General features: G+C 39.6%; 6 protein-coding genes, 1 long non-coding RNA gene and 1 pseudogene across 10 annotated transcripts; 3 read left to right on the forward strand and 5 right to left on the reverse strand.

Moving 5' to 3' along the window:
* Positions 1-1377: 1377 nt before the first annotated feature.
* LOC125314923 (aminopeptidase M1-like) lies at positions 1378-8624 on the reverse strand. Its single transcript, XM_048278338.1, has 19 exons — positions 8385-8624; positions 7643-7788; positions 7144-7246; positions 6676-6862; positions 6430-6523; positions 6156-6309; positions 5925-6029; positions 5731-5847; positions 5530-5643; positions 4377-4559; positions 4009-4267; positions 3783-3904; positions 3549-3646; positions 2831-3008; positions 2630-2744; positions 2481-2548; positions 2282-2356; positions 1941-2018; positions 1378-1741 (listed from the first exon to the last, which is right to left on the reverse strand). Exons 1-19 carry the CDS (start codon positions 8598-8600, stop codon positions 1556-1558), a joined length of 2598 nt encoding a protein of 865 aa, XP_048134295.1. The 5' UTR covers positions 8601-8624; the 3' UTR covers positions 1378-1555.
* Positions 8625-24213: 15589 nt separating this feature from the next.
* LOC115756766 (aminopeptidase M1-like) lies at positions 24214-31531 on the reverse strand. The gene is made up of 19 exons (XM_030696670.2): positions 31223-31531; positions 30481-30626; positions 29982-30084; positions 29514-29700; positions 29268-29361; positions 28994-29147; positions 28763-28867; positions 28569-28685; positions 28368-28481; positions 27218-27400; positions 26849-27107; positions 26623-26744; positions 26389-26486; positions 25671-25848; positions 25470-25584; positions 25321-25388; positions 25117-25191; positions 24775-24852; positions 24214-24577 (listed from the first exon to the last, which is right to left on the reverse strand). The coding sequence occupies exons 1-19, from the start codon at positions 31436-31438 to the stop codon at positions 24392-24394; spliced, it is 2598 nt and encodes an 865-aa protein (XP_030552530.1). The 5' UTR covers positions 31439-31531; the 3' UTR covers positions 24214-24391.
* A 5076-nt stretch (positions 31532-36607) lies between these two features.
* On the forward strand, positions 36608-38614 carry LOC115727980 (uncharacterized protein At4g33100). 4 transcript variants are annotated; one of them, XR_007198230.1, is made up of 5 exons: positions 36608-36765; positions 36889-36973; positions 37107-37273; positions 38200-38310; positions 38393-38614. XR_007198230.1 is itself a non-coding variant. In XM_030658302.2 (4 exons), exons 1-3 carry the CDS (start codon positions 36656-36658, stop codon positions 37221-37223), a joined length of 312 nt encoding a protein of 103 aa, XP_030514162.1. In that variant the 5' UTR covers positions 36608-36655; the 3' UTR covers positions 37224-37269; positions 38193-38614. The 4 variants fall into 4 exon arrangements, 1 of the variants encoding a protein (XP_030514162.1); XR_004013758.2 differs by having other exon boundaries at positions 38200-38614; XR_007198231.1 differs by lacking the exon at positions 38200-38310.
* Positions 38615-39399: 785 nt separating this feature from the next.
* LOC125314610 lies at positions 39400-39611 on the forward strand. Its single transcript, XR_007198089.1, has 2 exons — positions 39400-39438; positions 39472-39611. It is a non-coding gene; the product is annotated as an uncharacterized LOC125314610 (long non-coding RNA).
* Positions 39612-39735: 124 nt separating this feature from the next.
* On the reverse strand, positions 39736-60724 carry LOC115727983 (17.1 kDa class II heat shock protein-like). The gene is made up of 3 exons (XM_048277362.1): positions 60719-60724; positions 54957-54960; positions 39736-40337 (listed from the first exon to the last, which is right to left on the reverse strand). Exon 3 carries the CDS (start codon positions 40287-40289, stop codon positions 39819-39821), a length of 471 nt encoding a protein of 156 aa, XP_048133319.1. The 5' UTR covers positions 40290-40337; positions 54957-54960; positions 60719-60724; the 3' UTR covers positions 39736-39818.
* Positions 42459-44369, forward strand: LOC115727981 (UPF0481 protein At3g47200-like). Its single transcript, XM_030658305.2, has 2 exons — positions 42459-42663; positions 43070-44369. The coding sequence occupies exon 2, from the start codon at positions 43077-43079 to the stop codon at positions 44367-44369; it is 1293 nt and encodes a 430-aa protein (XP_030514165.1). The 5' UTR covers positions 42459-42663; positions 43070-43076.
* On the reverse strand, positions 44670-47464 carry LOC115727982 (ankyrin repeat-containing protein BDA1-like). Its single transcript, XM_030658307.2, has 2 exons — positions 46661-47464; positions 44670-45624 (listed from the first exon to the last, which is right to left on the reverse strand). The coding sequence occupies exons 1-2, from the start codon at positions 47222-47224 to the stop codon at positions 44797-44799; spliced, it is 1392 nt and encodes a 463-aa protein (XP_030514167.1). The 5' UTR covers positions 47225-47464; the 3' UTR covers positions 44670-44796.
* LOC125314812 lies at positions 50336-51640 on the reverse strand (annotated as a pseudogene).
* Positions 60725-60948: the final 224 nt, after the last annotated feature.

The following is a 60948-nucleotide window of genomic DNA, read 5'->3' on the forward strand; positions in this document are numbered from 1 at the left end:
TATCTATGCAAAATACGTGACTTTCAATTCACCAAATTAGGAATTTTTGAAAAATTGTATTTATTTATTTATTACACAAATTTACCCAAATTTTGATCATGTGTAATTTTTTCCGTCCAACGTACTCAATTTTTGCACTTACAGAAAGCCCGTGACCCGATATTTTGAATTCATTAAATTAAGGAAATTTTTTGAAAATTCATATTCATGCGTTTTTTCCACAAATTTGGCTAAACTTTGATCCGACATAACTTTTCTGTCACATCTCATTGACTCAATTTTTGTAGCTATGGAAAATGCTTGACTTGTGCCATGTACGAGATTGCTTCAAACCACAAAATTTATCTCAAGCCAACAAAATCAAAATCCTACTAATTAAGTAGAAAACAATATTAAAATCAAGTAACAAGCTAATTTAACTATTATTAGACTAAATTACTCTTTCAAGTGACAAAACAACTCCAACGTGCCATCTTGGAAACTCGAGCATGGGGGCATTCATTATTGTTCGCTATGCGTTGCTCGCATAGCGAAATTTGAAAATTTCCTTTTGATGAACCCATAATTCAAAATCAATTTCGGTCAACCTTCACTTGTCTACAAAAGTCTAAAATATTATTTCCATATAATTTTACGTTTTAATTATTTCTAAATCGAACCCCGTGGTTCAAAATTCACATAAACACGAATATGAACCTTCAACATGGAAAATTCCTCCAATTAAATGAAAATAGAGTTGGATGTTTCGACAAGCGGGATTTATTCCGATTCGCAATATCGAAACATCCAAGTGCGTACACTGCAAATTTTCCTCTGTCCTCTCTTCGGTTTCCGCTCCCTCTGTTGAAAGCCTCTCTCTTTCCTCTTTTCTTTTATCCCTCGTTCATCCCTTTCTTCTTTCTTTTTGGATTAATACCACAGAAAACTCTAATCTGATACACATATAATAAATTTACTCCAAATTACTCTATTGACCATAAAAAATCCCAAACGAAAAAAATAATTTGAGATAAATTTATCGCAGATGTACAGACTTGAGATTTTTGTGACCAAAGGAATAATTTATCACATATTCACCAATTTAGAGCTTTTCATGATATTACCATGCTAGACTTTTAGGTTGCTTTGCAAGTGCAGAGAAAGACAGGCTTTACTAGTAAATTTCTTCAATGTTTTCGCAGTGCTCATCCGCAACAACACACCATCTGAGTTTTCTTGCAGCGCGAGCCACAAGAATTTTAGTTTACTGATTTTGGCAATGATAGTTTCAGTAGCCATTCATCAAAGGGTAAAGAGAAGTATTCGGCTGAGGTGGACTTAATGCAATTTGCTTCGTTCCTCGAGGGAATGGACGTTCGAGAGCGGCAAATCTCTCCCTTTGGGACAGTGGCAGAATGGATTTGAACATTCGTCTCCTTGAAGGATGAGCTTGTTTATTGCATTCGCAACTATTGAGGTGAGTTAGGGATAGACACAGATGAAACGGCACTTGGCATGTTTTGCGGACAAACGGTTAAGCATGGAACCATTAAAAAAAAAGAAAAAGAAGAGAATCCTAGTACTTCCTGTATGCCAGCTCCTTCACTGTCTCGGCAAGATATTCTTCGTTCCGAATGCTTTGAACCCATTGCGCATTGATGTTCACCCGCTCAATGCTCTGCTTCAGTGTTCTTGTAATAGAAGGCTTCGACCGGGTCGCAAAAAAGTCCTCCACTTCCTTGGCTTTCTCAAATGATGCAAACTAGACAAATAATGAAAAAGCAGGGGATCTCAAGAAATGATCCACGTTTGCCCCATATGAACAAACAGAAGAGAAATATACCACTTAAAAAAAAAAAATTCACTCCTTCAAAACTCGCGGCTTTTCACGAGAAAGTTGCTTTAGAAAAGTTTGAACCCACACAAACACACATGGGCACACAAGTAATGGGATAACATACCGGTGAGACAACTGCACTAACAAACCATGTCACGAGAGACCCAGAACCATATGTTTTCCAAATGTGTTCCCAATTTTCCTGCAATCAATGATTGAGATATTAGAGAAGAATGCCAGATTAGATACAGCAGAAAGCGTCAAATGTTATTTGGTACAAGCAAAAGCTCTGCCAAACCCACAAGCAGCAACAAAAAGAATAAGAGGAGTCACACATGCTTTTAATTCTTTGTTTCTGTGGATTTTGCAATAGCCAAAAACGATCTAGTTTATATTAGCTCAAACCGAATCAGAGCATTTAAGTAAATAAAAGTCGATATGCTCCACTGGCACCAATAGAATTACCTTCAGCCAAGTCCAAGCGGTTTCACGTCCTTCCCTGCAAACAGCAAGCCCAGAGACAGCATCTTGACTGCGAACCTAATCAACACAAAAAACGTGAATCTTCAGTTTCTTTCTTTTAGATCAACAAAAAGTGAACTGAAAAACGAAAGGTCCAAGAAAATAAAATAAGTAAGGTATATTCAACCAGTACACAGAGTACCTCAGGAGACAATATGAAGTTGAGCACTTCAAGGATGATATTAGGATCTGGACAAGAGGCCAATGAACCTACAAAGCAAAAAAGTAGGTAGATTTTACCAAGATCAAGTATCACACGGTTGCAACGATCACCCAAGTGACATTAAATACCTAAAATGCGGGTTTTTTCCAGGCTCAAGTCAGTCTCTCTGTAGACTCTCCGCAAAGATTCAAAACCTGATCGGTTTGATGCATTCACAGTTTGCATCACAGCCACATAGGCTGCCTATAAAAGAAAGTAAAAGTATGCATTTAGAGGCTGTAGGACATGAAGAAATATGAAGTAACAGAAAATGCATTAGATTGCACAACCCCTCGGATGTCAGGAGGAAGAAGAGGTGTGCTCCTGTCCTCTAAGAATGCGTGAAAGCGCCTGCTTGCTTCCTTCAGTGTGGGTTCATCTCCAAACTCTGCCAGGGCAGATAAAATTGCTCCTCTCAACATAGCTTCTAAATGACTCTCACCCTCTTTGGGCTCCCAACCAAGCTTCCTGCCAGGAAAATGCAGCAAAGAAACACAATGATAGAGCCTCACTTTCCCATCACAACTTGACATAAAAATTTTCAGAAAATAATTTCTTTAGGACATCAGATAGTCTGAAATCCAAAACTTCACTAACAGTCTATCAAAGGCTAAAAGCATTTCCTGTTACTTTGATATCACTTAAGCAGCTTTCTCCCTACACATCCAAAGACAACTAGACAAATTAACCTCGAAACAAATCATCAAGATGGTTTTCCAGTTAACTCATCGAGAAATAAAGTTGGAAAAGAAAATTATTATGAGTAAGTTCAAGCATAAATTCAGCAGTCTTCCAGCACTCTTAGTTAAGCAAACCACCATAAATACAAAACACATCCAGGTAAAAAATTGGCAAAGTCTTCTAATTTCTTGAAATGAATTTAATTTACCCAGCCAAAGAAGCTTCTTCGTTTTGGTTCATTTGTTGTCATGTACAAGAGCCGTAAAATGTAAATTTGAAATTCTACCAACAAGGCTATGCGAGATTCATAAAAGCAACTGAACTTACTCTGCAGAGTATTGCAAAAGACCGATGAAAAATTGTTTAACGTAATCCATTAATTCAGGAGTAGCATCTGCAGCAATTCTTGCAACTTTGTAACTTATCTGGCAAGGAAGGAAGTAAAATCAGTAATGAATGCATTAACTCAACAAGAATTCATAGAGAGAATCTCTCCCCAATCCAATTTCAGACACAAACTATTTACATATGAAGTGAGCATAGAGTTATAGCTGAACATACACTTATCAAATTCGATAGCACAGTATAATCAAGTTCTTCTCTGTAAGCAGCCATTAAAGTGAGCAAAGAAGTCAAGGACTGCTGGCGAGCCACACAAAGAGCAAACGAATCATCCAGTATACCTGTTACAAGCATCCCACAAGTTGGTTATGTGATGTTCAAATATCGGAAGAAAAATGGGGGTGGGTGGAAGCTGCTCAAATATTGAAAGAAGTAACAAAGTTACCAAATCTGTCTGTTGCAGCTAACATTTCGTTCTCTATGGCATATCTTAACTTGGCTTGAAGGTCTTCGTCGTACTTCACCCTATAGAAGCCTGCCTGGTCCACATTAACTTTTATCCAAGCCCCTGTTTCCTTTAAATCAATAGACGTGGATTTTGTTTCCAACAGAAAACTTCGGCGAGCAATGTATGAGCCACAACAAAATGTTACAGGAACAATCCACTGTCCATCCCCATGGGAACTGCTTGATACAAATTGTGACTGCCATAATTATCAAAGTCATGTCACTTTGGAGCTGGTTCACTATTTGAGATAGAGAATGTACAAGACAACACAACTTCAACTTCAAAGAATTATAACAATGTAGAACCTGTTCGAACTCTAACTTGTCATCTTTGATTTTGATGGAAACCACAGGGAATCCTTTCTGCTTGGTCCACGAATTCATTAACTTGTTCACAGGTTCACCTGATCCCTCTTCGAGGGCAGCCCAGAGGTCCTCTGTCTTTGCATTTGAGCAAGCATGCCTCTTTATGTATGAAGCTAGCGATTTCTATTTTCACAAACAGAACAGACAGATGTCCATGTTAAATCTCGAGGAAAATCCACTACAAGTAATATCGGAAACGAAAGTGTACTACACACAATAAAACATGGCAGCAGAAAAGTCACATCAACAATGATTCAGATAGATCATTATTTAGTTAGCAAGTTCATTTCTTGAACCCATAATTCAACAAACTAACCAGAAGATATGAAAGACCGAGTCATAGAACATTTCTTATTTCACTTATCCAGTTTAATCTCATCAACTTAACTCAGTTATATTCAAAATAAATCAAACAGAATCATTACGAGCGGAGTTTAATATTAGAGCATCTGATAATTGACTCGGCACTGTAGTTTTATCAAGCCATATTACATTTGCTGATTGGGGGGCAGTAAAATAAAGGTGCCAAAAGTATATCATTACTATAAGTGGTAAATTTCAAGCTCGACTGCTCTGACACCTAAGTAGAATGTGCATTATACAAAGTATCTTCTTTATCATCAAAATTTCGAACATGAGCTTAAGTTGAGCCAACGTCTAAATGAAGGCTTTGTTTGGGCAACAATATCAGGCAAAAAGAAGTCAATCCCAAGTGATTTGACTACCTTTTAACTTTTTTGTCTCATCAGGTCCTGAGCAAAAAAAAAAAGTGAAGCAAAATCCAGCTCAAGTTGAGAGTCCAATACTGGGTTACTGCACATTGTTTCTGCTCGAGTCAGTAACACTGCTAGTAAAGCTTGTGAGGTGTAGATGTCTACATCAGCATCATGTAGGCAACTAACTTCTTCTCTTGACTATGTTACATAACAGCAGAAATTCCACTTTTATCTTGGAGAACCCCTCAATAAAGAATTTCTTAACAGAAAGGCCTTCTGACTGGTTCACTCACTTTCTGATTCTATACATAAATTTCACATGAACCATCTGCGCAGTTCCTGAGAGATCATCATAAGCTGAGAGCTAGAATAATTACCTGAAAACATTCAGCACCAAGATAGCTTTGAAGCATCCGGATCACAGATGCACCCTTTCTATAACTTATTGCGTCGAAGATTTCATCGATCTCACCAGCATGGTTAATCTCCACCTGAGGAGGAAAAGTCTCTTCAATTCAAGCACTTCAATTCTTACTGCACAAGGAATTCTTTTAAAAAGGAAAAGAAGTTTCGCTTACCTCAATGGGGTGGGACTCAGCAAGCCCATCCAGTCTCAGCCCTTCGGTAGATTCTTCAAGGAACTGAGTCCATATTTTCCACTCAGGAAACAGGCCATCAGTAGCCAAATAGCTCACCTAAGCCAAGCACATGTTATACAAAACAGGCATGATGGCAAAATAAAGAATAGAACACTCAAAGCAAGGTTACTTACCCAAGTAGCAAAACCCTCATTTAGCCACAGATGAGTCCACCACTCCATGGTAACAAGGTTACCAAACCACTGGTGAGCCAGTTCATGGGCTACAACTGTAGCGACCTTAAAGAACCCCAACAAAAGTATCAAACATTTATGCAAATCGGCAACCACACATATGAAACTTTCCAACTTTAACCAACCAAACTAGACATTGAAAGATATTCAGCGAATTTTAATTTACATTACCCACTGCTTGTTAGATGCTGCTGAGTGCTTCTCATCATAGAGTAGAGCTGTTTCACGATAAGTAACTAAACCATAATTTTCCATGGCACCAGCAGCAAAATCTGGGATAGCAATCATATCTAGTTTTGGGAGAGAGTACGGCACAGCAAAGTATCTGAATTTCATTCAATTTACTATAGTCAACTAAAGATAATGATCGTGAGTGCTCAGAATGTAAGATCACTAACAAATGCAAAGAGGGCTAACAAGCAATTAAGATGTGATAAGGACATACTCTCGGTATAATTCAAGTGTCTTGACAGCAACATGTAGGGCAAATTTTCCTTGATTTTGCTTCCCGACTTGACAGTATACCCGCACCTTTACTCCTGCAACGACAATGTAGCAGACATAAGATCAATTCCACAAAACAAATAGGAACAAAAAGGCCTTCCTTGTGCACAAGGCTTTCAACACTAATCACTATATAAACAGCATTTCTTCAGAAAGCAGAGCAATAGTCGCTAGTCAGTGACTTTACCATCAGATGTATGATCTTCCACGTAGTCAAATAACCCAACAACAACCGCGACCAAGTACGTCGACATAATGGGCGATTCTTGATAAAAAACTGTCTTAACATGTCCTTCCACCTTTTCACCAACAATTGGCATGTTGGAGAGAGCTACTAGATCAGACGGCACATCTAAAGTAATTTTGAATGTTGCCTGTCACACCATGCAATAAAGTCAAATGAACTGATCATGTAACATTAATATATGCCCACCTAAAAAATATAGCTCAAGAAGTTCAAAACAGTATGTAAAATTAGATCAGTGAAGAGATCGGTGACCTCATATAGACCAAACTAGCGGAACCATTAAGGCTGTGTCAATCATCTGAAGAAACAAATGACACCTCCCTCAAAGGTTTGTACCACCATCATAAGCATGGGAAGATCGGTAGGACAGTTGCACATAAACCACTCATGTAAAGAAAAGATAACGACCTTGCAAGCAGGCTCATCCCAACAAGGAAAGCATCGCCGAGCATCAGCTGGCTCAAACTGAGTAACGGCCATATTCTTCTTCTCGCCGTTGTGCTCATAAGTACTGCATAGAGTAAATTAGAACTCAAGGGAGTGAATTTGGCCGTTCACGATTACTAAGTTATACCTATTCATTTAAATAAGAAATTAAATGACAATAGTAACAGTGCTAACATCTTATAATCCAATAATTCATTCAAAAAACTAAGTCCTCTAGATCAATGTATAGCAGATAGGCATGGATTCACAAGTAGTAATACAAGATGCACAGTGAGGACCTAAACGATGCAGGGTTGACAACCAATGAAATTAAATAGAAAAGGAGCAGGTGGAAGCAAGTGGTTGCATGAAGCTTAGTCTTCATTTGGTTAAATAGCATCCCAATTGCTTTACAATCCCCATTCCACAATCAGATAATACTGAAGATCGTCATGTTCTGCGTTTCCTTGAAAATAATTACCTTCTGTAAAACCCTTTCATCATATCATTAAGAGTCCCGTCAAAACGAATAGCCAAAACTCCACTCCCAGTAGGCAGCGACTCGGGGAACTCCAAAACCAATATCTCATCTTCCTCAACCAAGTCAACTTTACAAGGCTCAAACACCTGCTCAGCATTTCAATATCGTCAAATCACTTCACACCACCAAATCCTCCACATACCAATTAACACAAAATAAATAGCTAAAATCTCAAAACTCGACAACAATAACCTTCACTATGAACCAGCCCATAATCTCAGTTCTCTTGAAATTAAAATGCATTCATCATCAGAAAATAAAGTCAACAATGCCATCTACATGCTGAATAAACAGAAGATGAAAGGGAACCGATCGATCGAATTCAAACTGCATTTAACCAACCAAAAAGCAAAACGAGAATTTTGAAAAAGAGGATGGCCCATCTTCCTCCTAACCTTAAACATGTTGCAAAGCTCCTATCTGAAAAAGTTCACAGTTTTAATGACGAGAGATGAACAAAAATGTCCCCTATGAGGCCATGCCTTCTAAGAAGACTAGAGGTACTTAAGATCGTATGCTTTGCTTTAGATGACTAATTCACGACCAAACCAAATGACGGCTCCTGCCCCAAATACAGCTACCGTTGCGGATCCTCTCCCAACTAAAGCCCAGATAGGGAATGCGGGATAGAAAATGATTCGCGATTCTCCATCACGAACGTCACAAGATCGAAAGGCTTCACCTTGGAGGACGCTTTGCTGGTGAACGAAACAGTCCCGTCATGAATTGACAGGTCGGCGGCATTGAGGACGATGAACTTGGTCTCGCCAACGATGTCGAGGTCAATGGCGACGGAGCCAGCGAATTTGCAGGCGGCGAGGTCGGGCTTGAGCCGTATGTCGTATCGCTTGGGCGATGCGAACTTGGGGAGGCGAGGTTGACCCTTGAATTGCTCCATCTCTTCGTTGATCGGATGTCTCTGCGACTACGTCACAGCTCAGTCTCTGCTCTCTCTCTCGATCGATCTCGAAATGAGCGAGGAAGAAGATGAGGGAGAGCCGAAATTTATAACGGTAAGTTTTGCATTGAAAGATGTCACTTTGGCATCGTTGTTTATAAATATTTAATTTATTTAAAGCGGTCTTTCTCTTTTATATTTTTGGTCGAAAATGTGATTTTGAATTTTATCTCAATACACAATGTCGTTCATGGACTTTTAGCTTGTTCAATATGGTCCTAAGATTTTTTATGCAGGTTCAATTTAATTCCTATACTATTCGAAAATATCTAATATTATTATTTCATTGATTGAAGTTTAGTAACAAATATTAAACATTTTTAGTTTAGAAATTATTATTATTATTGTTTTTCTTATTAAATGAAATAGTAATAGAAAATATTTATTGGGGGTAGGTATTATATAAATTAAATGGGCCAAGTAGGAATTTTAGGAAAAAGATCTTTTAGATCTCTTTCCCTTTTTTTTTTTTACACAATTCCTACAATCGAAATATCATAATCTTTTTCCTATTCTTGTAGATCATATAGTATATATCTTATTTGTCTATTTTTTATCTTGCCTTAGTAGATTATCTTAAGTTTAACATACATTACCTTGGGCTAAACTAAAAAACCACCATTTTGAAAACGAGTCATGATGACTCTCCATGGATTTGCCTATATAAGCCGCGGCTAAAGCTGCAAAAATAAGAGCTTGAACACCAATTGTAAATAATTCAAGAAACATGATAGGTATAGGAACCACTAAAGGTACTAAAGAAACAAACCTCTGTTTATATCGTAGTTCCTTTGATTATTCGTATGCATCAACCGATTATGAAATTGCATTGATAGCCTCAACACGTGTCCTAGCTCGTCCGAGAGCTAGATTTGCCTCAATTATTTATCTCTTATCTTCAGCTTTCCTTAAGTTAGCTTCCGCTAGTTCAAGAGTTTCCTGAGCTTTTTGTGGATCAATATCACTACCCTTTCCCTCGGATCTGCGGGAATCAACCTTCGGGCATTACGTAACGCCCCGAAAATTTGGCAATCGTAATAGCGAAATCTAGTCTATGGAATGACTAGAAAATTTTAGTTTGATGCTCAAGATTGGATATTAAGGAATTAGGAATTGGAAATTGGAAATTCCGGGGATCATTGCTCGAATTGGAATAAATTTCGATTGAGCGAGTAATCGCGCCCTAAAACTAGAAAATTTCACATTAAGCTTTGTTCGGGCTAAATTGACTCGAGTTCGGATTAAATAACCCTTCATCGGGTTTCCGAACGCCCGAATTACCTAGGGTGTGAAATTACTAAAACACCCCCAGTCAAAGTGTGAAATTACGAAAATGCCCCTAGGATTGTATGAGCTAAGAGACAAGACATTAATTTAGTGGGACCCACCTGATCTGCTCAACCCTTAGTCATTTTTCCAGAATTATCTCTCTCTCTCTCTCTCTCTCTCTCTCTCACGTACACCCCCCAACAACCGACTTGCTGCAACCTTCTTCTTCTCTTTGTTTCTTCATTTTCTCGCGACAACTTCTACCATCCTAAGCTACCACGACCAACTACAACACCCACAGAACCCCCTTGACACCAATTGACCACCGTTGCACTGCCGGAGATGCTGGAAAGCCCGCTGCAAAAGGCCTTCCCGAGCTACTCTGTTTTCTGCGAGATTGTGATTGCAGAGCCGGTATAGCTGCTCCGAGCTACCGCCACCCCTACAATCACCACCTCAACCTCCAGCCACCTCCTCTAACCCCCTATGATGCCATTCTATCGCTTGCGGTGATCGCGAAGTTGCCGGAAAGGCTGAAACAACCCCGAACCACGACCTGCTCCGCTTTGGGTCTCTGTGACATCGTCTTTGTGTCCAACCCCCATCCGTAGCCACGCCGCCCTTCTCCGCCCACCTCTAGCCACCAAACATTCCCCAACACCCTATCAAACTTTGGCCACCAGCCCCGCGACGCTTGTCACTACCGAAGCTCCGAAATAGTCCTCGACCACCTCCTCTGTTTCTGTTTTCCCGCACTCGCGATTCGGGCCGCACCGGTTCTACTTGCTGCCGATGTCCGCTCCGGCCACCGTGAGCCACCACCGGCCACTACCATCTCCCTCCGACCACCTTGCACCTCTTCCGCCAACCTCGAAGCTAACCATCGCCCTTAGACTTCCCGGACCAGCCCCCTCAGCCGTGCCCTGCCCTATTTCTGCAGTGAGTACCCTATTTTTGGGTTGGGCTGAATTTGTTGAGCCCAAATTTGTGGGCCTTCGAGCTATGCTGAGGCCCAATTAGTTTGGGCACAAAATTAGGCCTTATATTAGGCTCGCGGACACATTAAATCGGAAGATGGGTCCGTAGTTCAAAGATTTTGGTTTGCGATCCGTTCGAGCTCCAAAATTCGTGTTGAGGATTTTTTCGAGGATTGTCGTTGGCTTAATCTCACTCAATTAACGGTGAGTCAACCTCTAATCCTTGATTAGGTCGTTAATTACGTTTGTATTAGTTTAATTAAATTATTAGGATGTTTAAGTAGATTAATTAGAGTCGGTTTAGGTTAGAGACTCGGTTTAGATGAAATGACTCTAATTAGTTAGGTTAATCGGACTATGGCTAGTTGGGACTAGATTGAGTGATTGATTGATTGGCTTTGCTTGATCGTGAGCGAACAATAGGTCAAGGATGAGCGTACGATTAATTGGTGATTGGACTTAATTATGTGCGATTGAATTGAATGTTCGTCGTTGAATTATTTATCTACGCTTGATCTATGATCTATATGGATTAATTGATTAAATACCTTGATGAATGGCTTGTTAAATTGATTGATTAGTTGGAGTTGGATCACCCGGTTTATGAATGCGAGGTCGCATGGGTAACATATGCATTTGTGTGATTATTCAAGGAGTCTTGCTGTGTGAGTATATCGCGTGAGCATTTGACTAAATGCGGATTATACCATGTCTATTTGCTGAGTATGTTTGAGTGGTCACACGATGGATTATTCCTGGCAAGTTTGTCTTGTGCCGGTCGTGCGGAACCATACAACTTGTCGGATGTCCGTTAGTCCGTGCCATGCTAGCCGTACAGATCACATGGATTGTTGGATGCCGATCGCAGCTTGTGACGGACCGAAGCCCCTATAGAAATTCCTGATAGTGCCGTGTCATGCTAGTCGTACGAATCACACGGGCTATCGGATGCCGTCGGAAGGAATGGACGAAGCCTGGTCATGGCAGTAGACGCCGCCGGTCGTAATGTAAAGTCACACTAGTCGTGTGCAATTGGGCAAATGGTCGTTAATAATCGGACCACGTATGATGTCTGCGTATGTGATTGACATGATATCTATGGGTTGTTATGTGTGGCATATTATGTTGAGTATTGCATATCGTGTGATTTTCGATAGGTGAGTTGCATGTGATTGAGATATTTATATATCAATATGTGATTGGTGATAGGACCCTGCTGGACGAATCAACGTCTTAGCCATGCTTAGGCATTGACTCACTGAGATTTATATCTCACTCCATCGTTGTTAAACCATTTTCGGGTTCTAAGTGATGGAGCTAGTAACTCTTGAAAAGGCGATAAGGATGAAAGTGACATAGCCCTATTTGGAGTAGGTATGAAGTTGATTCTAACCCGTCCCGAAGTATGGGACCAATTAGTGTGTCATTTCGGTTGACTCATGATGTAACTGTAAATAAAATCATGTTTTTGAATTAATGCGTTTTCCTACTAGGCTATCCCTATTTTATATTTTTGTCCGGGAATATTATACGTTTTCGTATACGTAGTTAATCTCATGGGTTGACGGTGTACATGGGACGCTATCCTTTTAACTTAAGGGACGAGATGGTAGGGATGCCGCGCGCGCGAGGGTCGGGGCGTTACACATTCCGTGACGCAATCTAGACCTCTGCAGCATACATCACTGCGGGCACATACAGACAACACATCCCTTACACAAACGGGATCTTCTGCGGCAATAACCTCGGAGATATCACAAGAGACTTTCACCAACTTCCCACTAGACAGTCTAGGCTTTTCCACATCTTTGTCCATGGTGCTTCAATTCACTCATCATTCTCTCATTCACCACTCCGATCTCGGAGATGCATTACTATGCATTTTCGAAAAAAAATATTTTTCACTTTGAGAACCAACTTTAATGCAATGTATCTTTCAATAAAGGTCAAACTTAGCTTGATACCTAGATCCACCTTTTTCAACGCATGAATCGGTTCATTCCTGCCCCCATCTCCATCTTAGAAGCATGACAGAAGTCGCTTCTTGCTCGAGCCATTCTGCGCTGGTGTCACTTCCCACCCTCATTAGACCGGGTCGTTACAAGACCTCCCCAAGCCACACATCTAAAAAGTTGAGTCTCGCTCGACACGTTCCATACCATATCTTACGGTTTATAGATATCATGTCTATCTCATCCCATACCAAGTGACAGTTTATCAAGTTCGACAAAAATAATGATATGTTCATGCATGCATATTTTTCAATTTTCGTTTTAATGCTATAAACACGTCAAATGCATGATCGTCCTCACTACTCTTCATGTATCACTTGCTTTCACATCAATCTTGATCTTAACTTAGCATGCTAAACCACCAAGTGATCATCGGATCAAAGATCAATTACCTAAGATCAATCTATAACTTCATGTCTGATCATTGTCCAAACAAAATTCATATGTATTCAATCATACTGGATTTTGATCCAAACGTTCATTGTTCACTTTCTCATGAACAACCCTTTTTTTTTTAATCACAACCATCACTAAAAATCAATAACTTAAACCATCAAAGTGCCACACAAATTCAAACCTATAATCCGTAGTTATCAATCATCACAATCATTGCAAATAAGCTAACTACCAAACTCCAACGATTCAAATCTAATTCTTCACCATCTGAATTTATCATCCAATCCACTTGTCAATCACTATATTATATCCTTAAGTTTGATAGTTGATAATCCAAAATCACAATTATATAATCCAACTGGTCATTCGTTCATAAGTAAGTCATTAAACCTAATGCACATTCACCAGCTCAAATCTACGCTTAAAGCTTCCCGATTTTCGTTAGCCTCTTTGCGAATCTAATTCATATCACCACTCAAGGGCATTAGTAAAAGTCGATAACTAAAATCATTAAAATACAACACGAGTTCAAACTTATATAATCCATCAATCAAGCCTATCGGTAAGTCTTTTCCATTTTTGACTTATCATCCTTCTTTAACATCATTTCAAAGGCATAGCTATTGCAAAGAACCTTTCACGAAATGCCGTAATTGTACGCCAAACCTAAGAAACTTTGAATTTTTATCACCACCGACGATCTCGGTCAATCCATAACTGCTTCGATCTTTGCCGGATCCACTGAAATTCCTTCTCCAAAGTTCACATAACCAAGGAAAGCTACTCGATTGAACCAAAACTTGCACTTACTAAACTTAACATAAAGTGCGCGTTCTCTTAAGGTCCGTAGAACCATTCTCAAATGTTGTTCATGCTTCTCAAGGCTTTTCAAGTATATCAATATGTGGTCAATAAATACTATGACGAACTGATTCAAGTACGCCTAGAACACTCGGTTCATTAAATCCATGAAAGCAAGCGTGGCATTGGTCAAACCAAACGACATCATTGTAAACTCGAAATGGTCGTAATTGTTGACACCTAAATTTTGATTTTTTAGAAAATCATTCACATAAGCATAAAATGAGAATTAGACATAGTTATCACAAAAATGATTTCTCATGCATTGCATATTCAATTTTTGTCGGTCATTACATTTAGAATCGGAGGTAAGTCAATTGAGCTTAATTTTAGCGTTCACTAAGATCAGATTCGGTCTGAAAAAATTATGTTAAGGCGGAGGGTGTGCCGAATTTATTAAGCTAATTGAACTTAACTTCAAGCCAATTTTATTTCGTTCAAGCTTAAATTATTCAAATAAGGCTTTCAATTAAATGTTTGTTATTTAGAAAAGCCTTAGTTGAGTTCAAGAATGTGAGACGAGCCCATGGATTGATTAGAAAATTCGAATGAGGCATTACAAAGGCTGGCTGAAATTCCATAATGGGTTCGGTCCTTAATTTGACTCCAAATTAGCCCATCATGAAGTGAAGCCCCGAGTTAATTAGCCATTAATCATCTAGAACCCAATTAGGCCTAAAATTACATTCTAAACCCACAAAGAGGCCATTTTCAGCCATTTCTTTCATAATTACCCCTTTTGGCCGAGAATCATAAAGTCCTAGTGGATTAGGACTCCTCGAAGTTCAAATAATTCAAGAGTTCTAATGATTTGGGGATCCTATCTAGCTAGAGTTTTATCGGATTCGGAAACCTAAATCTAATGGTTCATAGTAAATCCTGTTCTAGCTAGGGTTGATAATCCGACGGTTTTCGACAACTCCTACTCCTACTAGGACTCTGACTCGGGACTCTATATAAACAAGAGCTCATTCACGTTCAGGGGATTCGGCAACCATCAGAATTTTTGGCGCTTGAGAGTTAAAGAAAGGTTCTACATGTTTGAGTGAACGGGACATTGGAGATAGTCCTCAACCGGCGAAGCCCCGATCGTGCGCACGTGATCAAGCTTCATCGTTTGTTGTCAAAGGCTCCTTTGGCGTTCCAGCTCGGTCTCGGAGTCGCCACAACCCGCCAATCACCGCTGGTGCCCGAAGCTTCAACCACCGATCGAGAATCAATTTGTTTTGCTTAAGACCCTCTGTTGTCCGCCTCTGTTTAGCAGTGAAACCAGGTTGATCAGCCCCTGTCTTGGCGTTGTTTGGAGCTCTAATTGTCTTGTTATTTGTGCTAGACTTCTCGAAAAAGTTTGGCAGCGATTCGAGCTTGGATAGGCACGTTCTTGGGCAAATTTTCTAGACTGCGCATGTGTGGAAATTGCTTTGAAAAAGGTACAAATTTCTCACTTTTGATTGCAATCCATTGTGTGTTAACTTCATAACATGCATATATGATCGTATACTTTGATGAATATATATGGATTTGTGATCAAGATGTGAAAAATTGAGTCTTCTTCATAGTAAAATTAAAAATCGCAGATTATTGGCAAGAAATTCTGTCTTCTTGAATAAGTTGGACTAAAAAAGAAAAATTAGAACTTTTGATGAGTTGATGGGAATTCTGCATGCATGTATGTTCTCACGGCTGAAATTGACATGTGAAATTAATTCTCTAGTGGTGATGATCTCCTGGAAGTTGAGTGTCGTGGGTGAACTATTGATTCTTAGAATACCGTAATCCTCGGTTTAATTACCTTTTTGCTCGTGGATGACCAATGCTCCAAATTTTGTCCATGATTGTTTGCTTGATATGATCCTTGTTTATTTGACGTTATAGATTAAGTTTATTAGCTCCGAATCTTATCTGATCATCGGGAATGGTTAAATTAGATAACGTCAAATTTGTCACGGATAATATTTTGCGGTGGACGTTTATCTTTAGCATATGAGTTGGTTGGGTAAACCGCTAAGTTGTTACCTTATCTTATCTCCGGTGAATTTTCTGAACACATTTGATTAGAGATAAGGTTTGGTTGGATTGAATGTCTATCTATTCTTTTTATGAGGATTATCTAAAATTAAATTTTCAAATCTCAAAGATAATTTCTCAAATTAAAAATGGATTGAATTTTTGGATGAGGAAAGGTGGATCCCCAATCTTATAATTTCGGCCACCCCTCTAATTTTCAAAATTTCAAAGCTCAATTGACTCATTTTCATTTTATTTTTGTCATGCTGTTTGTTTTTGATTTGTTATAAAATTTGCACATCTTTAAACAAACATGCCCATAATATATGCTCCCCAATGTGCCTAGACCCGTCGGAAAAATAAATCACACGCCTTAGCCACGATCTCGAAGAATGGGATGGTGATTTAGTGTAGAAATTCATATTCTACCCTTCGACAAAAGAGATGTTGTTTTTCTATATACATATCCGCATATTGGTTCAAATCCTCGAGGATGTAACGGATAAAATCTCGCACTAGCCCGGATCTTTGGTAATGAGAGAATTTTCGAAAAAATAAGAAATTAAAGGTATATTATGGGCATTTTTGTTTATTTTTGTCCAGATTTTTGATTGCTTTTATTACCGAAAATACCAAAGAAAATCATCCTTTGGGCGCATAATATATGATCCTCATGTCACATTTTTCCAATTGATCATCAAATTCACATCGATCAATCGGAAATACTTTTTCATGAAATTGGTACCGAAAAGGCGTTAATTTTTCAATTAGCGTAACCAAGTACCCGGACTCCTTCTCTCTAGTTCGTAGAGATAAAATAGTTCTCCCGCTATTTTATATAAGTTTCTAATCAACCTACCGTAAATGATTAGTGGCGGCTCTTATTAAATATTTTCTCATGAATAAACCTAAGTTGCGATTCGGTAGGACTTGGGAGGGTCCGAATTTGGTTAGTTGATTTAATTAACCTAATAATCCATTAGCCTGATTTTTAGGTCGCGACGATAACGCATACAAAATGCCGTCTTTGGTATATCCTCTTTCCCGATACTCCACTAATTATAGCCCATCCTCATGTCTATTTTAGAAAATACTGAAGACCCTTGCAATTAGTCGAACAAGTCATCTATCTTTGGCAACGGATACTTGTTCTTAATGGTTACTTAATTCAACTGCCGATAGTCGATGCATAAACATAACGAACCCTCTTTTTTCCTTACGAATAATACAGGCGCTCCCTAAGGCGATGCATTAGGGAGAATGAATCTTTTATCTAGAAACTCTTGCATCTGCACTTTTAACTCCTTTAACTCTGACAACGCCATTCTATAAGGTGCTCTAGAGATTGGCTCTGTCCCTGGAGCAAACTCAATCACCAACTCAATTTCTCTTTTAGGTGGCAATCCCAATAATTCCTTGAGAAAGGCATCGGGAAAATCACGTACCATTGTTATGTCTTCTAGTCTTGGTTCTTCAGCTAACGAATTAACCACAGTCGCAAGATAACCTTAGCATCCTTCATCTAACAACTTAGTCACCTCAAGTGATGAAATCAAAGGGATCGAGATTCCTCCTCTATTTCCCATAAACTTGTAACTAGTACGATTCATTAAATTTAACTGGATTACCTTACGGTAACAATCCATTACTGCTTGTTGCTTGGTGAGCTAATCCAACTAGTTTAACAAACCGCTTATCCAATAGGTACCGTACGAGCCCTACTCATCCCAAAGCAATGCATATCAAGAACAATGACCTAAAAATCACTCACGGGTTTTAATCCTACTAACTATCCCAAAACCCAACACACCTTATCACTCCAGGCCACTACCAAATGGTTCAGGCTAATCTTGTTCTGATACCACTTAAACAAGGATGTCACGTCCCGCACCCATCAGTCACGTTAACATCCCTTCTCGGTCGTTAAGTTGTGACGTCCCAGGACGCGTCACCGACCTATTTAGAATTTTCCGTTTCAATTAAACGCACGCGGAAGCGATTTACTTCCCGAGACAAAAATAACATTAGGGATAGACAACAAGACGTCTTACCAATCTACATCAACAAAATTCTATTTTATTAATAGTTATTCGTTAACCCTGGGAAGTACGTTTATACACATAAATCCCACTTCAAGGCTACTTCATATAACCCTTAGAAGTACCAGATCGGGATTAGTGGTTAACACTACTCCCAGCTACTCCAAAAGAGATCCTCATTTAGGAGGTCAGCAAGTTAACAGTCTAAGCCTCGATTAGGAGGTCAACTCAGCTCGGACGCATTTAGACCCTGCAATGCAAAACAATATGCACAAGTATACCATCACACAATCATCGACAATCTTACGTTGCCATGGCACGCGCCTTGCACGTTACAACTTACTGTATGCAATATAATACAATACATAGATGCATGACTAGAACACATGCCAATTCTCTCGTGCATTGTACGTTCAAGCATGCTTTCATCACGAACGGCCACTCATGGCACACCCGATCACACACGGGGGTCTTCCGGCTCTACCGAGACAACTGTTCATTTGATTAATTATGGCCGATCGAGGGCACGCCCGCCTTTCTACAGTGGTCTTCCGACTTATTCGGGAATTTATTATTTCGATCAATTACGGCCGATCGAGTGCACGCCCATCTTTCTTCGGGGGTCTTCCGACTTATTCAGGTATTTATCTTTTCGATTAACCACGGCTGATCGAGGGCACCACCATCTTTTTACGGGGGTCTTCCAACTCATTCGGGTATTCTCATACTAACTCAAGTCTCATGTCATGTGTGCAGTAAATAAATTTCACGTGACTAAATACTTAGTAAAAAAATTGCACGTGACTAAATACTTAGTAAATAAATTGCACGTGACCAAACACTTAACAAATAAATTGCATGTGACCGCATACTTAGTAAATAAATTGCACGTGACCAAATACTATGTAAATAAATTATAAGTGACCAAACACTTAACAAATAAATTGCACGTGACCGCATACTTAGTAAATAAATTGCACGTGACCAAATACTTAACAAATAAATTGCACGTGACCACATGCTTAGTAAGTAAATTGCATGTGACCAAATACTTAGTAAATAAATTGCACGTGACCAAATACACGCAATTCAATCACCATCCTTGTACATTGCCAATCAATTTATTAGAAAAACTAATTTATAAGGCTATTCATATTAGCGGCTTCATAACATAATATTAAATATTATACTAGAGCATATTAATAAATAGAATATCTAATTGCTAAAAATTAATTTATTTAATTGGAGAATAACAATTAATTATCAAAATACCGATAGCTTATTGTAAAATTTGATAGCCTATCATAAAAATAGGAGATAGCTTATCGTAAAATAGGCGATAACTTATCATAAAATAGGTGATAGCTTATCACAAAATAGGTTATAAAAATAGGTGATAGCTTATCACATTTTAGATAATTTATCAAGTCCACTTATCACGATAGCTTATCAATCATGGTTAACTAAGTCAACCATGTTTAATAAAAGTAACTACAGTTAATTAACCTAACCAAGGTTAACTAACTCAATCATGGCCAACTAACCCAACTATAGTTAACTAGCCCAATCATGGTTAATTAGATTAGTACTAAGCATATTTAGACTAATGTAAATACATTCTAATCAAGTTTAACATACTAATCAAGGGATTAGGGCGATAACTCACCCGATTGCAAATCCAAGGACACCAGCGTGTTGGCAGCAGCGAGGGCTACGCGGGACTTGGTCTAACAACAGTCCGGAATCACCTAGGACATCCAACTAGCAGCAAACAGAACCGGAGGGGCTGTTTTTACTCAATGGTGCTCAAATCGGCGGCGGAAACGACTTGAACGAAGCACGTACGGTAACGGGAGATCACGACGGCAATTAGGGGTGGTCTTAGCCTACCAAAAACCAGCCAAGGGACTGAGATTGAGCTGGTTTTAGGGCTGCCGAAAATGAAAAACAGGAGGGAGGGGAGGTTCGGCCAAAATGATAAGAGAGAGAAAGAGAGATAGAAAATCAATTCTTATCCCTCAAAGACTTCTTGAGCAAGCCTCAATCCAAGATAAGATCTCCACATTAATGCCATGCTCCAAAAGTCTTCCCTCATCATGCTCTCTTGTCGTTTCTTCATAAAGCAAGAAGAGCATTTTGGTCATTTCACAAGATAAGGGCACTTTGATAATTTCACAAAGTATAGTATGAAGTACTATACGCGTATGTGAGCTAGTATTTTGTATGAATTCATATAAATTGAAATTGGGCTCAAAAGAATAGAGTTTGTGCTTTAGAATGGCTTAATGGGCTTTAGTGGGCTTTACTAGGTCCACTCGGCTTGCTCTTGGACCTAGATGGCCGAAACTCACTTGGGCTTGAGGCCCAATTTGCCCACGTCTGGCTTGCTCCTTCGTAGACTCCAAATCTCGGCTCGTCAATTCTTAATTTGAAAGTCGAGAAAATCGATAAATTGGCATCTCAATGAGGCGACGTCCAAAAGTTTAGTCACAAGATTCTCTAAGATTCGATACCTATATTTGGATTTTAATCAATGGTCAAAAGTCAATCGATCGCAACTATAATTCATCTCAAGCTAATGGGCGTCTTCCAAGAGTTACGCGTACTCGACCCGTAGTTGATTCGATGTCAATTTACGTTTAAGCTTTTTCAAACTATGGACGACTTCGGTGGTCATGTAATTGTGAGGGATCAATCACTAGTTCCAATTTACTCGATCATTAGGAATCGGTTTAGGATCGTTCGCAATCCATACAACGGTCAAGCGGATTTACCCGTGATTTGATTGTATACTATTGTCGAAACGTTTTATAGCCGTTCCTTGGTCGGTCTTTAATGGCTCAAAATTGTCCCTCGTCAAGTCTTATAGTCAAACCGTCAGCCAATGGTTGAGTTCTCAGGTTGAGTATATTTAATTTCTTAATAGACTTTCTCTTTTGGTTAGCTTCTCATGAGTGATTAATTCATAGCAAGATTTATTAATAGTATATCGATTAAAATCGTCACTTCATTACATCCATAAAATGGTCGAATTTTAGGATATCACAAGTTCCGTCTAGGATTTGTTGGGAAATCTATTTGAATTAGGCCATTCATTGAATTTGGGAATTTGAGATTATGCTTCGTAATTCATCCCGTTAGTCTTACGTTGCACTTACAGTAACCTGGCATTTTCAATTCATTAAATTTGGAAATAAATTGAAAATTCATGTGCATCTGTTCTTTTCGAAAATTTGGCCAAACTTTGATGGGCCATAACTATTTCGTTCGATATCAAATTAACTCAATTTTTGTAGCTACGGAAAACCGGTGATCGTTCCATATACGAGATTGCTCCGTAGAGTTTCTCACCGCGGTGAGTTAATTGCAACTTGGTTTAGGCTTTTTTTTTTTTTTTCGTTTTCTTATATCCCAATGCTTATACTTCTCATAACAATAAGTACGTGAGAAAAAAATGATGCTAGGGAAAAACAAAGGGAGAAAAGAATTTAGCCGACGCCTAGAGTGTTGTCGATGATGAATCGATTGTTGCCACCACCGGCTCTTAGGATTTGGTAGTGCTTGTGGAGGATGTTCGTGTTATTGTCACCGAGGAAGTGGATGGACAGTAGAGAGTTGTCCACGATGAACCGACGGTTGGTACCATGGGCTGCTTGGGAGTGGTTGGGGACGACCATACTGTTGTTATTGGAGTCTCCGAGGTTGATGTTCCCGAGGAAGTGGATGGAGCCGTCTACGCCACGGAAGTGAATCGAGCTCCCTATGTCGGGAGTGTTGCCAATGACGAACCGATCGTTGGCACCACAAGCTATTTGGCGGAGGTTATGGAGGACAGAATTGTTGTTGTTGGAGTTGCCGAGGTTGATAGGCACATTGAATAAATAAATCAAATGAATACATACCCATTTTCCTGTGTAGACAAATCTGAAACATAGTTCTCCCATAGCCCACCTATATGGCTTTAAGGCATATCTAGCCCAAGACATTAGTTAAGATCAGTGCACGAAAGAAGGGGGCTGTTCATCATTTTCCCTTATCACAATCTCACGTCTCCCTCCAACCCTCTTTTCTCCTCTATCTCTTTCACCACTTCTTTCCTTCCCTCGCACTCTCTTCAAAATAACACAAACTGCTCAAGATTTAAAAAAAAAAAAAAAATTCGTAGCAGCACTCTCGGCACCCAGGGAATTTCTTCCTCCAAGATAATCCACAAATTTATGTCCCTCAGCAGAGTTCCATTGACTCGATTTTTGTAAATACGAAAAATCCGTAAGTCGTTATTTCGAATTCATCAACATTTTTTCAAAAATCTTCATACGGCATAAGTTTTCCGTTTAATGTTCCTTTGAGTTGATGTTTGCACTTACAAAAGTGCGTGAGGCGATGTTTTCAATTCATCAATGAGAAAACACATTGAAAAATCATAATGATATGTTTTACACAAATTTGACTTGATTTTTGTATCTATGCAAAATACGTGACTTTCAATTCACCAAATTAGGAATTTTTGAAAAATTGTATTTATTTATTTATTACACAAATTTACCCAAATTTTGATCATGTATAATTTTTTCCGTCCAACGTACTCGATTTTTGCACTTATAGAAAGCCCGTGACCCGATATTTTGAATTCATTAAATTAAGGAAAAATTTTGAAAATTCATATTCATGCGTTTTTTCCACAAATTTGGCTAAACTTTGATCCGACATAACTTTTCCGTCACATCTCATTAACTCAATTTTTATAGCTACGGAAAACGCTTGACTTGTGCCATGTACGAGATTGCTTCAAACCACAAAATTTATCTCAAGCCAACGAAATCAAAATCCTACTAATTAAGGAGAAAACAATATTAAAATCAAGTAACAAGCTAATTTAACTATTATTAGACTAAATTACTCTTTCAGGTGACAAAACAACTCCTACGTGCCATCTTGGAAACTCGTGCATGGGGGCATTCATTATTGTTCACTATGCGTTGCTCGCACGCGAAATTTGAAAATTTCCTTTTGATGAACCCATAATTCAAAATCAATTTCGGTCAACCTTTACTAGTCTACAAATGTCTAAATTATTATTTCCATAAAATTTTATGTTTTAATTATTTCTAAATCGAACCCCGTGGTTCAAAATTCACATAAACACGAATTTGTACCTTCAACATGGAAAATTCCTCCAATTAAATGAAAATAGAGCTAGAAATTTTTATCGATATTGCGAATCGGAATAAATCCCGCTTGTCGAAACATCCAAGTGCGTACACTGCAAATTTTCCTCTCTCCTCTCTTCGGTTTCCGCTCCCTGTTGAAAGCCTCCCTCTTTCCTCTTTTCTTTTATCCCTCGTTCATCCCTTTCTTCTTTCTTTTTGCACAACTTTTCCTCAGGCGGATGGAGCGTAAGGCCGAAGTAGATGGGTTTTGGGCTGGGTTTTGCTGGGCCCAATTGTCAAAACATTGGCGTATGCCTCTTGCCGGAGGTTCAAGCTCTTCCTTATTCACAAGACTAGATTTGGATTAATATTACAAAAAACTCTAATCTAATACACATATAATAAATTTACTCCAAATTATTCTATTGACCATAAAAAATCCCAAACGAAAAAAATAATTTGGGATAAATTTATCACAGATGTACAGACTTGAGATTTTTGTGACCAAAGGAATAATTTAGAATAATTTATTCCATATTTACCAATTTAGAGCTTTTTGTGATATTACCCTGCTAGACTTTTAGGTTGCTTTGCAAGTGCAGAGAAAGACATGCTTTGCTAGTAAATTTTTTCAATGTCTTCGCTTTGATCATCCGCAATAACACACCATCTGAGTTTTCTTGCAGGGCGAGCCATAAGAATTTTAGTTTACTGATTTTGGCAATGATAGTTTCAGTAGCCATTCATCAAAAGGTAAAGAGAAGTATTCCGCTGAGGTGGACTTAATGCAATTTGCTTCGTTCCTCGAGGGAATGGACGCTTGAGAGCGGCAAATCTCTCCCTTTGGGACAGTGGCAGAACGGATTTGAACATTCGTATCCTTGAAGGATGAGCTTGTTTATTGCATTCGCAACTATTGAGGTGAGTTAGGGATAGACACAGATGAAACGGCACTTGGCATGTTTTGCGGACAAACGGTTAAGCATGGAACCATTAAAAAAAAAGAAAAAGAAGAGAATCCTAGTACTTCCTGTATGCCAGCTCCTTCACCGTCTCGGCAAGATATTCTTCGTTCCGAATGCTTTGAACCCATTGCGCATTGATGTTCACCCGCTCAATGCTCTGCTTCAGTGTTCTTGTAATAGAAGGCTTCGACCGGGTCGCAAAAAAGTCCTCCACTTCCTTGGCTTTCTCAAATGATGCAAACTAGACAAACAATGAAAAATCAGGGGATCTCAAGAAATTATCCACGTTTGCCCCATATGAACCAACAGAAGAGAAATATACCACTTAAAAATAAAAATCAGTCCTTGAAAACTCGCGGCTTTTCAATAGAAAGTTGCTTTAGATAAGTTTGAACCCACACAAAAACACGTGGGCACACAAGTAATGGGATAACATACCGGTGAGACAACTGCACTAACAAACCGTGTCACGAGAAACCCAGAACCATATGTTTTCCAAATGTGTTCCCAATTTTCCTGCAATCAATGATTGAGATATTAGAGAAGAATGCCAGAGTAGATACCGCAGAAAGCATCAAATGTTATTTGGTACAAGCAAAAGCTCTGCCAAACCCACAAGCAGCAACAAAAAGAATAAGAGGAGTCACACATGCTTTTAATTCTTTGTTTCTGTGGATTTTGCAATAGCCAAAAACGATCTAGTCTATATTAGCTCAAACCAAATCAGAGAATTTAAGTAAATAAAAAGTCAATATGCACCACTGGCACCAATAGAATTACCTTCAGCCAAGTCCAAGCAGTTTCACGTCCTTCCCTGCAAACAGCAAGCCCAAAGACAGCATCTTGACTGCGAACCTAATCAACACAAAAGGCGTGAATCTTCAGCTTCTTTCTTTTAGATCAACAAAAAGTGAACCGAATAATGAAAGGTCCAAGAAAATAAAATTAGGAAGGTATATTCAACCAGTACACAAGCCAGAGTACCTCAGGAGACAATATGAAGTCGAGCACTTCAAGGATGATATTAGGATCTGGACAAGAGGCCAATGAACCTACAAAGCAAAAAAGTAGGCAGATTTTACCAAGATCAAGTATCACACGGCTGCAACGATCGCCCAAGTGACATTAAATACCTAAAATGCGGGTTTTCTCCTGGCTCAAGTCAGTCTCTCTGTAGACTCTCAGCAAAGATTCAAAACCTGATCGGTTTGATGCATTCACAGTTTGCATCACAGCCACATAGGCTGCCTATAAAAGAAAGTAAAAGTATGCATTTAGAGGCTGTAGGACATGAAGAAATATGAAGTAACAGAAAATGCATTAGGTTGCATAACCCTTCGGATGTCAGGAGGAAGAAGAGGTGTGCTCCTGTCCTCTAAGAATGCATGAAAGCGCCTGCTTGCTTCCTTCAGTGTGGGTTCATCCCCAAACTCTGCCAGGGCAGATAAAATTGCTCCTCTCAACATAGCTTCTAAATGACTCTCACCCTCTTTGGGCTCCCAACCAAGCTTCCTGCCAGGAAAATGCAGCAAAGAAAGACAATGATAGAGCCTCACTTTCCCATCACAACTTGACATAAAACTTTTCAGAAAATAATTTCATTAGGACATTTGATAGTTTGAAATCCAAAACTTCACTAACAGTCTATCAAAGGCTAAAAGCATTTCTTGTTACTTCGATATCACTTAAGCAGCTTTCTCACTACACATCCAAAGCCAACTAGACAAATTAACCTCGAAACAAATCATCAAGATGGTTTTCCAGTTAACTCATCGAGAAATAAAGTTGGAAAAGAAAATTATTATGAGTAAGTTCAAGCACAAATTCAGCAGTCTTCCAGCACTCTTAGTTAAGCAAACCCACCATAACATAAAACACATCCAGGTAAAAAATTGGCAAAGTCTTCTAATTTCTTGAAATGAATTTAATTTACCCGGCCAAAGAAGCTTCTTCATTTTGGTTCATTTGTTATCATGTATAAGAGCCGTAAAATGTAAATTTGAAATTCCACCAACAAGGCTATGCGAGATTCATAAAAGCAACCGAACTTACTCTGCAGAGTATTGCAAAAGACCGATGAAAAATTGTTTAATGTAATCCATTAATTCAGGAGTAGCATCTGCAGCAATCCTTGCAACTTTGTAACTTATCTGGCAAGGAAGGAAGTAAAATCAGTATTCAATGCATTAACTCAACAAGAATGCATAGAGAGAATCTCTCCCCAATCCAATTTCAGACACAAACTATTTACATATGAAGTGAGCATAGAGTTATAGCTGAACATACACTTATCAAATTCGATAGCACAGTATAATCAAGTTCTTCTCTGTAAGCAGCCATTAAAGAGAGCAAAGAAGTCAAGGACTGCTGGCGAGCCATACAAAGAGCAAAGGAATCATCCAGTATACCTGTTACAAGCATCCCATAAGTTGGTTATGCGATGTTCAACTATTGGAAGAAAAATGAGGGCGGGTGGAAGGTGTTCAAATATTGAAATAAGCAACAAAGTTACCAAATCTGTCTGTTGCAGACAACATTTCGTTCTCTATGGCATATCTTAACTTGGCTTGAAGGTCTTCGTCGTACTTCACCCTATAGAAGCCTGCCTGGTCCACATTAACTTTTATCCAAGCCCCTGTTTCCTTTAAATCAATAGACGTGGATTTTGTTTCCAACAGAAAACTTCGGCGAGCATCGTATGAGCCACAACAAAATGTTACAGGAACAATCCACTGTCCATCCCCATGGGAACCGCTTGATAAAAATTGTGACTGCCATAATTATCAAAGTCATGTCACTTTGGAGCTGGTTCACTATATGGAGATAGAGAATGTACAAGACAACACAACTTCAACTTCAAAGAATTATAACATTGTAGAACCTGTTCGAACTCTAACTTGTCATCTATGATTTTGATGGAAACCACAGGGTATCCTTTCTGCTTGGTCCACGAATTCATTAACTTGTTCACAGGTTCACCTGATCCCTCTTCGAGGGCAGCCCAGAGGTCCTCTGTCTTTGCATTTGAGCAAGCATGCCTCTTTATGTATGAAGCTAGCGATTTCTATTTTCACAAACCGAGCAGACAGATGTCCATGTTAAATCTCGAGGAAAATCCAATACAAGTAACATCGGAAACGAAAGTGTACTACACACAATAAAACATGGCAGAAGAAAAGTCACATCAACAATGATTCAGATAGATCATTATTTAGTTAGCAAGTTCATTTCTTGAACCCATAATTCAACAAACTAACCAGAAGATATGAAAGACCGAGTCATAGAACATTTCTTATTTCACTTATCCAGTTTAATCTCATCAACTTAACTCAGTTATATTCAAAATAAATCAAACAGAATCATTACGAGCGGAGTTTAATATTAGAGCATCTGATAATTGACTCCGCACAGTGGTCTTATCAAGCCATATTGCATTTGCTGATTGGGGGGCAGTAACATAAAGGTGCCAAAAGCATATCATTACCATAAGTGGTAAATTTCAAGCTCGACTGCTCTGACACCTAAGTAGAATGTTCATTATACAAAGTATCTTCTTTATCATCAAAATTTCGAACATGAGCTTAAGTTGAGCCAATGTCTAAATGAAGGCTTTGTTTGGGCAATAATATCAAGCAAAAAGAAGTCAATCCCAAGTGATTTGACTACCTTTTAACTTTTTTGTCTCATCAGGTCCTGAGCAAAAAAAAGGGAAGCAAAATCCAGCTCAAGTTGAGAGTCCAATACTGGGTTACTGCACATTGTTTCTGCTCGAGTCAGTAACACTGCTAGTAAAGCTTGTGAGGTGTAGATGTCTACATCAGCATCATGTAGGCAACTAACTTATTCTCTTGACTATGTTATATAACAGCAGAAATTCCACTTTTATCTTGGAGAACCCCTCAATAAAGAATTTCTTAACAGAAAGGCCTTCTGACTGGTTCATTCACTTTCTGATTCTATACATAAATTTCACATGAACCATCTGCGCAGTTCCTGAGAGATCATCATAAGCTGAGAGCTAGAATAATTACCTGAAAACATTCAGCACCAAGATAGCTTTGAAGCATCCGGATCACAGATGCACCCTTTCTATAACTTATTGCATCGAAGATTTCATCGATCTCACTAGCATGGTTAATCTCCACCTGAGGAGGAAAAGTCTCCTCAATTCAAGCACTTCAATTCTTACTGCACAAGGAATTCTTTTAAAAAGGAAAAGAAGTTTCGCTTACCTCAATGGGGTGGGACTCAGCAAGCCCATCCAGTCTCAGCCCTTCGGTAGATTCTTCAAGGAACTGAGTCCATATTTTCCACTCAGGAAACAGGCCATCAGTAGCCAAATAGCTCACCTAAGCCAAGCACATGTTATACAAAACAGGCATGATGGCAAAATAGAGAATAGAACACTCAAAGCAAGGTTACTTACCCAAGTAGCAAAACCCTCATTTAGCCACAGATGAGTCCACCACTCCATGGTAACAAGGTTACCAAACCACTGGTGAGCCAGTTCATGGGCTACAACTACAGCGACCTTAAAGAACCCCAACAAAAGTATCAAACATTTATGCAAATCGGGGACCACGCATATGAAACTTTCCAACTTTAACCAGCCAAACTAGACATTGAAAGATACTCAGCGAATTGTAATTTACATTACCCTCTGCTTGTTAGATGCTGCTGAGTGCTTCTCATCATAGAGTAGAGCTGTTTCACGATAAGTAACTAAACCATAATTTTCCATGGCACCAGCAGCAAAATCTGGGATAGCAATCATATCCAGTTTTGGGAGAGAGTATGGCACAGCAAAGTATCTGAATTTCATTCAATTTACTATAGTCAACTAAAGATAATGATCGTGAGTGCTCAGAATGTAAGATTACTAACAAATGCAAAGAGGGCTAACAAACAATTAAGATGTGATAAGGACATACTCTCGGTATAATTCAAGTGTCTTGACAGCAACATGTAGGGCAAATTTTCCTTGATTTTGCTTCCCCACTTGACAGTATACCCGCACCTTTACTCCTGCAAAGACAATGTAGCAGATATAAGATCAATTCCACAAAACAAATAGGAACAAAAATGCCTTCCTTGTGCACAAGGCTTTCAACACTAATCACTATATAAACAGCATTTCTTCAGAGAGCAGAGCAATAGTCGCTAGTCAGTGACTTTACCATCAGATGTATGATCTTCCACGTAGTCAAATAACCCAACAACAACCGCGACCAAGTATGTCGACATAATGGGCGATTCTTGATAAAAAACTGTCTTAACATGTCCTTCCACCTTTTCATCAACAATTGGCATGTTGGAGAGAGCTACTAGATCAGACGGCACATCTAGAGTAATTTTGAATGTTGCCTGTCACACCATGCAATAAAGTCAAATGAACTGATCATGTAACATTAATAAATGCCCACCTAAAAAATATAATTCAAGAAGTTCAAAACAGTATGTAAAATCAGATCAGTGAAGAGATCGGTGACCTCATATAGACCAAACTAGCGGAACCATTAAGGCTGTGTCAATCATCTGAAGAAATAAATGACACCTCCCTCAAAGGTTTGTACCACCATGATAAGCATGGGAAGATCAGCAGGACAGGTGAAGATAAACCACTCATGTAAAGAAAAGATAACAACCTTGCAAGCAGGCTCATCCCAACAAGGAAAGCATCGCCGAGCATCAGCTGGCTCAAACTGAGTAACGGCCATATTCTTCTTCTCGCCGTTGTGCTCATAAGTACTGCATAGAGTAAATTAGAACTCAAGGGAGTGAATTTGGCCGTTCACGATTACTAAGTAATACCTATTCATTTGAATAAGAAATTAAATGACAATAGTAACAGTGCTAACATCTCATAATCCAATAATTCATTCAAAAAACTAAGTCCTCTAGATCAATGTATAGCAGATAGGCATGGATTCACAAGTAGTAATACAAGATGCACAGTGAGGACCTAAACGATGCAGGGTTGACAACCAATGAAATTATATAGAAAAGGAGCAGATGGAAGCAAGTGGTTGCATGAAGCTTAGTCTTCATTTGGTTAAATAGCATCCCAATTGCTTTACAATCCCCGTTCCACAATCAGATAATACTGAAGATCGTCATGTTCAGTGTTTCCTTGAAAATAATTACCTTCTGTAAAACCCTTTCATCCTATCATTAAGAGTCCCGTCAAAACGAATAGCCAAAACTCCACTCCCAGTAGGCAGCGACTCGGGGAACTCCAAAACCAATATCTCATCTTCCTCAACCAAGTCAACTTTACAAGGCTCAAACACCTGCTCAGCATTTCAATATCGTCAAATCACTTCACACCACCAAATCCTTCCCATACCAATTAACACAAAATAAATAGCTAAAATCTCAAAACTCGACAACAATAACCTTCACTATGAACCAGCCCATAATCTCAATTCTCTTGAAATTAAAATGCATTCATCATCAGAAAATAAAGTCAACAATGCCATTTACATGCTGAATAAACAGAAGATGAAAGGGAACCGATCGATCGAATTCAAACTGCATTTAACCAACCAAAAAGCAAAACGAGAATTTTGAAAAAGAGGAAGGCCCATCTTCCTCCTAACCTTAAACATGTTGCAAAACTCCTATCTGAAAAAGTTCACAGTTTTAATGACGAGAGATGAACAAAAATGTCCCCTATAAGGCCACGCCTTCTAAGAAGACTAGAGGTACTTAAGATCGTATGCTTTGCTTTAGATGACTAATTCACGACCAAACCAAGTGACGGCTCCTGCCCCAAATACAGCTACCGTTGCGGATCCTCTCCCAACTAAAGCCCAGATAGGGAATGCGGGATCGAAAATGATTCGCGATTCTCCATCACGAACGTCAGAAGATCGAAAGGCTTCACCTTGGAGGACGCTTTGCTGGTGAACGAAACAGTCCCGTCCTGAATTGACAGGTCGGCGGCATTGAGGACGATGAATTTGGTCTCGCCAACGATGTCGAGGTTAATGGCGACGGCGCCGGCGAATTTGCAGGCGGCGAGGTCGGGCTTGAGCCGTATGTCGTATCGCTTGGGCGATGCGAACTTGGGGAGGCGAGGTTGGCCCTTGAATTGCTCCATCTCTTCGTTGATCGGATCTCTTTGCGACTACGTCACAGCTCAGTCTCTGCTCTCTCTCTCTCTCGATCGATCTCGAAATGAGCGAGGAAGAAAACGAGGGAGAGCCGAAATTTATAAACGTAAGAACCGTGAGTGTCATAAATCGCGTAATCCACTTTTTCAGCGTACAGCCAGCTTTTTCGGCATGTCACGTCAGTTTTTCGACACGCCATATCAGCCTTTCGATATCCACGTCAACGATGGCACTCAGTGAACGCCGGTGTAAAAGTTATGATACTAATAATGTACTCATCCTTGTAAGTTTTGTATTGAAAGATGTCACTTTGGCTATGACTTGCACGTGAGAAGTCACGTGAGTTCGTGTGCTTTCAAGTACGATGTGGTGTCATGAATATTCTATCTTGACAAGTTTTGATTTTTAATATCTGTACACATTCCTTGTTAACGATTTTATTTTTGATCAAACGTACAATGTTATTTATAAATTTTAATTTATTTAATATGGTTTTTTTTTTTTGGTCGAGAACATGATATTTGAATTTTATCCCCATGTGCAATAACGTTCATAGACTTTTAACTTGTTCAATGTGGTCCTGAAATTTTTAATGCACGTTCAATTTAATTCCTATACTATTCGAAAATATCTAATATTATTATTTCATTGATTGAAGTTTAGGAACAAACATTAAAAATTTTTAATCTTGGAATTTATTATTATTTTTTTTCTTATTAAATGAAATAGTAATAGAAAATATTTATTGGGAGTAGGTATTATATAAATTCAATGGGCCAAGCAAAAATTTTAGGGAAAAGATCTTTTAGATCTCTTTCCTTTTTTTTACAATTCCCTAAATCGAAATATCATAATCTTTTTTCCTATTCCAGTAGATCGTATAGTATATACTTCATTTGTCTATTTTTTATCTTGATTTGTCTATTTTTATCTTGCCTCAGTAGATTATCTTGAGTTACACATACATTACCTTGGACTAAACTAAAAAATGACTATTTTGAAAACGAGTCAATGATGATCCTCCATGGATTCACCTATATAAGCCACTGCTAAAGTTGCAAAAATAAGAGCTTAAATACCACTTGTAAATAATTCAAGGGACATGACGGGTATATGAACCACTAAAGGTACTAAAGAAACAAACCTCTGTTTATATCGCAATTCCTTTGATTGTTCGTATGCACCAACCGATTATGAAATTGCATTGATAGCCTCGAATCGTGTCCCGGATCGTCCGAGAGCTAGATTTGCCTCAATTGTTTGTCTTTTACCTTCAACTTTCCTTAAGTTAGCTACTGCTAGTTTAAGAGTTTCTTGAGCTTCTTGTGGATCAATATCACTACCCTTTTCCTCGTCATTTACTAAAGTAGCGATTTCATTATTGCCTATTCTAGCAAAACCACCCATCGGAGCCATTGTTAACCATTGGTCGTTAAGGCGTATTTTTAAAATACCTATACTTACAACCGTGGCAATAGGTGTGTGATTTGATTATAAGTTCACTCCATTCCGGACTGTCCTAGAATAGGGTTATATACATTCTCATTATGAGAAGGAGTCATTCGAGCGTATCGAAATAGATACTATGTTTACGTATGGATCCCTAAGTCGTTTTATTCCATTTAGGATTAGGAATAGGCGTAATCGGACCCGCTTTTTAAATATCTCTCCTTATTTGGGACACTATTCAACTCTTTTAGCGTCTATTGAATCGAGAAATGGGTTTGATTGTCTATCTTTTTGATTGATATAATATTAATATCTCAACTGGGTATGTATATTTCTAGGCTTTCACGGTTTTGGTTTGTATATTCATAATGATACCATAAGTGCTTTAGGACGACCTGAAGATATGTTTTTTGATACCGCTATACAATTACAACCCCTCTTTGCTCAATGGATAAAAAACACTCATGCTTTGGCACCTAGTGCAACAGCAAGCACTGTCACGATTAATTACTTCTATTTTTTTTTTTTTTGTAAATACGAAGAAAGAGAGCCAAAATTTATAAACGTAAGTTTTGCATTGAAAGATGTCTTTTTGGCATTGACTTGCACGTGAGAAGTCACGTGTCACTTACATTCTATTTTGACAAGTTTTGATTTTTAATCTCTATACTCCACATTCCTCGTTAACGATTTTATTTCTGACCAAACTTAAAATGTTGTTTATAAAATTTTAATTTATTTAACGTGGTCTTTCTCTTTCTCTTCCTTTTTTTTTTTGGTCGAAAACGTGATCTTTGAATTTTATTCCAATACGCAATATCATTTATGGATTTTTAACTTGTTTAATGTGGCCCTTAAACTGTTGATGTATGTTCAATTTAATCCCTATACTATTCGAAAATATCTAATATTATTATTTCATCAAGTGAAGTTTAGGAACAAACATTAAACATTTTTAGTCCATGAATTTTATTATTATTATTATTATTATTATTATTATTATTATTAAATAAAATATTAATGGAAAATATTTATTGGGGGTACGTATTATATAAATTAAATGGGCCAAGCAGGGATTTTAGGAAAAAGATCTTTTGGATCTCTTTCCTTTTTTTTTACAATACCCTAAATCGAAATATCATAATCTCTTTTCCTATTCCTATAGATCGTATAACATATACCTTATTTGTCTATTTTTATCTTGCCTCAGTAGATTATCTTGAGTTACACATACATTACCTTGGGCTAAACTAAAAAATGACTATTTTGAAAACGAGTCGATGATGACCCTCCATGGATTCGCCTACATAAGCCGCTGCTAAAGTTGCAAAAATAAGAGCTTGAATACCACTTGTAAATAATCCAAGGAACATGAAAGGTATAGGAACCACTAAAGGTACTAAAGAAACAAACCTCTGTTTATATGGCACTTCCTTTGATTGTTCATATGTACCAATTGAATATGAAATTGCATTGATAGCCTCAACTCGTGTCCTAGCTCGTTTGAGAGCTAGATTTGCCTCAATTGTTTGTCTCTTACCTTCAGTTTTCCTTAAGTTAGCTTCCGCTAGTTCAAGAGTTTCCTGAGCTTCTTGTGGATCAATATCACTACCATTTTTCGTGTCATTTACTAAAATAGTGATCTCATTATTTATGGACTTTTAACTTGTTCAATGTGGCCCTTAAACTTTTGATGCATGTTCAATTTAATCTCTATACTATTCGAAAATATCTAATATTATTATTTCATCGATTGAAGTTTAGGAACAAACATTAAACATTTTTAGTCCGGGAATTAAATTGGCATGCACTATAAAGTTTAGTGACCACATTGAACAAGTTAAAAGTTCGGGAACGGCGTGGCACATTGAGTTAAAGTTTAGGTACCACGTTAAACAAATAAAAAGTTCATGGGATGACATTGTACATTGAGCTAAAATTCAGAAGGTATTTATGCCATTTTCCCTTTCGAAATTTGGTTTTCTTGTTATATTGGATTAAGAGCATTGTTATAAAAATGTATCGGTTTGGCAAAAATTTAATGGAGTTTTGCTTTGAAACTGAGGTTTGATCCCAAAAGTTATTGCCTCTAATTGATTTTTAAATGACGTGCTAAATAAATAATTGAGAGAGATCAACTACCCATTAGCCGCCTTCACATATTTAATTGTACACGAAACATAATAAAATATCTAGAAAGCATGAGCTCATGCTTAAATTGATGGTCTCATCCATCAAATCGTTACATTGACAAAGAGACATGATAAGCCGAATAAAGTACTTGCATATTGAGACTAGAGCATATCATATGCACCAATTAAAAGTACCCAAATTTTTCCTTGATTTCAATTAGCCGTCCATTTAATGCTCCGCTTGGACTTTCGAAGAACGAGCATGAAATAAACAACAACCGATTCGCGACAACATTGTCCGGGTAAAATTGCAACGTAAGTGTTCTTGGTGACACAATGGGTAATTGATCTTTTTAAGGAATATGGTTCCGCAAGAGCAAAAGCAATGAAAGGAGTAAAAGCATAAGACGACTTTAATCTCAAAGAAGGTTGTTCCCTAAGGGATGAGAAGATAGGGAATAGATGCGAAGAGAAAATCTCAATCTCAATCTCTTGCTTGAGGAGTTTGTGTCGCTTCCTATTTAGGTACTACTTCTCCATCTCCACATCAAATAATCGGAATAAGTGGGACTGACAAGCACTGAAAGTTCTAGTTTTTACAGACAAAAAAAAAAGGTTCGAGTACTAGGTATCATATGCTCTTGCTTAACTTGCATTTTAAGTCTTTAAATTGTATTATTATATTGTTAAATCAAAGTGGTTCATGCTTAATTAATTAATCCTTTTTTTTTATTCCATCTCTGACCTAAAGCAAGCCTTATTTTTGTGCATATCTTACATTCTTTCCTTAGACACCCGGTTCTTTGTCTCTTGTCCACTAAGTTAAAGACTTTTCAATAATTCCAACGCCTTTCGTTTATCATCTTGAGGACATCATCATCCTTGAACATGTGAAGCCATTGATGTATGTGGTCATGGTGCTCTCCCTTATGGCAGAGTTTCTCCCAACTTGGTCTGCTAACATGTCCTCTCTGAATTAATCACAACCTTTTCCAACGCAAATGAGAACCCTTTCTTGACGTATTCTTCCAATTCACGCTTAGACCATAAGCATCACAACATTCAATGAACTAGGTTGACTCTACGTTAAATTTTACAGAATCACCTCATTTCCATATGTACTATTTGGCGTAGTTACAGAATTGGACGTTCAGTTTCTCTTAATTACATTGTTCATCCGTAAAACTTGCATGCACTTTCTCGTAAGAAACAATGAATCGGAAATCCTGAAAATGACTTGTTAGGGCACATAAAGTAGCCGAAAATGGCTATTCTTGATATAAATCAGTATGGAACGAGCAACCATAATCAGTAGTTGGTGCTTCCCTTTCTAACCAAGAAAGGTCAATGCCTGGACATCTTGCTCGGCAGTCGACGTCTTATTGTGAGTCTCCCCTCGGTTTGGTCAATCACATATATTGCCTCTTCAAAAGTTGCCGCTTGCCGGGTTTCTTGTCTGAAAGCCCAGTGCTTTGAAGTAGGCCGAATCAAGCCCATCAAAAGAAAAGTAGGGCCCACGATGGGCCCATCTCTTCTTTCTTTGCCCTCCGACTTCATTCTAACACGCTCGATAGAGAGCTTCAGAAATGGGAAACCTACTTTGAAGATTTCTTGGGAAGACGAATGGGGATCATCGGAGAGAAGAAACCCAAATCTTCTTCTTCTTCTTCTTCTCCGTCGTCGGCGTCGCATTGTGCCGATTTGAGAGCTGCCTACCACAATTGCTTCAACAAGTAAACTTCATGAACAGCCCAGTGAACTGAAAATCACAATTTTTTTTCTTGTTCTTTTCTCTGATTGTTAAAGCCCCTTTAAAACCCTAAAGACCCAAAATGGGTTCTTTCGATGGTTTTCAGGTGGTATTCGGAGAAGTTCGTGAAGGGTCAGTGGCAGAAGGAGGAGTGCGTTGCTGAGTGGCAGAAGTACAGAGCTTGCCTCTCCGTAATTTCCATGATTCTCGTCATTGCCAATGCCATTTTTTTCTTTTTTCCTGGACAAAGATTGTTACTTTGAACGTAGTTTGCCGGGGAATTTGATTTTTTTTTTTTCTGTTTAAATTTCGGGTTTTGTAAAGGAACATTTGAAGGACAAGCACCTGAGCAGGTTCTTGGAAGCCGAAGGCCTCGACAGCACCACAGGAGCCGATCCAGCGGGCGTGGCGGACGGTGCTGAGACTAATCCATCAAATTGACGCCGTATCAATTGATAAGATATAGAACGTGGATGGTGATTTTTTTTAAGGTGATTGCTTTTCATTTTATTCTGGAATTGATTTTACTGGTGATATTTGATTGCCGTGGATATGCAAGCTATTCTAATTTTTTCCAAAGTGACATCTACTTAGCGAAGAGAAAGAAGGGGCTTGTTCATGGAATTAGAGTCGGTTCGACATTAACGAACGAAGAACTGAGTGTGACTACTGAACTAGGCATAATAGTGAAAGAACGCAATGGAGAGGTCTTGTAAGGAGGTCCATTTTGGGTGGTGCTTACTGTGCTACTTCAGTAATGGCATATATGTATTATATCCTGATGATGCAGGGGTTTGTAAACTAGGAATTCTAGGAATGTGTTTAGAGGTTTGTGAAGCTCCTTTCTTCGTCAAGCATAATTTATTCAAGGACATTATGTTTAATGTGAGTCTCTTTTTCTATGTCTGTTTGTCGGTACAACCAAATTAAGGATCTACGATAAGTGGAAAAAGCGGAAAATAAGGACAATGTTCTGTTATGATGGGTTAATCCTTTTGCAAGGTCGACTAATGTGAAATAAGAAGGTAGTTGCCGTGTTTAGTTCCTAGTGAATCCTAGGTCTGAGCTGAAATTAAGTGCATCAAATACGTAGTGGCTTCTAGGGGTTTCTCCTGACTGAGGCTCTCAATTTTCTGGCTTCTCATTGCTTTTGTCCCTCCAAAATCAATCTCTCAAGGGTTTTATAGTAAGTAGTTGCATTATACGTGTGCGTTAGTAACTTTTGAGGAGAGGAATTGCCATCAGGAGGACATTCTCTCAGTGACCACTTGATTTCTTTGGCGAGATAACCTACAAATTTTATTGTGTACTTATGAAACTCTGGAGCACAGCGGCCGTGCTGGTTGTGTTGTTAGGATATGGAAGGAAATGCCTATCTCAAAACAACTAATGGATTTTTTGCTTTCTACTAGATTAGGTGAACTCACAGGACTCATAAGGCTAGGAGACTTGATGCCCTAAGGGTCTCTCTTGACATCTGAAGATTCCATTTGGTGGTTGGGACTAGGAAGGTTATATATCATACTAGGTACAGGAATTTCTTTGCTCTGAAATATTAAACCAGCTTGTTGTATTTTACGTTGGTTCTAACCTGGTCCTCTTGCTCATAGCGGAAAATCATGAAACACTCTCTTACCTCTTTTGTTTGGTTACATCGGGACGGTGATGTATCTGAGTTTCTCTTCTGATCTTGTTCATTTTCTTTTGGTGAAACAATACATATCCATGTTTTATCACAGTGTTCTAACAATTATTCAACACATTTGAAGGATATACTCAGACCCTTATTCTCTCCTCTATCTTCTGAATTGTGTTACCACTTGTCTATGAAATTTGCTGTCGCTCCTTGTGTTCCCTTCCTTTTCTTCTGCTTTGAGCCATCTTTACTTGGTGGACTGAATCTGAAAGTGTTTGATTTCATGATGGCCTTGAAATGAGAAATTTTTCTTTGATGTGAAAATTGCCTTTCTCTGCTGTTATCTCCCAATCCCCTGAATTTGGGCAATTTTCTGTTCTACTATTGAATAGAATGAGGAAATAGTAAAATGTGAAATCGGATTAGTAGCAGCTGCTCGCATAAGATTTTCGAACCATAAAAGTACATTTGAATAAGCAACTGTCCGGGACCAAACGGCGTCTTCTTCTCTTCAATATAATCACAGATTGTATTCCCCACCACTCATCTCGTAGTGTCGTAGTGTGTTCTGTTTCATCAGTGGCGACGACTGCAGGACTGCACATAAACGGGTGAACTGCACGTATACGGGTCGTCTTCACGCTATTTCTGGCCATACTTCTTCCACCTGAGTCCATCTTTGTAACGTTTCAATTTTGTTCCAACAGCAATGGGTTGTTGGATCCTTCTCCAGCCAGAGGACGGCACTCTGGCTTGTCTGCTTCGTGGACCAGGTCCGGGTACAACCCAGGAACCCTCTCGTTGTTCGAGCTCATCAGGAGAGACGTGTACCGAACATTAGGCCGATTAGAGGGGAGCTATGTCTTCGAGGAATTGTCAATACTTGTCCACGGTCTCAGTTCAATCGGTCTTGGGGTGTCAGGCTTTTTGGCATGACAGGCGTTTCCCCAAGCTCGTTGTAAAGAAAGAAAGAATGGTCATGTCGTCATCGACTCATTTCCGAACAAGAAATATAACAATGTTCCATTTGAACTCTGTTCTGGTCATATCGAGATCGCGAATTAAGGAAAATATCAAACAGAAGAAGATACGAACGTGTCCAGTGCACAAATACATCGACCTATTCATTCATATTAGCACGAGCCAAACATCACACACATAGCCTACTAAAACATAGCACCTGCATTTCGACCAACGACAAAAAAAAAAAAAAAAAAAAAGAAAACATAGCACCTGCGTCAGAACCTGAAATTACCAGATCCACTCACTAGTTTCCATGTCTCCGAAACCGAAACTTAAAAACATAACACACCCTTAAGCAAACTAGGCCATCATTATTCTTCATTGTCCATAAGACTCGCTCACCGGAGCCACTGTAGCTTAGTTCCATGAGCCCCACTTCAGGCGATCTTGACCTCGATCGTCTTCGGCTTCTTCGGCTCTGGCGGGGGCAGCTTCTCCACCGTGACAGTCAGCACCCCGTCGCGGCACAGCGCGGAGACTGCCTCCGTGTTGGCGTTCTCAGGCAGCACGAACTTCCTCATGAACTTGCCGACCCGCCGCTCCATCCGCAGGTACTTGGCCCCCTCCTTCTCTTCCTCGCGCTTCCTCTCGCCGCTGATCACCAGCACGTTCTCCTCCTCGACCTGGACCTTGATGTCCCCGGACTTGAGCCCCGGCATGTCGATGACGAAGGCGTAGGAGCCCGGGTACTCCTTGACGTCCGCGGGGGTGGACGCCATGGCCCGGGCGTCGCGGACGTAGGTGCGGGTGGGGGCGTTGAAGGACTTCTCGGCCTCGTCGGGGACGTCCATCAGCTGGTGGAGGGTGGTGAAGAGCGGGGACTCGAAGCCGGCCAGCCTGAAATCCATCGTCGTCGTCCTGCTGCTGCTACTCGATTGGTGAAATTGGGGAAGGAACTTAGGATCTTGGGTGGTAGATCGATTCAGAGTCGAGTGCTTTGATCGGACTTCGAGCGAAGAGGAGGAGTATTTATAGGTTGGTGTTCTGGGAAAGTTCCAGAAGATTTGAGGGAAAAAGCCGCGGAGGAGGTTCGCGACGGTTCGAGGTCACTGGGATGCTTCTAGAAAGAAGCCTAGAAACTAGAACATTCCTTTTTCTGGCCGTTAGAAACTGGAAAGTTCCCATTAGAAAATTAGTAATCACACCCGTCCGATGTTACAAATATTCACCATATGTAGCGTTTTCTTAGCGATTTTATCTCGATGATGACGTAATTGAGTTGAGTTTACTCGATAGCTGTCTCGAGTATATTGAAAATGATATCTTGGACCGTCAAAATATTATCCCCACGTGGCACGCCGATGTGTTTCGTACAAATCACATTAGTGATTTTCGACGGTAATTGGCTAAAATGACTATATTGAAATTTTGCGCAAATAATATGATTGCATTGAATGAACATAAATGTTTAGGACAAAGCTGACGTCCTTACTATAGATTCAAAATTGATCAAACAATTATCATGCTGATCATCCACATATGTTTGTGGGTAATCCTATCGAAATAGTTCGCCCAATTTCATCTTCATTGACACATCTCTCAAAATTAGTGGTGCACGACGTCCGTGGGGCAAAAAGTTCTAAACTTATTGCATTTTTGCTAATTTAATTATAAACCTTTTAATTTTGCTAATTGAATCCCAAATATTTTCATGTTATACCAATTGAGCCCATCCGACTAGCTTTTCATTAATAACTTTCAATAATATTTGAATACTTTTTTTTGATTTTTTTTTTTATAACTGTGGCCGCCTAACCGTTTTCAGCCATAGATGAGGTGTCAGCAACCCTCGCTTGGTCCGGGCAAGGGGCTTCGCACCCTCGCCTACCACAGACGAGTACATCGGGGCCCACACCCAGATCCAAGCGAACTCCTCCTTCCAGATTGATTAGGATGGTTCTTTCCATCTTACTTTGCTGTTGTTTAACGCGTGTGGTGCAATTTCTCAAATTTTCTCCTTCTAAGGCTCCATCGACAAATCTCATATGGTGTTCATACACGTACTTTGCGCATGGATTGCACGTCCGTTTCACGTATGCTGCACATGCGTCGCACAGGATAAAAGATATTGAATTTAGGGCCTTCCTAAGCTAAAGGCACCGTTAACGAATAACGGTGCCGTTTCACCACAACGTGCTATTATGATATAACAGGCAACCGGAGATTATTCCTCAGTCAGAAAGTTCTCAAACATGGACAACATTGCAACTTGCTCTCGTGGTCCACCGCCATCACAGTGGACAAGGACCCGAGGAAGAGCCCATGCCAACGAGGACGACAACTCTGTCTCTGTCTCTGTCTCTCTCTCTCTATTCAATGTGTGCTTCATCGCCGCTGCAATTGACGAGGACTTGAGGATGAGGATGAGCCCGACTCTTCACTATATTCGCTCGCTTTTTGATTTAGGATAACCTCTCTCTTTCTCACTTGAGTTTGTATCGAGTGGGATTCTAACTTCCCAAACCGAACAATGGTGCAGTTTCCTGGGAAAATACAGGGTCAAGACCGCACCGTTACTCCCCGACGGAGTAATGGTGCAGCCGGCTAAGGTTTTTTCACTGAATTTATTGGTCACTTTATGTAATTAAATGAGTATTAATCTATATAAACGGAATTTCTTTTATGAAATTTTCGTCTACACATACGCATCATACTCAAATCGTAATTAAATGAGTATTTAGAAGTTCTCTTAATTGTTCGAGATATCAATTTAAAAAAAAAATCAAATAAAGCCAGATAAGTGCCTATGTGGCAAAAAAGTTATTTTACTTGTAAAATAAGATTGAAAGTGTCCTCTTTTAAGTTTAAAGTACGTCAAGAATACGAAATTCGGAAAAGAAACCCCCATATCATCGCATCACGAGCTCGTAAGAGCTCATGTTGAATTTTTTTAGTCACTCAAATTGAGAAAGGTGTTCGATCGCATTTTTTTCGGGCGATTTTTTTGAGGTTTGGTCGATTTTTGTCCCCAATTTTCAGAATTTAAACATGGCTACAATCAAAGGAAAAGGACATTCTAGTTCCTCTGCCGACTTCTCTTTATCCAGATTCCTAGGAGCAGCCTGAAGCATAATTCTCTTCACACTCAATCCATCAGTCTTCTTTTTCCTAGCCAAGTATCATGGTACAGACGAAGTTTGCTATTGGGTAATCTCCGGTCATGGGATGAGGATCATGGAACGCACGGCACGCTTCGATTTTTGATCCCTGAACTGAAGACGGGTATGTTTCTTCTCTCCCAACTTTTGTTCTTTGCTCTGCCTGCCCGCAAAAGTGCAGAGTCTTCTGGGAGGAACTTAGGATAGCTTGGTATCGAGAGAGAATTCGGGATGTTGTTGATTTCTTGGCGATGATGCCGTAGATGTGGATCGTATCGCCCGAACCATGTAAGCCTCGGAAGTCTGAATTCTGGTTCTTCCATCGATTTTGCCCACAGGAGGCAGGGGAGGCTGAGTACATTTTACCTTCGCCCCATGAAATGTGTCACAGTAATCAGCTTGGCATGTGAAATTGGTGGTTCGATGAGTTCTCGTTTGGCCTTGCTGATTTCCTTCTGTTAAAAGAAGCAAAGCAAAGGCATTCCTACTCTTTTGATCTGATACATTGACTGATTGTGTTGGTGAAGCAGGGAGCGTATGGAGGGATTAAGGAAGGAGGATCTGTTCGACTTCAAGAACCCGCTAGTTCCGCCGGAGAATCCGATCGGGGATGAGTTCGTGTCCATCCATTGTGTGTCGGATTGTAGCATCTACAGAGTCCCAAGGTCGATGCGCGAAGGGTATGAAAAGGCATTCAGCCCTCGATTCGTTTCGCTCGGGCCATTTCACCATCGCATCAAGGATCTGCAAGCGTTGGGGCACAAGGAAAGTTACTTCACCGACTTTGTGCGAGTGAGCAAGCTAAGCGCGCAAGGTCTGTTCGAGTTCGTCAAGGGAAGGGAAGAAGCCATCCGCGAGTGCTATGCGGAGAAAATTGAGCTAGAAAGCAACGATCTCGCGAGATGTATTCTAGTGGACTCTGTTTTCATCATCGAGATCTTATTGAAGAATAGAGATCGCAGCTTAGTAGGCAAGAACGATCGGATATTCAAAAAGCCGTGGCTGATTCATGACATCAAGTTCGACATATTGAAGGTGGAAAACCAGATCCCTTTTGCCATCATTGAGGACCTCTTAGCATTGCATCAATCAACCAGAAACTCTGACGATGAAAGGCTCTCTCTCGGTGTTCTCACACATGAATTCTTCAAGTTGCATTTAGGAGGCATAACAGAGATAGGAGATGACTTTTCCAAGGTCTCGTCCATGAACTCAAGCCACTTTGTGTCTGCGCTCAGAAACTATAACTTGCCATCAGTGACACCGTCGCGACCTAAGAAAGTTATCAAGAGTCTAGCCACTCCTAGCGTGATGGAGCTGAGCCAAGCTGGGGTCAAGTTCCAGGTCGGCTCGGGGAAGAGTTTATTTGACGTGCGATTCTCCAACGGAACGCTTGAGATCCCAAAACTGAACATATACTTCGGAGCAGATGTACTGTTGAGAAATCTTATCGGCTTTGAGAGATGCAACTGCCTGGAGAACTACATTAATGACTACATCATCTTCATTGGTCTTCTTGTTCACTGTCCCGAGGACGTGGAGATGCTAGTGGAGGAAGGAATCATCCGCATCAGTACATGGGACAGCAAAGAAGTTTTCGCGCTCATCAAGAGCCTCGTGAAAGGAGCGAGGTTCATTCCAGATGATTTCTACTTCTCTGGTCTCTGCACCGAGCTGAATGAGTACTACAGAATCCCTTGGCACAGGTGGAAGGCGATGCTGAAGCGCGACTACTTCAACAGTCCATGGTCCATCATATCGGTTGTTGCAGCCGTCGTTCTTCTCCTGCTCACTTTGGTACAGACAGTGTTCTCTGTTATTTCTAAATAGGTCCGCTTCAACTGGAAAGTTTCAAAGCACCTGTACGCTCTATTTTTGCTAGTCCAGTGTCGTCAACTTACTTCTTGAAAGTAGATGAACACAAACATCAATAATGTAAAAAAGACGAGTCTCTAATTATCTCAGAAAGCTTTCAGTTATAGTATTTCAATGTAGAATGACGAGCTTTTCTGCATCGCGATGTTTCTTCTCTCCATCAAGTCACGCGCAAAATACTCCGTACTTTCCACAGCTAGCAATTCAGATTAGCCACACAACTCAAAATTTCAAAAGGAGTAAAGTAAGACGAGCTGCGAAGTCTCAGAATATACTCATGCAAAAACTCACCTGTTACAGCATTGACAGAATATCGTATGTAATGATGACAGACAAAGGACTTTCATACATCAAATTCTAATTAGCCACCTTCATCAAGAATTCAGAGTTCGTTGTCCTCGTTCTCTTCTACAACAGTTGAAGCTTCTCGCTCCTTTACTTTCAAGTGCCCAAACTTCCTCGAAAACCAGCGAACCATTCGAACGACGTTGCCTAAGAAGACGAGGCCCATCAAGCACAACCACAGAAACACAGAAACTCTAGTCACAGTGTTAAAAACCCCTCTGTCATCTTCCGGTGTCATATGTATCCACGCGATGAAGTAGGTAAAAGTGAGTGCAGTGATAGCGATCCACATGGTAACCATCTGGGTCCACATCCACCTCCTCCTTTTCATTGGGAGTCCACTGACCACAAGCAGAATTATGCTCAGCGAAGAAAGAAATGCGAGTGTGTTGAAGATCATGAACTGCCCATATGCTTGTGGCAGAGAGGTAGCCATCACGGCCATTCCCACGTGGTGCGATTTCTCCTTGCCATTCTTTGCAGGGTCTGCTGTAAAGTCATCCTGCCAGAAGCCGCCAGGTGGTGATAGTGTGGCTTGGAATGCCACCGTCGCAATGAGTGAAGCCACCACTATCAGGGCACTTCTTTTTCTGCCCAGCCAATCTTTGTGCTTGTGCTTCATAACCGGTGGTTTAGTATCACTTTTCTGTTTGACGTAAGGCTGTGCTATTGGAATGGCTTCAATTGTGTCTCGACCCAAAGATGTTTGATATATTAATGAAGCTCCGGCTCTCTGCAGGAGCTGTTTGATCTCCATGTCTCTCAAGTCTCTTGGACCTTCTGATAAGACATCCAGTGCTGTGAATCCCTTTGCATTTTGAGCGTTCACTTCAATGCCGGTGCTGGAAAGCAAATACTTGATGAGCTGCAAAATTTTCAGCCATTCTTTTCAGAAAAAGGCAATCGCAACATATAATAATCAAAGCCACGAGTCTCTCTCACAATGCCAATTCAATCAATCGAACGGTTTGGACAAAGAAAACTGTAAGCAGAATCTGTAAGTTTATGCAAAGGATAATTTCCCCATTAGCTAATCCCAAATATGGACAGAACTTTCATATACTATTCATTTTCCAGTTCGTATGACTGCACAAACATCACAACTTTGATAATCACATTGGACGACCCACTTATCTATAAACAGCTTCATTTTGCGTTGACACCTCAATAGCTTCACTTGATAACATAGGGAAGTTATGTGCCTGGGTTACTTGCACTCAAGTATTCGCTCTTGCGTTCGAATTTGAGTTCAGTATCAACAGTTGTCATGTTACCATTTCAGGCAGTAGATTTAACTAATAGAATCATAGCTGATCAAGTGCATCAACACATGCTTAAGTCACCTCTAATCATATTTCTCAGTGCTCAGTACCATCTAAACTAAAGGGCCACCTAAAAGGCAACCAAGTCCTGAACTATCTTAAACAAAAAAGGAATCCCCTGCCCGAAGTGATCTATCAGATAATAATCCCAAATAAGGAGTTTTATTCCTTTCATGCCTTATATCGACGTTCCCATTCGAACAGCATATTGACTTCTCATGATACAATCAGGCTGATTAATGAATATCATATCGAAAATATATCAATTCGCACAAAGTTAGATCCCAATTGCGCTGCTTCCTCCTCAGAACAATGCATTTCGGTGTCCTGTTATCAGATCATGTCCAGATTTACTCTCTCTCACTCTCATTGCCTTTTCAGTCAACTCAACTCAGCTATGTTTGACCAAAAGGGAGCACATATGAACCTGCAAACAAGCAATTCCCACTTCCTAGTATCATCAGCTACGCTCCCAATTCAATTCCATCAGAATTGTGAAGACAAAGCACATCAAGTTAGATCAAGAACGCTAAGAATCACACACATAAAGCCAACAAGAAAAAAAACCTGCTTTCTCACCTCCAATTGCTTCCTGGCCACCGCAAGATGCAGAATCGTGTTCCCATCCTTATCCCTACAACCCACGAACTCATCGTTCCTCCCAACGCAGCCCACCACCACCTTCAACGCCTCCACTCTGTTACTCTTCACGCACAGGTGAAACGCGCTCTCCCCCTGACTCGTCACCACCCGGGCCGCCTCGGGCTTGGCCCGGATCAAGTCGCCCAAGACCTCAGCCCTCCCTTTAATCGCGCCCAAATGCAGAGGCGTCCTCCCCTCGCGGTCCCACCGGAGGGACCCCTCCGGGTCGACAGCCAAGAGGGCCCTGACGATCTCGACGTGGCCCTTCGCGCACGCCACGTGGAGGGGCAGCGAGCCGCGCGAGTCGGTCTCTTTGGCGAGCTCCGGGTTGTGGGTGAGGAGCTGCTTGGTGAAGGACGTGTGACCCAAGAGACAAGACACGTGCAAGGGCGTGCCGTCGGGAGACGAAGTGGGCTTGTGGAGGATCTGGGGGTCTTGCAACAGCAGGTCCTGGAGGGCCGCGAGGTCGCCTCTCATGGCGACTTCGTGGAGCTTGTTCATGGCGCTTGATGTGATCGGTTTGTCTTGGTGCTTATCGACGTAGAGGAGGCTCACGAGCTGCACCAGATCGCGGGAGGAGGAAGAGAGGGGGAGAGAGGAGATCGATGGAGTTTCATCGTGAAGAAGGAGGAGGAGAAGGAGAGAACAAGAAAGTAAAAGGAAGCTGCCGAGGAAAATTCAGAGAGGACCAAGAAGGTCTGAAAAAAATGGCGTTGACTGCGGGTCCCCATTTCTTGGAGGGCCCACCTCAAGAACATTATTGCAAAGGGGACATAGTTTTTAGGATTATCTGGTGTGATTTGTTCGGGGAAAACAAGAATGATTGGCTCGGAAGGTTCTATAGGGAGGTAACAATTGTCAAATGAAATATCGTTGAGAGAAGACTTGCTGATTGGCCGGCAGCATTCAAGATTGCATTTTTCATCGTTCTTTTATAAATGGCAACCCAAGTCAGGCCTCCCATCTTGGACCAGAGTACAGAATGACCAGCACTGGTCAAATCTATTAAAGAAATCATGTTGTTGAACAAGATGAATGTGGCCCCAACCTGCTTGTGAATTTTTCCATTATGGTATTGTGAAATTGTGGAAAACCAGTCAATTTTCTAATTGTACATCAATGAAACACAAATGTCAAGCGTGACATTGAAGCACCAAAAAGGCAAAAAGGAAAAGAAAAAAACCCAAAAGGAAAAAGGAAAAGAAAGGAAAGAAGGAACATTTGCTTTCACCTAAGGATAATAAGGAAACATTGCTTGAAGCAACCTTCTTGTTTGGTCCCCATGCTGAGCAGAATCATCAGATCACTACTGTCTTTGAAACATACTCTCTCTCTCTCTCACACACACACACACACACACATACATAAGGATCACCAACGGCAAGAAAAAGGGAAAAGATGGGTATTCTGGCAGAGTTATAGGCCCTGTTTGGTTCAAGATTTGACCAAAGGACTTTGAGAAAATACAAATACCTTTGGGCTAAAGACCTTTTTCAAAATGCAAGTAGTGTTTGGTAAAATGTATTTTAAAAACACATTTGGAAAGTAACTTTGACGTAAATGTTGTTTCGTAAAAAATAAACTTTGTAAAATATTTTTTCTTTTTGAAAAAAAGGCGGCGGCGATGACCGGAGGCAGCGACCGGCAGCCGGGAGCGGCGACGACCGGAGGCGGCGATCGGCGGCGGCCGGCGGCTAATGGGCAATGGCGGTGGCGGCAAATGAAGGTGACAAAATTAAAATAATAAAAAAAATTAATTGCGTTTCGCAAAAGTCCTTTAGCCCAAAGTACCTTTAGAGGTATTTTGAGTTAAAGGACTTTGGAGAGCATTTGAGATGCAATTGCATCTCCCCAAAGTGAGCCAAAAAATGAACCAAACAACATTTGCATTTGGCTAAGGGACTTTGGAGCCCTAATGCTCATTTGAAATGCTGAACCAAACAAGCCATAATATCAAGATATTTGCAAATAAAGCAACCTAAAATGTACATGTCAATGAACAACATTTTTCACCTTACTGAAGCAACCACAGTTAAAAAAAAAAAAGGTCCAGATCATTGTTTTGGCCCTCGCCGATTCTTTTCTAAAACCAAGGTTTGTTTTTAACAATCTATTTATACGCTTGCTACAAGTAGCACGTCATACTCTTTTTTGAGAACATGATCATTTGACCTGCAAAATCCAACCCCATATTAGGATCCGCAATTGCAAGTTTAGGCACAAGCCACTGAAACATCCAATATTAGGACCATGAAACTTGCCTGCATCGATTTTGTATGTCATTATACTTTCTTTTAGGCGACACCCAGTAATTGTTCTCCATGGCAGAGCAGACTTTCCATCTGCAGATGAATTCAAGGATTATACAGTAGCTGCTGCTATCAAATTGATCTAGCTAGGCCCGTGCAAATGTGAATTGTTAATCTGCAAAACTTTTGAGAAGTGCTAGAGGAATTGTCAATTCTGTGGTATACATGTGATCCAAGTTCTAAATCTTTTGTCGGCACAAAGGTTCAATCAGATGAATCTTAAATTGAGGATAAGCTTTCCCTCACAGGAAGGCATACATCATGTGTGTACAAAGTCAAACAGAACAGGTCTCATTGGTCAGCATCTAGAGCATCTCATTGTGTTGGTTCTACTCCATGATTTAAGTTTAATTTCAGACCTCCAAGACAATTGAACAACCAAGTTTGGGTTGCAATTTCTGGTGGTGAGTTTCCTTTGAGACTAGAGGACAACTATGTATTTGATGTGAAGTTTTGCATTAGCCATATTGTTAATCATGCATATATCTCTTTGTCCAAGGGATTAGCCTGAAAACCAGCAATTCCGGATTTACTTTGAATCTGCATAACCTTTTAAAATCTCATGATGGGAAGTGCTCTCTGATCTTTTGAAGGTGAATGAGTTATCTCGTAATGGAGACAGCTTCCAATCAGTTCCAGGTCTAAGCGACAATATTGTCTGAACAAAGCTAAACTTTGCTGATATTGCACAGAGATTAACAACTCATTCCAATACAGTAATGATGAAACCCTGACAATTACCAGGGCATCATATTACGTTGCATAGTACAAAGAAAGTATGACGCAGCACTTAATGTACATATATCATTGCTTCAAACAACATCAATATGCTTTGGCAAATTGTATAACAACTGAGCTCCTAAATTTTGCGGTCCCAACTTTGTTCATATTTGCTTATTCTCTTAAACACTAGGGCAACCATATATGCATTGATCTGGTGGAGCATCCTCATCAGATGCTGTCTTGGTGCTTGATCATTGAGGCAGAAGATCTCCATGCGACTAATTTCCTCACGCTGCAAATCGTCTCCAGTATCAGGCATTTGGTATGTCCACGAGAAGCAGAGCTATCAAGCCAATCAACACATAGATTCCAAGTGCTATTATCTCGTAGGTCTGAATTCCTCCCTGAAGGGGCGCGCAGGCTGCTATTGAGAGAAGATAGGTGAGAGCTATGGATGTTATAGCGATCCATATGATTGCCATCAGAATCCACATGAAAAGCCTCCTCCTGCCCCTCATGGGTAACAGGATGATGCCGAGGGATGCAAGAAAGCCTATTGTGTTAACCGCCAAAAAAAATCACCCCATATGATTGGAGAATTATCGGCCATGATGGGAGATCCTGCAGTGTGTAGAGTTCTCAAACTTTCACTTTTGGTAGTGTCTTGCCAAAAACCACCTGGAGGGTTGACACCGACTTGGAATGCTATTGTCACGGTTGAAGATGCTACAACCATCAGCGAGTTGTTTTCCCTTTCAAGCCAATCCTACTGCTTATTGAGATTCTTCTTTGAACCTTTTCGCTGCGCGGGGAGTGAGATACTACTCTGATCATTTGCATTTGGTGGTAAGGCCATCATTGTCACAGGTTCGATTTTATTCCTAGAGAGAGCTTTGACATTTGCATTGGTTGCTCTGGCTTCACACAAGTTGTTTATGTTGTCCATGTGTCTTCCAGATCTTTCACTCTGTGCTAAAAGTGCATAAGCTGTCACACCATTCTGGTTCGGAGAGTTCGCCTCTACTGTCGTACAAGACATCAAGAAATTTACCGTCTGCACAGATCAATGATTGGATGTGTCAAGGGACTATATGAGATCAAATCAAGATTAAACCGATTGGCTCATGGAGATTCAAAAGTGAACACACTTATAGGTGCTTTATATTATAAGACGGGACTTGTGCATGTTCACTTACCTCAGTTTGCTTATCTGCGGCAGGTAGGTGCAGTATAGTGTTGCCGTTGTCGTTCTTTGAATTAATGAATTCATGATCGCCAACAGTCTCCACCAAAAGCTTCAGAGCTTCCAAATTATTATGCTTCAAGCATAAATGCAGTATAGTTGCCGCGCTCCAGCTTATGACGTACTGCATTGGGACTCTCTTGAACCAGTTGCTTCAGAACAGCGACTCGGCCTTTAACCGCCGAAACGTGAAGAGGGTTCCTACCATACTTGTCACGAGCATAGCACATACCCGCATTCACGCTCAACAGTTTCTTCACTATTCCAAGATAAACTTTAGCAGTCGCGAGGTGCAGGGGTGACAATTTCTGAGAATCCATCTCCCCTGCAAGCTCAGGTTTTTCGATCCAGGATCGCATCAACGAATTTCTCATGTCCAAGCATTGCTGCTACGTGTAATGGAGTCTCTTTGAGGGACAACACCGTACATCTATCAAGAATCAGTGGATCTTCGTTGAGCAAATCAAGCAAAGAAACCACATCTCCTTCGGCTGCTGCTTTGTAAAATCTTTAATCTGAAGGATATTAAAGCTTCCCGAAAGAAAGAAAGAAAGGAGAACTTGCAGCTATTGGACCTTCAACAGTACGTGATTATTCACAACGGCTATGTCTTCTCTACATCTTACCTTGAGTGGACCTCATCCTCTCCTGCCCTCCGACATCTCACTCAACACTAGATCGAGCACAACTAATTTCTTCAGATAAAAGTTGGCCGCTGCAAAATCTAAGGGACAACCCTTCCACTCAAGTCATCTTAGTGAAGGAAGCAAGCTCTGAAAATCTCTGGTGAGATGTGCATCCTTCACTTGAACGAACCTCAAGTTGGTTAGTTCTTTAAATTGTTTGGCCGTGTAGCTTCTTCTTTCCGTGCCAAATTGGCAAAGACGAAGGGCCTCAAACTAATTAGTGCACTGTAATTAGGAAACGTTATGGACCGTAAGTTTTGAATGATGAGATAATACTAACTTCATATTAAAAAAAAATGGATTGATTGCGTCATTTCCGTGTTACAATATAAGGCTTCTTTTTATGCACACGCAACGTCAGATTTATGTTTCAAAATTGACGCCTCGAAAACAGGAATCAAATTCAAAGAATAAAAAAAAAAGGACTAATTGAGTTTCTCTCTCTCTCTCTCTCTCTGGCCATGAGGAAACTCAAGCACACTCGACACAAAGCCCACTTCGTTTCATCTCAGAAACACAAGAGACAGAGCTGTTGGTCTTGGCAAGTCAGGACGCAATTCAAGAGCCAAGAGGGGAACCAGAAGCCACGGTACAAGCGGAGTGAGTTGGTGACCGAGTCTTCTTCTGAAGGGAGAGAGGAGAGAAAGTCCATGAATGCTTGCGGCATGTCGTGGTCTCGCAAGTACCTTAAATGGGGTGGAGCAGGAGGTTGAGAGGCTTGAATCGTGTTGGTGGTGAAAGAGGAGGTGCAGAATTGAGAGTGAAGAGTTAGTTTGATGTTTAGTTGAAGAATGACCTTAAAGAGAGGCCTTCTTGCATGAGACGTATCCTTGCTGGGACAAGGTCTGAAACTTAAAACAAAAACTTATATTAAGATGGCGTTGATTGTTAGGTGTCTCATATAATTTGTACGCTAAGTGTTGTCTAATTACATCTTACCTTAGATTTGAATCAAAACTTTTAATACTCCTAGCATCATTAATGCTTTCGTATAATTCGCTAACTGCTAAACAAGCTCGCTCGCGAAATTTAAATACGCTTGATGACCTTCTATGGAAAAATACGTAAAAGTCATTGTTTTGTTAGTAACTCACCGACGAATTTGCAAAGTATTGTTTAACAGATTGCTTATATTCATTCTTAATGACTGATAACGGCTTACATCTCGCTAGCAAAAAACATGGTACTAGTCATGATGCTATCAGTTGATAAGTGCAGGTAGATGCTCATCAAACATTGAAATAGAATTAAAAAATAGTTCAAATGAAGAATGTCGTGAATTCAAAGCATTCATATAAGCTTCGTCTTTAGCAAGAAAATGAACTTTTCTGTGTAAGAGATCTATTCCATACATGAAGTAGACTAGAAAAATTTGATGCAAATCACTTAGCAAACATATTATTAAAAAGAACACGCCATGCAAATCACTTAGCAAACATATTATTAAAAAGCAAAGACCATCTTTTGTTTTGGGTCAGAAAATACCATTTAAATTGTTGGAAGCACAGCATATGTTCGGTATCTTCACCCTAAGAGATCGCCAAGAGGGAGTCCAAGTTTTGAGTAAAGGTGGGTCCAATTAGATATGTTGACGGGCTCGGATTTGAACTCCCTCTTAGCGATCTCCCAGGGCAAAGGTATCAGATTTCTATTACGTGCTCCTAACAAATAGTATCGGAGCTGATGGTAGATTGATGGGCCCGCAATTTGTTCTTGTTGGGGTCCATGGGATTTACGATGGTCCGCCCATGTATGCAACCACACCCCACATTAACTGTTGAAAAGGCATCATTGAAACGACGTCTTTACGTTGATATATATGCCCTCTCTCTGCCAGTTTTATTATATAAAAACAAGAAAGAACAGAGACGAATATATATCTCTCCCTTCTCGTCTCCGGAACGTCAAAGGGGACGGATTCTCTTGCTGCATTGTAGACACTTAATTTGTGAAAAATGAGGTACGTCCGTTTTGTGATGTATTTCTCCGATCGGTGATTCAAGATGATCTAGGGCTTGTTAATTCCGTGTAATCCGCTATGTATGTTTATGGGATCGTTCCCTTCATTGGTATCAGAGCCATGGTTTTTGTTTCCTAATCGTTGTGAATGTTCGTAATCGTTTTTAGCGTGAAAGAATCACATGTATGTAGTTTTTCGTCGGTACTATTCATAGCCCATTGATATAATGTTTACCATTTGTTTATGGTTGAATTATGGGTGCAATTTTTCGTGGGTTATGGAGACTTGCAAATTAGTGTTTTCTGGCCATGGAGTTCTTCGCCAATTCTGGTCAAATTTCAGCGAATCACAGCTTGGGTTCCGGCAACTAGGGTCGCACCGCCAAGGGGACTTAAAGCCCCAATGGTTGTCGGCATTTGGTTGTTCGCTAGAGACGAATTTTTTGCGAGGAATTTTGCGGATTAGGGTTCCGCGTCCGAGCGCTTTTCGCTCGATTCCGAAAAGAAATTTCTTCACTGTTTTCGTTGATTCTTGGATCTATGTGGTCATGCCGATGTGATATTTAAAACCCATTGTTAATTTTGGTTTATGGTGGATTGTCGGAGGAGAATCGGTGATGGAATGAGCGGCGGAGGAAGTCGTTGTTCATACGTGAAGGAAACCAGAAAATTCCTTCCTATTCGTGCGCAAGAAGGAGAAGATCACGTGCAAGTCATGCGCGGGTGGGGCACGTGATGACCCTTTCTTTAAAATAAAAAAAAAGACCTGTCAGAGGTGGGATTTGAACCCACGTCCTCTCTGCTTGAATATGGTGACATACACCACTTGGCTATCTTGACTTTCAAGGTCTGGATTGCTGAAATAATATTCAAGAAGGGACACATACGTGAAGGTGAAATAAAATTCTAGTTTTTGCCTCTTCCGCGCGGTGATTTGCAGTTCTGCCCCTGGACATGTGCATTACCTTTTGGCCCCTGATTTGCGCCAGAATTTGCAGTTCTGTCCCTAAAAATTTTCAAAATTTCATTTTGACCCCAAATTTTTTGGGAAATTACAATTTAGTCCCTGGATTTTTTGAAAATTACGATTCGGTCCTCGAATTTTTGAGAAATTATATGTTGACCTTGTTGACCAACTGTTGACTAGTCAAAGCAGAAACTTTGATCGGCTCGTGTGGATGCATATGAGCTCCGTTCGGGGCTTATGAGGTACCGTTGCGTTCATCTCGAAATTATCTTCAATTTGATATATTATTTGGACATATTTTCTGAATATAAACTTATTAAAATTCGTATGAAAATCCATGATGTACGTTTCTTTTTGGGGCGATTTTCATGTTTAAAAAATATAAAATGGCGGATGGCTTAGATATAGATAGCCATATTGTGTAGAGCATATTTTGTTGATAGCATGTATAATGTTTAAGGTACTTGCTATTTGTATCCTGTAATCTATATATGATTTGATGTTTAGATTATTTGTATATTAGTTCAAATCATGCTATGCCATGTTATGATTACATGATATAGGGATCATATACTTTATGATCTTTATCCGAGTGGGGAGTTCTATAAAGTTTTAGTAACTTTAGTGAACTCAATTTTACATAAATGATTATATTAATGGTAATTTCAATCTAGGATTCTTGGACGATGATTGGGAACATAGTGAACTTTCGAATCTGAGGCCTTATATGAAATTATTCATTAATATAATTGGTTAGTGTAAAATAGATGCATAAATGTTAGGCATTGATAGTTCGTGAATACATGTCTATAGAACTTTGTGTTTAGATACAATAGCTTTAGCTTCTTAGAAATCGTAGTTAAGCTTGACCAAAGAAAGAAATTGGACGGTGGAAATTATAAAAATTGGAATAGGATCGAGTATGTGCTAGAAGAGCAAGAAGCACTATAAGCTCTTAACCTAGTTATGGAAGAACCCGAAGATGCGAATATTGCACAAATTTCGGAAGGGAAAAAGAAGCATTTGCTACATGGAACAAGATGAACTCCATTGCACGCATTAAGTTGCTGGGCAACATGAAGAATGATTTTATGCGTGAGTTTAGGCATTTTTGAAAATGTCAAAGTCAAGTGGGAAGCATTAAAAACTAAGTTTGGTTAGACATTGGTCACCAACTTGAGACATATCACTCTAAGATTTGACACTTATATGATGCCTCATGGGCAGAATATGAAATCGCATTTTGTGGTGTGTGTCAAACATGATAAGTGAACTGTAAGATACATGCCATATTTTGAAGATTGATGAGTAGCAAGTGCAAGCAGTAATATGTTATTTACCTCATAGCTGTGTGCATATGAATATCCACTTAATCCACAATAAAAAGTAAAGACTTTTGATGATGCTATGCAGCATCTTTAACTAGAGTTGGTTTGCCTTATGACAGTTAAACTAGATATTGACATTTGCTATGCTGGTTCTAGCTCATATGGGGGTTTGTGCTCCAAGCGTAAGCATCAAGGTGGGTTTAAGAAGTGGAAAGGACAAATGAATATATCCTTTTGGATAGAAATCGAAGTTTAACCAATATTAGAAAGGAAAACGTCCTTTCAAGAAACACATGTCAATAGTGAAGTGCTTTAATTGTGGCAAGAAGGATTACTTTGCTCACAATTGTTATGAGCCAAAGAAGTTAGACATCCTTTCTGCACTTGAGAGTGTTACTTATGTCTACAGTTTAGTCATTGTAACTGAATCTCATCCTTTGTGGATTGTCGACGTGAGGACCACAGATCATGTAGTGAATGACAAAAATGCCTTAGTGGAATTTCAACGGGTTCCACTTGGAGCAAAGTGGATAAATGTGGGAAATAACTCATGAGTGGAAGTTAAAGGGATTAGTACCTGCCAATTGAATATGCGCGTTGGTCGCACCCTATTCCTACACGATGTATTAGATGCTCCAAAAACTCTACGGAATTTAATGTTCGTGTTAGTTTTGGTTAAACTTGATTTCAGTTTGAACTTTCATAACGATGGTGGTGACTTGTCGTTTGGAATAAGTTATTTTGATTCTGGATGGTTTCATTGTGCTGATTGTTAAATACAATAATGTGAATATAAGTTTTTCCCTCTTTTCATCTTTTGTGATGATATGAATATGTGGCATGTTAGGTTGGGTCTTTTTGGCCAATAGCAAATATTTACGTAAGCCAAATATGGCTTATTGGGCAATATTGAAAATGTCAATTTGCCTATTTGTGAGCATGCCTTGTGGGAAAAACAAAGAGGAAACCATTTGGAAAAGAAACAAGAACTGAGTTTCCTTTGCAGTTAATCCATTCGGACATATGTGGTTCAATGAATGTAAGAGGAGGACATGGAGTTGTTTAGGTCTATGATAGCATATGCTAATTTGCCTATCACCTTTTGAGGTGAAGCTTTATTGATTGCTGCCTAGATACTTAACCGTATGCCTTCTAAATCAGTTACTTCTACTCCATATGAGTTGTGGAAAGGTCGATAATAAGATTTGAGTTTTCTTAGACCTTGAGAATCTGCTGCCTATACTCATAAGTTCTCCTACATGTATGGAAAATTAGGCCCTAGAGGCAAAAAGAGTATCTTCATGAGATACTAAGAGCACTCAAAAGGGTACGTGGTATAGGTGAGCAAGAAAGTAAAGTGTAACTGAATATCAATCACGAGATGTCACATTCTTAGTGAATGCATTTTCAAATAAGGGCGAGCTAAATAATAATAATAATAAAAATAAAAATATTCTCTGTTTCAAATCTTGGATAGTGATAATGATTTTACTAGAGCATCTCATCCAAGTGGGAGCAATGTGAGAAGTGGGGAATTTGCTTCGAACTAGTCTCAATTGCAACCACTTGATGCAAAAATGTTGTCATTATCTAATCCGAGTTGGAGCATAATGGAGAATGATGTACTAAGTGTACAATCTCCAATTTGGCGAACAAGTCGCAAAAAGCTTTCTCCGTTGACTCGTCGATGTTTAGACATTGAAGTTAAAAGCTTTTACGGTCGCTCCACAAGAAGAGAATGAGCTAAAGAATGTAAATGAGGCTCCGACTTGCCCTAATAAGGAAAGGTGGATATAAGCAATGGAAAAAGAGATGGAGTCAATAGGATCAAATCAAGTTTAGAAACTGATTGATCTTCTGCATGGACACAAAGCCATTGGGAGCAAATGAGTTTTCAAAATAAAGCCTAAAACCGATGGCTCGATTGAGAGATATAAGGCTCGCCCTGTGGTGAAATGGTATAATTAATTCACCTCATTCTAGTAGTGATTAGTATAAATCTTGAATTACGTCAAATGGATGTGAAGATTGCTATTCTCAATGGAGAATTAGTAGAAGAAATTTATGTGAAACAACCTATTGGGTTTGTTACGGAAGGCCAAGAACAAAATGTATATCGACTTTTGAGATCGATATATGGCCTCAAGCGATCTTCGAGATAATGATATATACTTTTTTGTAATGCCATAGTGGTATATGGTTTTGTAATGACTAATGAGGATCATTGTGTATATATCAAAAGATCCAAAGATCAATGTGTGATCTTAATCAATGTGTGATCTTATAATTATATGTTGATGATATACTAATTGCTGAAAAACAATATGAAGTTTGTTAATACAGTCAAGAATTGGCTATGTTCCAATTTTGAAATAAAAGTTATGGGTGAATCTGCATACATTCTTGGAGTTAAGATTTCAAGATATTTTTCAAAGATATTATGATCTCTTTCACAAGAGACTTATATAGATAAAGTCCTTGAATAATTTCGTATGCAAGAGAGTAAATCCAAAGATACTTCTATTATAAGAGGTGAATGCCTAAGTTACAAAATGTGTCATAAGACTTCATAAATAAAAAAAAAAAAATGGAAAGTGTTCCATCTGCTAGTGCTGTGGAAAGCTTCATGTGCGCTATGAAGTGTACTAGACCTAATACTTGTTATGCAGTTGGAATGATAAGTGTACCAGTCCAATCTAGGTCAAGCACATTGGATTGCCATCAAGAGATTCTCGAGGTATCCGAAAAGTATTGCTGATTTTTTGTTGAGTTATCAAAGTATAGATCTGCGCTTTGAAGGCTACATTGATGTTGAATGAGGAAGAGGTTTAGATAAGAGGAAATCTATCTCTAGGATTGCATTCTTACTTAGCAATGGCGCCATATCATGGAGTAATAAGAAGCAAACGTGTATAGCCTTATCCACGATAAAAATTGATCCCGTGATGTTATCAGCAGTAGTATGAGAAAATATTTGACTTAAGAGATGTTTGGATCAATGAGGTGTTACTAAGGATGCTACAAGTCCAATTATTGGTTAATTGTGATAGTCAAGTAGCAAGAGCCTACACTAAGGATCCATTGCAAGATCAAATATATAGTCACGAAATATAATTTTGTGAAAGACATGATTGTACGAAAAGATGTGAACGTACGGTACACATCTACGCATAGATTAATAGCAGATCCTATGAAGAAGTCAATTCCTAGATGTTGACACCTAAATTTTGATTTTTAGTAAATCATTCATTTAAGTATAAAATGAGAATTATCATAGTTCTCACAAAAATTAAATTCTCATGCACTGCATATTTACTTTTTGTCGACCATGCATATCATTGCATTCAAGCTAGAGGTAAAGCAATTGAACTTAATTTGACAGAGGACTGAGCTAGGCTTGGTTTGGATTTTTCGGCAGTCAAGAAGGAGTGTGTGCCGAAAATTAACAAGGCTATTGGAATAATTTTGAGCTTAAATCAGCCCATTTATTGTTTAATTTGGGAAAATCCTTTTAATTAAAAATATCCATTAATTGAAAAAAAAAAGGCTTCATGGATGAATATTTTATCTCCGGATCAAATTGCGATTATCACAAGTTGAGGGACAATTTTGCAAATAATGAAAATGACACGTAAACCCTAGCTCACCATTATAAATACACACATAGGGTTTACATCGAGGGGGCAGACTTTACATGATCATACACGGCCATTAGAGAGAGAATACGTTCTCCATACGGGGCAGACTTGGGACGTCCATCGCTCAAGAGGATGCCTTGATCCCAAGAAGCTTTGTTGTAATTTTTCTCCTTTCCTTGCGGGAGACACACGGCCAGAATTGCGAGGCGGATCCGAGCGGTGGTATTTGGAGTCTTCGAGATCTGCACACACAAGAAAAGCCAAAGGGAAAAAGGGAAAGAAGACAAGTTCTTCACACTAGAGATGCACGTGTTACGTGACTTGGAGAAACGTCCACAATCTTTGCTTGAGCCACATTGAATCGACGACTTCATCAATTCTGAACGATATCTCGAGCCGGCGAATAATTTCTAGCGATACCAGCAATTTTCGCCATTCTCGGATTAGCTTCGGTGTATCTCATTCCTTTTGCGCGGTTTTTTGGATTTACTTTTCATCGTTTGTTTTTATTTTTGTTGTGTTGCAGGGACCGAGTCCTACGCCACATACAATAGAGCCACTATTTTCTGTAATTGATCAAAATCAATCCGCGTGGATTTGGCGGTGGTCAAAGAAAAGAAACAGAGAGATCCGAAGCTGTAACACAAGGAGACAAAAGACAAAAGGACAAAAAAGGGGAGCTTAACTTTCATCAGTTTCACAATATTTGCGCCTCCTCATTGTTCTTTTATTTTTATCTCTTTCCCAAGTTTTGCTCATAGATTCCACTGGCATTATTATTTGAAAAACAACCGTTGCTCCCATCATGCTATTCGATTGAATGAAGTCCAAGCGGTGGTCAACGAAGGACATCCACGAAGACTTATTCTCTCGGTTTCCATTCCTCCACCGAGCGAACTTGCATATGTATTTTTGGTCTACCATTACGCTACGACGGATTCGTCGCCTTGATCATCACCGTCGGCCCAAGCCAGTTTCGTCCACAAATTGGTACGGATTTGAATTAGGAAAGCTTATCCTTAGAGATTAGGTAACGATCTTGATTTGAAATATTCTGAGAATTGCTTGCTTAATTTGAATGTCGAGTGAATATTGGGTGAATATGGATTGATCCTCTAATATCTATGTGATAATTGCTTAACTTGAATTTTGAGCAAATCTTGTGGATATTATGCCTATCTCTAGAATATTTGACATCTTTTGTTGCTCTATTGAAAATTTCCGAATCCTAAGCATATCGGATAAGATCTCGTGTCTCGTTGGGAATTTTGAATATATCTTTAAAATTCAAGGAATTATCTAAAAAATTTTCAGATCTCGAGAGATAACTTTTCTTGAATTAAAAGATATCAATCTTTTGTGGATAAGAGCT

This window comes from Rhodamnia argentea, chromosome 4 (assembly GCF_020921035.1).
Source record: "Rhodamnia argentea isolate NSW1041297 chromosome 4, ASM2092103v1, whole genome shotgun sequence".
NCBI lineage: Eukaryota > Viridiplantae > Streptophyta > Magnoliopsida > Myrtales > Myrtaceae > Rhodamnia > Rhodamnia argentea.

Coding starts and splice junctions, on each gene's coding strand:
- LOC115756766 (XM_030696670.2), bottom strand. CDS start 31,438: ATGGAGCAATTCAAGGGCCAACCTCGCCTCCCCAAGTTCGCATCGCCC. Junction 29,701..29,981: donor GGGATGAGCCTGCTTGCAAG/GTTGTTATCTTT, acceptor ATGGTGTGACAG/GCAACATTCAAAATTACTCT. Junction 28,686..28,762: donor ATGAGGGTTTTGCTACTTGG/GTAAGTAACCTT, acceptor TGCTTGGCTTAG/GTGAGCTATTTGGCTACTGA.
- LOC115727981 (XM_030658305.2), top strand. CDS start 43,077: ATGGAGGGATTAAGGAAGGAGGATCTGTTCGACTTCAAGAACCCGCTA.
- LOC115727983 (XM_048277362.1), bottom strand. CDS start 40,289: ATGGATTTCAGGCTGGCCGGCTTCGAGTCCCCGCTCTTCACCACCCTC.
- LOC125314923 (XM_048278338.1), bottom strand. CDS start 8,600: ATGGAGCAATTCAAGGGTCAACCTCGCCTCCCCAAGTTCGCATCGCCC. Junction 6,863..7,143: donor GGGATGAGCCTGCTTGCAAG/GTCGTTATCTTT, acceptor ATGGTGTGACAG/GCAACATTCAAAATTACTTT. Junction 1,742..1,940: donor TTAGTGCAGTTGTCTCACCG/GTATGTTATCCC, acceptor TTATTTGTCTAG/TTTGCATCATTTGAGAAAGC.
- LOC115727982 (XM_030658307.2), bottom strand. CDS start 47,224: ATGAACAAGCTCCACGAAGTCGCCATGAGAGGCGACCTCGCGGCCCTC. Junction 45,625..46,660: donor TGGCCAGGAAGCAATTGGAG/GTGAGAAAGCAG, acceptor AAAATTTTGCAG/CTCATCAAGTATTTGCTTTC.
- LOC115727980 (XM_030658302.2), top strand. CDS start 36,656: ATGGGGATCATCGGAGAGAAGAAACCCAAATCTTCTTCTTCTTCTTCT. Junction 36,766..36,888: donor TACCACAATTGCTTCAACAA/GTAAACTTCATG, acceptor GATGGTTTTCAG/GTGGTATTCGGAGAAGTTCG. Junction 36,974..37,106: donor AGTACAGAGCTTGCCTCTCC/GTAATTTCCATG, acceptor GGTTTTGTAAAG/GAACATTTGAAGGACAAGCA.